The sequence below is a fragment of the Balaenoptera physalus genome, assembly GCF_965194825.1.
Source record: "Balaenoptera physalus genome assembly, chromosome: 18".
NCBI classification, from domain to species: domain Eukaryota; kingdom Metazoa; phylum Chordata; class Mammalia; order Artiodactyla; family Balaenopteridae; genus Balaenoptera; species Balaenoptera physalus.
The window spans coordinates 21,058,831-21,130,919 of NC_138899.1; the positions used below are offsets into that span (position 1 = coordinate 21,058,831).

General features: G+C 35.3%; 1 protein-coding gene across 5 annotated transcripts; it reads right to left on the reverse strand.

Annotated features, from left to right (window-relative positions):
• Window positions 1–24,036: 24,036 nt before the first annotated feature.
• On the reverse strand, window positions 24,037–42,247 carry SLITRK5 (SLIT and NTRK like family member 5). 5 transcript variants are annotated; one of them, XM_082434617.1, is made up of 2 exons: window positions 41,543–42,247; window positions 24,037–38,236 (listed from the first exon to the last, which is right to left on the reverse strand). In XM_082434617.1, the coding sequence occupies exons 1-2, from the start codon at window positions 41,607–41,609 to the stop codon at window positions 35,331–35,333; spliced, it is 2,973 nt and encodes a 990-aa protein (XP_082290743.1). In that variant the 5' UTR covers window positions 41,610–42,247; the 3' UTR covers window positions 24,037–35,330. The 5 variants fall into 5 exon arrangements, with proteins under 5 accessions (XP_082290743.1, XP_082290739.1, XP_082290741.1 ...); XM_082434613.1 differs by lacking the exon at window positions 41,543–42,247 and adding an exon at window positions 41,356–41,518; XM_082434615.1 differs by lacking the exon at window positions 41,543–42,247 and adding an exon at window positions 40,839–40,986.
• Between the last annotated feature and the right edge of the window lie 29,842 nt (window positions 42,248–72,089).

The window sequence follows — 72,089 nt, forward strand, 5'->3', positions numbered from 1 at the left end:
TTTCAGGGAGTAAGTATTGTCTTGATAGAAAGAATAGACTGAATACAGAGAACACAAAAGTGAAAATAGGAGGTAAAAGAGAAAATTGGGGAAAATTAACTGAGTGCAGAAGAGAACACGGTTCAGATTGATGCAAACCCAGTAGGTTATTCTAGGAGAATTTGATGGTGTTCTAGAATGTAATTGAGAAGACAGTCATCTGTTCACCTAATCAGACAAGTGACAGGTGTGGGAAGAGGCAGACAAGTCATGACAGAATATATAAATTCTTCATGTAAATTCCGGAGACTCAAAGAAATGGCTAAGAGGAAAGAAGCACATGTAGGTATTAAAAATAAAATTTAAAAATTTCTTGAAGTTTTAAAGAAAGAAAATCACAAATGTTATCTAACAGAGTAGGAAGTAAATTATAAAACTTATTTCTTTCAGAGTGTTTCAATTCAGACATTCTAGATAAAATTTAAACGTTTGGAAACCATCAGTATGACGGTTCTCTAACAGATAAAGGAAGCCTTCAAAGTTTTCTTGTATAATTCACTGACTGTTTAGAGGCACAAATACTTTCTAACAAGATTTTGAATTATTTGGATACACAGGACCAGGATGTATTCACGTTTCTTTCTTTACGACTGTCTTATACAACGTGGAAACATACTACGTGATGTAGAGGTTATTAAAATCTCTTTGGAGTATAAAGCAATTAAATTGAACATTTAATTTTAAATCATGAATATTTAAATCACTAAAAATATCTGACTTTTTTTTTTACATTTTCAGCCAACCTTACAGCCTTGAATAAAATATACTTATTTAACAAGTTCAGCTTTTAAGAGTTTTGAAAATGTACCAAACTTTCTTTGATATAGATATTTGATATAGGAATCATGCAAATTCTCAAAATTTATCTTTCTGGCATTTAAAAAATATTAGCAAGTAATACAGTGGTGTTATGTGGAAAATGATGACACATGGATGGTGATGCCTGCACGTGTGTATCCCACACACTTTATCCTTGTTTCATGAAGTGGTCAGATCACTTTTTCAGTATGTGAAAGTATATACATTTTATGATTAATTCAAGTAGAATCAGATTAGGCTAGCTTTGGAAACAACTCTTTATCTCCTATTTATAGTGAATGTTTATACTAAAAAAAGTCTTATAGAATAAAGCATGATATTAATATAATTAAAGTCTTGAGTTTTATCTCTAGCATAGTTAACTTACCACTGTTCAATGGCCCTAGTCAGAATAATTAACCTCATTAACATGAGACAGAGTGCTTCCAACTTATGCCCTTGATCACAAGGAGAACACTGATGACACAGGAAAGAATAGTATAAATTTATACACAGTTGGGGATTTTTGGCAAAATCCTTATTGGCAGTTCATCGATTCTATTGCCTTCATCTACGTAAAATTGAATTTTATGTTTCAGAAAGGCATAATTTAACGTAAACATTTATATAGTCAGGATGATAAAAACATAAAATAAAATTTGACATCAGTATAATGAAGTATTTAAAAGCAGAACATTTGGGGCAGGCAGATGTGGGTTTCAGCATTGGCTTTGCCAATTAATTTCTTTGTGAGCTTGAGAAAATTATTTACTGTCTCCAAGATGTTTAATGGTAAATGAGGATAATAATAGCTCTTTTTGTTATTGGGCTGTTTTCTTATTTAATAGTTACAACTGTGTAGTGAATTTAAATGCTTAGTATGGTTTTTGGCACTTGGAAAACACTCAATAATTATTAACTAAATTAGTACCTATGTTCAAAAATGATTTAAATGTTATAGAATTTACTTGTGTGCACTTTGACAAAAACACAATGCCATTCAACATAAAGACAAGAAATATAGATATCAACACAATAATAATTATTATAAGGTGTGTTGATAGATTAGTAAACTCACTAGACTCACTCTCATATTAAGATCCTCACTAGATTGGAATCCTACAAATAGAAGTTATGTGTTTAGTTGTTTATCAATCCCTAAACCAAGCAGAGTGCTTAATATATTATAGTTTAAATATACATATTTGTTGAATGAATGTGTTTTAATCATTCTTAGATTTTTACCTTTTAGAAAGTATAGACAAATAAATCTCACTTATAAATAAATTTTAAATATTTAAGTCACTAGTTTTCCTCATAGAAGAATAAACAAATTCTTCACTCTGATGTTTCTCAAATTGTTTTTAGGAATTGCCTAAATATATTTTATCATAAGATGATGTTATAAATATACTTTAAAACTAAAAGTTCAAAAATGCATTACTGCTAAATGAGATTTTATGGTGCACTATAACTTATGGCAATGTTCCCTTCCTAAACTGCTTCCTTCAAACCCCGTAATAATATTAGCCAATTTCTGACAATTGGAGAAGGTGTTGAATAGATGATAAAATTACTAACAAAATTTTACCTAATGCGAATCACCCTTCCTGGTTTTGGAGATCTTACGTTTAATACAGTCCCACAGAGAAACTGAAGATGATTGAGTGGCTTGTCAAGAAGCTCTTCTGGCACCACCTTTTCTAATTTTCTTCCTTTTTTTTTTTAAACTCTTTCAGTTTGAGTTAATGTCTAAATTTGTAAGAGAATTTATGAGGTATTTTGTCATGTAATCTTTTCAAGAAGCAGCTCTCTGTATTAATCATTTGAATTTGCCATATATATATATGTATATGTCAAAATCAGTTAACATGCAATGCAGAAATATAACTACAAATCACAGTAAATTAAATAAGAAGTTAATGGGGTAGGGCTTCCCTGGTGGCACAGTGGTTAAGAATCCGCCTGCCAATGCAGGGGACACGGGTTCGAGCCCTGGTCCGGGAAGATTCCCACATGCCGTGGAGCAACTAAGCCCGTGTGCCACAACTACTGAAGCCTGAGCACCTAGAGCCCATGCTCAGCAACAAGAGAAGCCAAGGCAATGAGAAACCCGTGCACCACAACGAAGAGTAGCCCCTGCTCGCCGCAACTAGAGAAAGCCCATGCACAGCAATGAAGACCCAACACAGCCATAAATAAATAAATTAATTAATTAATTAAAAAAAACAAAAACAAAACAGTCAACCAACAGACTCATGAGGGTGAGAGTAAATACCTGTTTTAAAAAAAAAAAAGTTAATGGGGTATAGATTATAAATGGAAAAATAGATATTCTTCCTAATAAACACTTGGGCCTGTACTTTTCTGATCTAATCTATTCATGTATGTGCAATAATCACTATTTGCAGATTTGATAACTTTGATTTAGTTTTAGTGGATCTCTTTGGTACATTTAACCAGTCTATTCTTCTTTAAAAAATAATTCTTGATTCCTTTCCACTTATCAATGGGTTTTATATGTCTGAGACACTGCTTAATGTTTCTCAGGTCAGTTTAATTAATAATTCAGCTATAGCAAAGAGTTTTAAGTTTATAATATTTCTGACACTTTATGTATTGCCTGGTAGCAGAGTGATCTTCCCTGTTTATTTTTTATCATTTTGACTTATTGATTTGGTGTTTTACTCTTTAATATTTGTCTTCAAATTTGAAAATCTGAGTGTACACCACCTCTTGTAGATGCTGTGTAAGTGGTCTCCTCACCAACTCTGTGTAAACTTGACTACTCCATCCTCCTAACAACCTCTATTTCCGTCCTTAGTGTAAGTAAGTTTTCCATTTTGAAAACAATAGAAAATTTTTAAAAATTGTACTCACTTATGGAATGACTGATTATTAGTGAAACGGCTTTTAGGAACATCGCAAAAAACAAAGAATTTTGAATTGTAAGAACGTTATCATAGACACCAAATGCATACATGTTAATTTACTTTTCCAAAGAATTCTATTTTATTAAAAACAATTTATTCTTATAAAACCATGTTGAATTTCTACCAATTTTTATGTTTCTCTTCAACTGTTTTATATATTCCTGAAGTTTTCTCAGCAGACATTTGGTCTGTAGTTCCCAGGATCCTCTTTTGATCTCTTCTAATGACTACAAGTTATATTTAAAAATCTCAATTAGTTTTTCAGTGCACTGGATAACTATACCAATGAGTAGTTCCATTTAAGAACTTTCAAACTTTGAGACTGGTACTTACAGCAGCATAATTAGTCTTTGACAGTAATATAAATTAAACATAAAACATCCCAGGTAAATATTTTTTATGGTTTGATTTCGTTTTCAACCCTGTCTACTACAAATGATAACAAAACAGTTGGACCTCGAGTTAATGTCTTAAGATTATCCAATATTTAGTAACAAAAAAAAATTGGAAATTAAATAATATTTCTAATATGTGTTCATTTCCTATGACTGCCATAAACAAAACAAATTTATTCTCTTACAGTTCTGGATATCAGAAGTCCAAAAGGAGTCTTTATGGGCTAAAAACAAGCTGTTGATAGGGCCAGTTCCTGCTAGAGGTTCCAGCAGAATCCATATCTTGCCTCTTCCAGTTTCTAGAGGTTGCCCGCCCTCCCTGGCTACACCACTCCAACTGCTGTCTCCCTCCTTACATTGCCTTCCTCCTCCTTTGACTTTTCTTACCTCCCTCTTTAAGGACTTCTGTGATTACATTTAGGGCCCACCTCGATAATCTAGGATAACCCCCCCATCTCAGACATTTAACTTGATGTCCCTTTTACTATGTAAAATATTCATTTGCAGGATTCAAGTTCCAGGGATTAAGATGCAGATGTCTTTGGTGGGGTTGGAGGGAACCTTACTCATTTTATCACACTCAATGTTACTTAAAGTATAGGGTATGTGGGTATCACTTATCACAAAATGTATTTGGCATTCTATGAAAATATCTTCCAATTATAATTGATATTGTACTTCAATATTTATAGAGTGTGCATTATGTCACTAGATGCTGTAAGATACAATAGGATTTTCCAGAACAAAAGTGAGATTCCATGATATTTACCGTAGTTTCAGAGTTATTCCGGATTTATTTAAATCTAAGTATTTCTTATGTCTAGTATGTTTAGTAATTTCATATTAATAACAAAGTCAACCTACTAGTTAGGTGTTATATGATATAGTAGAATCATTATGGGGTTTACGGCCAAACAAACTTTGTTTGCCTTATGACCTTGATTATCTGGTTGTTTAACTTCCCTATGCCTCAGTTTCATCTTTTGCAAAATAAGGATAATAGATACTTTTTCTTTTTCTTTTTTTTAAAGGAATTCCTTTTATTTTTATTTATTTATTTTTGGCTGTGTTGGGTCTTCGTTTCTGTGCAAGGGCTTTCTCTAGTTGCGGCAAGCGGGGGCCACTCTTCATCGCGGTGCGCGGGCCTCTCACTATCGCGGGCTCTCTTGTTGTGGAGCACAGGCTCCAGACGCGCAGGCTCAGTAGTTGTGGCTCACGGGCCCAGTTGCTCCGCAGCATGCGGGATCTTCCCAGACCAGGGCTCGAACCCCTGCCCCCTGCATTGGCAGGCAGATTCTCAACCACTGCGACACCAGGGAAGCCCCGATAATAGATAATTTTACAGATTTTTTTTAAGGATAAAATGAAATAATTTTGCAAAGCCTCTGCCTTTGTTTTCTGGCATATGAGAAATGTTCAGTGCTTGTTAGGTCACTTACCTGTAGGATATGAAAGACTGTATAATAAATTTGCTTAATACAGCATTCTTAAATTATTATGATACTCTTCTTCCACGCTGTCGTCTGCAAGTAAAACTAAACTAAAATATCTTGGTATGTAATGTATGTTAGTTTTGCATAGTTTTCATTCAATGTTCTGCCTTGATACATAGAAAATATGATAAAAACCTATACTACAAAAATAAATAACTTTGCATTAGTTGCATTATTAAATTTCAGACTATCACATGGGAAGAATCACAATGGAATTTATGTTGAATAGCCAAGCATAGAAATTGGTAGGTGAGCACAGATATATAGATGTAACTTTAATTACATCTGACCCAGGGCTTCCAAAACCATCTACCTGTAGATGTCAGGCAGCTCATAAGAGGTTCTGCTCTTTCACTGTGCATCATGGTGACATCTGTTTCTTCAATTAATACCTTAAAATTTTAACTGTTTTAGCAATGTATTTCTAGAAAAAACTAAAAATAAGAATCACTGAAAGGAATTTTAAAGGGAGGAATTAAAATAATTCAAGAGATGGAGTATTCAATGACAAGACACTTATATGATTATATGGTTTTTCAGTCTGGAAATAAAGAGACCAAAGGAATATCATTGATGTCTCCAAAATTTAAAGAGAGAGAGAGAGAGAGAGAAGTATTGTCATAGCACAAAATTCTTAAAAAAATTTCCAAACTACTAAGATTTACTATTTATTCAAGATGTAGCTCAGAAGACAGCTACACAAAGTTCCTTTTGTGCTCTTCTATCCCTTTGTTCTTCTACCTCCAGTAGATTGGTTTTCCATATTATTAACCAAAAAGAAAAAAAATGCTTTTTGCTTACATCTTTCATAGTATTATTAGGCAAGTTTCCTAAGTTCTCAAATTGCCATTTTTTCCCTAATTTCTAATACACTGCTTGATTCATTGCATGAACCAAATAATGTTCTCTGAAGAAAGTGATATAGGCATGAATAAATGAGCAATCCTTAAAATATGACACTGTGATTTTACAACTAAAATAAATACTTATTATTAAGTAAATATAGTAGATTGAAATCACTGAAAAATCAAGGAACATGCAGACATATTATTGTGGACATTATTATTATTGATACGTTGGAAATAACAGTGCCATAGTTCTATGTTTTTAGAAGACTAATGATAGATTAGCATGGTTTTCTGGGAATATTTCAAGTCAGCAGCAGTACAAAGGAGGTAGTCTGAGGAAGAATGGCATTTTTTGAAGTTTTTATAGGATTTGATAAATGAAGGAAGATAAGATACTTGACCTAAAAAGCAATAATATTATTATGTGATTTTATCGTTCCAATCAAATTTATGGTGAAGGCTATAGCATGATTTTTCTAGCTTTCAGTAATTCATTTTGGCACCAGATGACATGTATAATAAACAATTGTGACTTAGATATAATCACATAAAATTTCAAAGTCACAACTAAAAATAATTAAAATGAAACTAATGTAATTGTACTATAAAAAATCTGAAATTAGGTAATTATTTCAGTCCTCAGCATAAACAAAGCAACACAAAATATCTGCCATTTCAATAAATGAGAAAAAATATAATCTGAATTGAGGCATTATGTTTAAATTGTTTTATGAGAATACTTGGTTTAGAATATTTATCCAAAACAATTGTAGCTTGAAATAAATACTGGATTAAATCACCTGAAAAAAACAATTATCTCCATCGTAATTTTCCTTTTCCCCTATTATTTCAATCCTACTGTGTATGTTATAATAACGAATGGGCTCAGACCCAAATGGGTGGTGAGTGGCCAAATGGCAGTGTGTCCTTTTTTCCAGGTACTTTCAAGGCTGAGTCAGGAGCTATTTTTTCCCTTATAGTCATAATTGCATTCTCTTATAGGTAATACATCTATGACTGCTGCGGCTGACAGCGATTTTTGTTTCCTAATAGGGAGGTAGCCATGCCTCTTTTTGAACAATATTTCTATTTGGCATTTAGCCCAGAAAGAAATACTTTATTCTCCTAGATGTTCTTGACCTCCAAAGTCACATGACCCTCCCCACACATATATCCTTTCTCTTGCCTTTATCCAGATTCCTCTCTCGCAGGCACTGAACTGCTCTCAAATGCTGTCTTTACTCCTAACCTTTGCCCTTCCTAAGAAATTCCAGCCTTGCCAATAGTTCCTCCATTATCCCTCTTTCTAACCTCTTTCACCCTAGCTCATCTCAAAAACTACATGCTCCTCAAGATTCCACTTAGCCACTAATTTAATATTAAGCCTAAGATGCTAAGGCATAGGGGCTATAAAGATGAGTAAACATAGTTCTTTCCCTAGGAAAGCTCATGGTCTAGCAATGGAAAAGTGACAGACAAACATTTTTCTTATACAGTAACTGATGAGATCGTTGTAAGAGATAGGCATCAGATTTAATGGTGGACATGAAATGGGCCCTATTTGAGTATGGTGCTTAGAGAGTGGTGAGTTATAAGGAAGGACTTTCTGCCTAAGGTATGAACTAGAAGACAGAGATGGCATTCTAGGGAAAGGGGCAGTGTTACCAAATGCAGAGAGATAATAAATTACATATCATGTGTTAATGCTGCATGAGAGTGTGTGGGTGAGTGAGACAAGGGCCTTAATAGTGAAAATCTTATTTACCATCTTAAGGACATTAGCCTTCTTCCTATAGGAAAAGGAGGTACATCAGAGAGTTTTTAATCATGGGAATAGCATGAGCAGATTTACAGTTTTTACAAATTACTCTGATAAAAATGTGGATGAATGAATGGAGGTAGACAATATATACTACATTATATTTAGTATATATAATATAGTATACTATATTATATTATACATATTTATAACAAAATGTCAAAAAACAACTGAAATTGGACCTTACCTTATGCCATATACAAAAAAAAAAAACTCAAAATAGATCAGAGACCTAAAGGTAAGTGCTAAAACTATAAAACTCTTAGAAGAGAACACAAGAGGAAAGCTTCATGACATTGGATGTAGTGATTATTTCTTGGCTATGACACCAAAAGCACAGTCAACAAAAGAAAAAAATAGGTAAACTGAGCTATATCAAAGTTTAAAAATTTTGTGCATCAGAGGACACCATCAACAGGGTAAAAAGAAAACCCATGGAATGGGAGAAAATATTTGCAAAACTTATATCTACTAAGAGATTAGTATCCAGAATATATGAAGAACATCTACAACTCAACAATAAAAAAAAAATTTAAAAATGGGCAAAGGACTTTAATAGTCATTTCTACAAAGAAAGTATACACATAACCAATGAGCACATGAAAATATGTTCAAATTCAGTAATCATTAGAGAATCACATATCAAAACTACAGTGATATACCACTTTATACCCATTGAAACTGCCTCTACTATCAAAAGTGAAAACAGTGACAAATGTTGGTGAGAATGTGGAGAAATTAGAACCCTTGTGCATTGCTGGCGGGAATGTAAAATGGTATAGCTGATATGTAAAACAGTATGGCATTTCCTTAAAAAATTACGGATAGAATTACCATATGATCCAGTAATCCCATCTCTGGGTAAATTCCCAAAATATTTGAAAGCAGGGACTGAAACATATATTTGTGCATCTATGTTCATAGCAGCACATTACTCACCTTGGCCAAAAGATGGAAGCAAGCCAAGTGTCCACTGATAGATGAATGGAAAAACAAAATGTGACATATCTATATCTATATCTATATATCTATGTATATCCCTATATATTTACATATAATGGGCAGTTATTTAGCCTTAAAAAGGAGGGAAATTCTGAAACATGCTACAGCATGGATAAACCTTGAAGACTTTATGCTAAGTGAAGTAAACCACTCACAAAAGGTCAAATCCCATGTGATTCCACTTCGATGAGGTACTTAGAGTAGTCAAAGTTATACAGACAGAAAGTAGAATGGTGGTTTTCAGGGGCTGTGGGAAAGGGGGAATAGAGAGTTATAGTTTAATGCATAGAGAGTTTATGTTTGGGAAGATAAAAAATGTTCTGGAGGTTGATGGTGGTGATGGTTGCATAACAATGTGACCGTACTTAATGTCAGTGAACTATATACTTCAAAGTGGTTAAATGGTAACAACGGCTACCATTATGTAACATGTTATGTATATTTTATGTATATTTTACCACAATTCAAAAAACGAATTTATGGCCTAAATTTGAACAGTATTATCAGGGATAATGATTTGAGAAATATTCAAAGGTAAAATGGCAGCATCTGAGGAAAGAGAAGCGTAAATGAAATGGTCGAGTATGGGTTAATTCTACTTCACCTGCCTCCTTGTACATTTTCAGCAGGAGTGGTCTATATATACCAGAGTGGGTATGTAGGTTTCTCTTTCACTTGGAAGGAGCTGCAGACCCCATGAACCAGAATGACAGAGGTGGGGTAAGGGGGTCTCCAAAGCACTTGAAGTTTTAATAAGTTCCCTAGATGACTCAAAAGCTTTAGAACTGGAGAGAAAAGAAAGATTAGGAAAATAAAGTTAGACATCTGGGAAACACCAGTATTAAGGGAAGAGGGACACATGACCCTCAACATGAAGATAGAAGGAATGATCACAGATGCAAGATGGATCATAAGAGGGAGTTGGAAGCTTATGTCACATGATCATGAAATATGGGAGCAATTAACTGAGTCAAATGCAGCAAGGAAGCCCACTAGATAAAAGCCATTTTTCTGGGTTAAAAAGATACTAGTGATATCATCGGAGGCATTGTCAAAATGATTGTAGAATCAAACATCCAACTGACATGGGTTGACAATAGTTAAGAAGTGAATGGCAGATCATGGTTTAAAAATAAGGTTTAGTTAAAAGAAGAGAGAGAAGAGACACAATAGCTAGAGAAATCATTAGATCAAATAAAGCTTTTAAAAAAATTCATGTAAATGGGATGTAAGCATGTTTAAAGACTGAAAGTAGAAATCCAGTAGAAAGTGTAAAAAGACACAGAAGAAAAGGGAGGGGAAGATGATGAAACATTAGGATGACAGCCAAGGAACAAGGCAGACTTGATGACCTTGAGTTCGAAGTGTCTGGTTAAACAAATGTCTCTCCTGGATTTCCAAATCCTGTCCAGTGTATGTACCAAGCCACAAATTTCTTCAATCGAAAGTGAAAACCTTTCACCTCCTAATTATTTTCTTTCCCAAGAAACTATGACAACACACACCTTGTGCTTCAGATTTTAGGTAGATGTTTCAGAAATTCAGAATCTAAACATTTCTGATGGTCCCAGAGTTTGCTGTCTTTCCTGCCTCAGTTTGAGGCTCAGATAGAAACCTGGGAAAATTTATATTCCATTTTTAATTTTGCTTCCTCTCTCAGGATGAGTGCCTAGGGGCACATTTATACATGCACTTAGAAAGGAAATTTGCATATGTGGCTCTACTCCAAGTGAGGAGTTAAAATGGGGCCAGCTGGCCAGAGCACAGCTATTATAGCAATATCTCCTAAAAGAAATCATAAGGTCCTTGCCCAGATAGCTTCATTTTCAGGTGCTGAGTCCTGATCCTACTGTCATTTTATCTGTAGCACACAAGTTGCACAAGAGATTAAGGAGCACTTCAGGGGTAATAGAAATGAGACAGAGCACCCTGCAAGAAAAACCTCACCTCCAGCACCAAGAAAAATTACGCCGCTCCACGTGCATTTCCTTTTCAGGAAAAAGAGCAGCTGAAGTAAGAACTCATCCAACTTAGACTATAAAATATGCTCTGGGAAATTAGTTTTTGAAAATTTGATGCAGGAAGTCTATTACAATACTAAAAAATATGGATTATGTTACCTAAACTCTTCTGTGGAATGAAATCATTAAACCTCTAAGTCTCAGAAGAACACAGGAGGAAACTTGCTAACTCAAGGTTGTATGTTAACATGTTTGACAGCCTTAGAGAAATTTAGAAACAATTTCTCCCATATGAAAAATGAGAATCCTGCTCTGGTCAATACAACTGGTGGACCAGAAGACTCAAGTAATTAAGTTTATTACTGTGAATAGGAAAATGAAATATACATTTTTATAAGGCCACCATGCATGCACACACAAAAGCAAGAGTGATTTATCAAAGTGGCCCTTCTATTGAACATACTTAGTGTATTTTCCATTTATTGGAAAATACTTATTTTCATTCTGCTTTACTCCATCACAGGAAAACACATGCAAATTCAGCTATGTATCTTTACCAGTGGTTAAGACTACGAGCAAATCCAAGAGGTATTCTTAAAATCCACTGTGCTGATCAGCAATTCACAAAAATGAAATATTTCGGTTCATAGTTAATTAGGTAAAAACTACAAAAATAACACATAAAAATATTTACCACTCTTCATTCTCTATCTTTGGTAGAGTTGTGTGCACTCAGAAAGATTCAAAGGAAGTTTCAAAAACTAATCAGCAAATAGAAGTAATGAGAGGACTATTACTGACGTCAAAATTTGTAATCAGAAAAATATATTTTAAAAACACCTCCTTCCTGAGCTTCCCTGGTGGCGCAGTGGTTAAGAATCCGCCTGCCAATGCAGGGGACATGGGTGCGAGCCCTGGTCCGGGAAGATCCCACATGCCGCGGAGCAACAAAGCCCATGCACCACAACTACTGAGCCTGTGCTCTAGAGCCCAAGAGCCACAACTACTGAGCCCGTGTGCCACAACTACTGAAACCTGTGCGCCTAGAGCCCGTGCTCTGCAACAAGCCACTGCAATGAGAAGCCTGAGCAGCGAAACGAAGAGTAGCCCCCGCTACCCACAACAAAGACCCAATGCAGCCAAAAATAAATAAACAAAATAAATTTAAAAAAAAACAAAAAACACCTCAATCCCTTATGTCAAAAATTGTCATCCATGTTCATTTATATTTGACTGGTCTTTCTCCTTCACCCATTATATCTATTAATTCAAAAATGTTTTCTGATTTTGCTGCAAGATCTTTTTGGATCCACCTCCTAGAGTAATGAAAATAACAACAAAAGTAAACAAATGGGATCTAATTAAACTTAAAAGCTTTTGCACAGCAAAGGACACCATAAACAAAACAAAAAGACAATCCTTAGAATGGGAGAAAATATTTGCAAATGAAGCAACTGACAAGGGATTAATCTGCAAAATATACAAACAGCTCATGCAGCTCAATATCAAAAAACAAACAACCCAATCAAAAAATGGGCAGAAGACCTAAATAGACATTTCTCCAAAGAAGATATACAGATTGCCAACAAACACATGAAAAGATGCTCGACATCACTAATCATTAGAGAAATGCAAATCAAAACTACAATGAGGTATCACCTCACACGGGTCAGTATGGCCATCATCAAAAAATCTACAAACAACAAATGCTGGAGAGGGTGTGGAGAAAAGGGAACCCTCTTGCACTGTTGGTGGGAATGTAAATTGAGACAGTCACTATGGAGAACAGTATGGAGGTTCCTTAAAAAACTAAAAATAGAACTACCATACGACCCAGCAATCCCACTACTGGGCATATACCTTGAGAAAACCATAATTCAAAAAGAGTCATGTACCACAATGTTCATTGCAGCTCTATTTACAACAGCCAGGACATGGAAGCAACCTAAGTGTCCATTGACAGATGAATGGATAAAGAAGATGTGGTACATATATACAATGGAATATTACTCAGCCATAAAAAGAAATGAAATTGAGTTATTTGTAGTGAGGTGGATGGACCTAGAGTCTGTCATACAGAGTGAAGTAAGTCAGAAAGAGAAAAACAAACACCATATCACCATATGCGAACACATATATATGGAATCTAAAAAAAAAAAAAAAATTGTTCTGAAGAACCTAGGGGCAGGACAGGAATAAAGATGCAGATGTAGAGAATGGACTTGAGGACACAGGGAGGGGAAATGGTAAGCTGGGAAGAAATGAGAGAGTGGCATGGACATATATACACACCAAATGTAAAATAGACAGCTAGTGGGAAGCAGCCGCGTAGCACAGGGAGATCACCTCAGTGTTTTGTGACCACCTAGAGGGGTGGGATAGGGAGAGTGGGAGGAAGACGCAAGAGGGAGGAGATATGGGGATATATGTATATGTATAGCTGATTCACTTTGTTATACTGCAGAAACTAACACACCACTGTAAAGCAATTATACTCCAATAAAAATGTTAAAAAAATAAAATAAAAATAAAATTAAATAACCTGAAAAAAAAATGGGCAGAAGATCTAAATAGACATTTTTCCAAAAAAAGACATACAGATAGCCAAAAAGCACATGAAAAGATGCTCAGCATCACTAATTGTTAGAGAAATGCAAATCAAAACCACAATGAGGTATCACCTCACACCAGTCAGAATGGCCATCATCAAAACTCTACAAACAATAAATGCTGGAGAGGGTGTGGAGAAAAGGGAACCCTCTTGCACTGTTGGTGGGAATGTGAATTGATACAGCCACTATGGAGAACAGTATGGAGGTTCCTTAAAAAACATCAGGATTTCCCACTTTTCCCTGTCAAAATCTTATTTTTGAAGCATTTGAGGATACCACATCTTTCATGATACTTTTTCCAACCCCCAGTGTAATGCATTTTCCCCATTGTATTCTTACAAACTCCATTTCCATTTTTATAAGAGATTTCACAGTTATATTTTCATATATCTACTTTTCTACATATTTTTAGGTTTTAGCATTCATAGGATAAGAACAATAATTTGGAGGCAGAGGGGCTCGCCCTTTAATCCTGATATCAATGTTTATTTTCAGGGTTCATAAAGACTGCTGGGTATTAAAATAAACCTGAAGATTCCAAGTACAAATCTACATAAAATTTGGAATCCAGATGATTGTAAAAAAAAAAAAAAAAAACCTCTAGATGCTGCTTCTGGTTTCCCCTTCCTATGAAGGGATATATTACATTAATCCATGAAAAATTGGTAAACTATATCATACCACATTATATGTTGACTAAACCTATACACTATATCTTATTACTGCTGTACAGTAATCATTTTTCTCATTGCTGATTTTCCAAAAATTACTTGCAGTGAAAGCTTTAAGACTTTATTACTCTAGGTAAATTTCTTATTAAAAGAATCTTATTTTTCAGGGACCAACAATCCTGCAATCTAGATGTGGAAATTAAGTTTATGACACATTTTCCTTTACCTCATAAAAAGAAATTGTCCAAATTTGAAGGAAATAAGACTTTTGAGTATAGAGGAATGTTAATAAATATAAAAATTCAACTTTATGCAATATCACTTTATGTTACTCTACTGATTTTCACTGCCAACAAGTGCATTAATGTGTAGTATTCTCAGGGAGAGTTAAAAGAGTGAACATTTTTTTGGCAAAAGATAGTAAAGTGTTCTAATTATATCTACAAGAATATTGTAGTCTGCATTTGCTGTAAACATATGCAAATTTGGATACAAACTATCAAAAAAGATAAATAGTTCAGCACAGTTCCTGGTAACTCATAATTCTCAAAAAACCTGTTTATTTTAATTTAAGGATTTGGTCAAAATTGCAGTATTAAATATCTTATATATGAAACTCATTACTCTTTTTAATACCAAACACATAGAGGACAATTCTAAAATTCTGTCAAATGTGTTAATACGTTTTGAACTGCTCACCTTCTATTAATAAATAAAATTCTCATGATTACTTGAATTTTAACCATTATAAATTCTGATAGGTTCGGACTGAATCTACACAAACTTACAAAACTGAAACTTGAAGTTTTTCTCAGATTTGGGGGGAATTGACAGTTTTCTAATATCTTAACATTCATTGAATTGAATATATAAGCATATGTATTTGACTAACAATACTTTTTGGTAAATTTTGTTTAAAAAAATGTCTCTGCTATAGGTATGTAGCTTGAGTCAGAGACATATCTGAAATTACAAACAAAACATTCCAAAGAACATAGAATATCTTTAGTCTGAATAGTTTAGCTACAGTAAAATGTTAGTAAATCATTTTTTTTGAACCTGATACATCAATTATACTCTTATCTGGTTTCAAACTGTTTCTGTAACTGGAATTAACTAATTATTTTCAGTGACTTACTGGGTGAAAGAGAAGCGAAGAGAAAGAGAAGAATGAACACTTTCATTGTAGTGTCTCCCAGAAACTAATTTCTTTCACTTAGATCATTAGTTGATTCCCAGATAGTAGTTAACTCAGCATGAAATCCAGGTCACAATTTCTATGATTATTTCTGTTTTCAGTTATCACTTTTGAGTACCCAAACACACCACATTCCAAATCAATTGAATTCTTTATGTGTAAAAGAAAGAAAATTAAAATGTGCACAAGAACCATGATTCTTAAGTAATGGATTCAGATAAATAAATACAGTGTTTTCTTTAATGATTTCAGTAGTAGAACCAATCAAGCTAGTGAAATTTTAGCAAAGATGAATTCAAGTAGGGGATGGGAAGAAAATTCAGAAACATATGTACGTAGTATGGTTTCAGCAAAATGTGCTGATATAAATACGATTAACAAAATCATTAAAATAAAAATAACTCAAAGAGACCAATCTTCAGTGTTTGATTAATACTTTAAAAGTAAATCTTTTGGCCAAATTTCCAAGTTAAAGTGATGATAAGAAGTTATAAATTTATATCCTAGTATATTGAAATGATCTATTTTTCTATATGTTTCTCTGTGCAGATAGCTAGTGTATTGAGAGAGATGACTAGTTCTATTTCAGCATTTTTTAATAAGCATTGCCTGTAAAGAGTTTCCTTGATTGTCCATGAATGAGTATTAACCTAATAAGACAAGACTTGTTCATTCATTTGCTTATTTAAAAAAAAAAAAAAAGAATATAACATCTGGCCACTATATTAAAGGTCAATCAAACCTGGCCAGTTTCTAACAAGGAATACTGTCAGTTGTCAAGAAGTCACAAATGTAATGTGCCTGGTTACTTTACTGACCTCACCTCCCAGCTGAATATGAAGACCTGCATACTTCTAGCAATAAGAGAAAATGTTAAACATTAAATATAACATACCTTAGAGTTGCATTATCTTGCAGCTTCTTCTGAAAGTGGTCAGACTGACAGTCACCTGACTTGTCACACATATGGTATATTGCTTTACGTGGTGTACTGCCGTTTGGTGGCTGTCTTCTCATTCTCAGAAGGCATTTCACTATCTGCCACTTATTCTCATTGCCTTGTGGTCTTCACACAGTGATTTTTCACAAATGCAGCTATTCGTTCTTGTCAGTAAAATCTGTCTGCTGCTGTCATCTCACAGGAGTAAATATTCTGCTTCAAATCAGGCTGAAAAATGTTCATATAGAAATTCTCTGACTCATTGACATGATCGAAATAATATAATTTCATGGTATTGTTAAATAATTAGTTAGAAAGCCATTCACAAGCCAGCTTAGTTATTAAGGCGAGTTGCCTTTTTCATGACTTGGCTGTCATTAGATAGTGAGAAGTCCAAATGAAGTTAATGTTCCCTAACTAGAACTGTCCAAGGCCACTGCGGTTTCTTAAGAACTGATGAGGTAGAGGCTTGTTGTAATGAATGCTTAATAATCTAGCCTTCATTTAAAAATGAAATCAATATTTTAAAAAGCCATTCTCAGAGACATAGTATTCTTTAGATTTAAATGTATTAGTCTGAACAGAAAAAAAAATTCACACAAGTTGTTCATAGTGTGCTTTAAAAAAAATAAAGATACCTATTGCAAGTGTCCAAATCGCTCTATTGGAATCTACATATAACTGCATAAAATGCTGTGGCCATGCCCTTTTACAATGACAGAGTATCTTCAAGGATGTACATTCTTAGATATATCACTTACTTTACTGGGTCACCAATGATTTTTTTCCAAAACCTCAGCATTTCAAATGAAAAGTATTATCAATTTTAATTCTACATGCACATATACATTTCTGTCACTAACAAATAAATTTGGATTAAATAAACACTTGTGACTTGGTTAAGAAATACACAAAAATGAATTTACAAATGGGTTATTTTAAAACATTATCATCCATAGTCCCTTTTTGATTTTTTCTGATATAAATCAAACAATAAAAACATACTTTTATAATTGTCAACAAAATGATCTAATCAATAATGCCCCTTAAGTATTTATTACCCTGTGTAGATATTACAGAGAACCATATGTGACAATATTAAAAATAATTCAAAGATCTAAGTTACCAGGCACATATTTCCAATCAAATGACAGATTATTAACCTCTGCCTTCTCCAAATGTAAAGGCACAGGGGTCTTTACCAATTCTAAGAAAGTTATTATGCCTTTCAAGGCCTGTAGAAGGAATTCAAGGTAGGTAAGACTGAATGCCACTGAGGAAAGGAGATGAAAGTCCTGGAGATCGCTGCTCAGCTCAGGGACTAGGGTTAGACCAGCAGCTCCAGGTAGCAGAGAATAAAATGAGGTGCCTGAAGACAACACATCTTAGGCCAACTAATATTCACCCCAATTTTTTCTTTTTACTAATGCTTCCCCCTGCCACAACTCCTTACTTCTAATCAGGATTTCTTTCCTCCCTAATCCATCAAATAATAGAATAGAGCAACAAGCACACAGTGTCTCCCCTACCCAAAACAAATGCATGGTCCATTTATCTGTTTCTCTGCCTATCTGCCTAGCTATCTATCTACTGTTGGTAGTGTTAAGAAAACAGAGGTAGGGTTAAATAGTTACCTTTTCTTCTTCACCTGCCAGTCTCTTTTTGTACATAGACGGGAAGTAGTGAAAACAAACAAAACACACACACTCACACATACAAACCATGTTCCTAATGCATGGGCTACAAACAAACAAAAAAACAGACAGACAAAGGAAAACCATCTACATGTCAGAAGGAAATATCAAAGAAATATCATCACAGAAATAGGTGCAAAGGTTTGCACTCACACTCAGGGCACTTTCTGGGAAGTGTGAGTGGAGAAATGCAGCGGGCACTGGGAAGTTCCTGGCATGAACTGTTCTGGGGCTGCTGAAAACAGTGACGGAAGGAGCTCCCTTCTCCAGCTCTTTCTCTTTACTCTCCTGTTTTTCTAACTCCACTTTACCACCAGTGGCTCCACCTTGCAGCAGCCCAGGTAATCTGTGATTGTGTAAGAGGTGAGAGAAGAATCCTAGACAGCGTTCTTGAGAATGGAGAGTGAGGGGAGGAGATTTCAAACGCAGCAGCAGGGAAAATGCTTGGGGCAAGAAACACTGAACACTGATGCCTCGTCTTAGGTGGCTATTCCAAAGTAAGATCTTTGAGTGACTCAGGTTATTGAAATTGTCCAGGTGTAGAATCTTAAGTGGTCCACAGTTCAGTATAGTTTTAAAAATCACTTATCCAAATGGATAGCCACTTGTAATTCAGACTTAACAAAATTTAGGAGGTTAGGGGAATAAAATAACAGAAAAGGACCCAAGCAAAACACACACAATATATATTATTCTTGCATAATATATATTGCAGCTTTCACTTGTACATGATATCTTTTATATTATTTTCCTAAGTATTTTTTTCAGGCATCAAGGGTACTCAAAGCAACAAAATTAAATGAAGAATAAACTTCCTCAATTTTCAAGATTTAGTTTTTCACACACACACACACACACACACACAAATAAGAGAGTATAATTTTTTAAAACAAATTCGTGGTTCCAAAAAATGACTTTTCCATTTTTTAACTTACCAAGGACTTTCAGAATGTCACGTAAATCTTGTGATAAAAATGAACTCTACATTAAGCAAAATATCAAGGAAAAGGAAAACTAAAATAGTACATAGCAAGTAGGGCACTGGAATGCAAAACAGGAAAAAAAAAGAGCTATATTTTGTAGACAATCATTATCCACAATAATATAATTGGTATAAAGTAAAACAAATGATCTGGAATTCAGTATAATAAGGAATATTTTGATACTTCAATAATTCAAACATTTTTTAGGTAGGTAGCAGAGAAAATGAGAAGTATGCAAATAAATAACTATTCCAAAAATTGTCAAAAATAATCCTGCTGTGACACACTAAGTATATATTATAAGAAACAAGGCAAAACAAACAGAAAAGGGAGACATTCACAGTAAGAGGTCAACATTTCACATGGCTTTGCTCTTTTGTTTCATCTCAGTTACGTGCAACCAGTTTTATACTTTTTGTAAAAAGGATAAAAATGGAAAGATTAAAAAAAATTTCTGTTTTAAGCCAGATGTGCATTGGCTACATTTACTCATTCAAAATCTTATTAACATTTTCCTGGATCAAAGCTATCTTTTGAAATATTGATATGTTTGACAGTGAAATTTGAAGATGAGTGTCTATTGCTAACATCCTGTTTACCATTCCTGTAATCAGATAACAAACACGTATGCAGTTAACAAGGTGCAGCCACTGCACATTAGTAAGCCCCACCCTGTCTTGAGACTATGACCAATGGAGAGTATAGGCCACAGGTCTTCTTGGCATCATTTTCTGCTGGTGAGTGATGGGACACAAGGATTGTGAAGATTGTGCTGCCCCTTCCTTCAAATCTTCAGCAGGCTCTTGTGTGTGAAGCTTATAATAAAAATATTCATGATGGCTTGCAAAATGTAAAAAAAGAAACAAAAACTAATGAAACAAGCAACCCCTCCTGTAAAACTCGCATAACACAAACATGTACACGCATATCATAACATGCTAAAAGAAAACATCATTTGCTTCTTCAGTTCTCCTATGTTTGCAGACACAAAAGGTAAGTTTATGACAACAGTTTAAAATTGCTTAAGTTAAAGATGCTAATGATCTTGAAATACTGAAAATATGAGTACTTAATTATTTTATCATACTTGTTAGATTACCTTATATGAAAGATATTTAATGCCCTGAGTTTGAGTTTTCTTTTTAACAATTCCAATTGTAAGACTAAAAACATTTTTGTAGTCTAGATTACACTTAAAAAGGGTAAGCACAATATCTTTCTGTTTTATTCAGGAAATTTCAAATTACAGAATCATATTACTATTGAAGAGTTATGTTTTTATTTAAGAAGCTATTTAAATTAGAATTAAAATGAAAGTTTTAAAGGAAAGAATTACTTATTCATGAAATTGCATTATTTGTGGAGGTAGAAATAAAAGATCTCATTGTAGTAGTAAATAAATTATAACTCAGTAGTATAGTACCAAACCATAATTTCACCCGTTTGTAATTTATTAAGTAAATATACATAATTGCTGTATCAGACAGATAATGCAAAAAAAACTATGTATATCTTCTTTGACCATTTTTAAAACTGTAGACTAACATCAGAATAAATTTAGTTGCATCTATGGAAAAACTAATAACTGTTGTAAATGCACTCCATCTTTTCCATTTATATCCCTTATGAAAACTGTGGCAAATGCAGTTTAAAACAAAGTTTTCTTAAAAGGCATTGACATGTAATAGTTAGAAATAGTTAGATGTGACGATTAAAATATCTTTTTTTGATTAAGTCGCATCTGTAACACACACTGGATTTCTTTTCTGGGTTTTTTTTTTTTTTTTTAACCCAATATGGAAAATATAAACCACAAAAGGGCAGTTTAGTTGTTCTGAGGCGGCTACATTTTCTGCGTGATTGGCAGGCTTGGCCCCCATAAGATGAGTGAGCTAATCTGCATAGTTTCTATCTTTGGTGCTGAGCTTAGTTTCCTGTCCCACATCTCCTACTATCACTGTTGTCACAGAACTTGGGGTTCTGTAGGTAGAGGTATGTTTAATAGCCTTGAAATCCTGATTTTAAGGTACCTTCATCATATCGCTCTCATGAAGCACAAAGCCGTGAACAAAACTAACACTTTAGAAAGAATAGATTGGAAGCGACATGACTGTAACTTTTTGGTGAACTGCAGGTTAAAAGGAAAGCCAAAAACAGAGAACAAGTCTGAAAGGGAGGTATAATTTATCTACTTCACAGTTTTCCCAGGTTAAGTCCAAGCAGACTGAGTGAATTCCTAAAGTTATGAACAACTAGAACAATAAAAAATTTTCAAAACTCAAAGTAATATATTGATAAATCAACTGTGAAAAAATAATCAAGGATATGGCATTTCACTGAATTGAATATTGTCAACATGTAAAAAGATCAATAATCACTTTAAAATACCTTTGATTTCCCTATATGGACAGATGCCATATCCTTGCACTCTGATATAGTTAACAACTCTAGCTGGCTCATTGCATTACAAAAAATTATCAGGCAAAAAATATTATTTTATATACCGTGTATGAAAGAAATAGGGTAATTGTGACACAGGGATAAATATTTTAAAGATCCATGAATCACATTCAATTTAAACAATATAAACCATAATAACATACCATGAAATGTAGTCTAATAATGATGTAAAAACACGAATCTGGTTCATGTGAATAATTCATTATATAGGAACTTTTGCAGCAAGTTTCTATATCCATTGGGAAATTAAAAAATTAAAGAGGAAAACATGAGACCCCAACCCCCAAATTTTAGTTAATACATAGTGCCATTCCAGTGCTAAAACAATGGTGCTACCCAATTATAAGAATATAGATATATTTAGAGTTCATGACTGAATAAGTATTTGGTATAAGAAACGACCTTTATTTATTTTATGGAGACTTTCTTCATAGCACCCATAGATCCAGTGCAACAAGAGTTCCAGATGATACACCTACATAGGATTTCAATTACAGAATTGATTCTAAGCGGAAAACATAGCAGCAGCTACAGCAACGTGATTCATTTGAAGAAAAACACATTAAATAGAATGCAATCCAATATCTCTAATATTTTGAATATGAATCTAATAACAATGTTACAACAGATTATGATGTAGTGGGATTAAGAGTTAGTTTAAAATTATTTATCCAAAATTCTTACGTGATTATCATATTTATGTATGCATTTATTTACTACCTGATAGATACTAAATTCAGAACTTTTAAAAACTAATTTAAGGTTCATTTTCTAAATATTTTATTCATTTTATCGTAATGACTTTCTTATTTTCTTTTGTTTCATTGTAGCCCCCGTTCCAACTGCATGAGAAATTTCCTGTTTCACATAATAATTTTCAAATAGAAAGGAATCTTTATGAGTAGTAAGTAAAATAAGTTGGGAGCAAAATTAAATCAAACATTGCTCCTCCCATTGTGATATTTATAGGCTTGTCATAGCTGTCATGCAGAGTATGCATAAATAATTGTTTAATATCTTTTTTTTGCGATTTTGAAATAACATTTTTAAAGGGGTTATCTTTAGCATGTATGTCAGACATTGGAATTAATTAAAATAAATGAATACAAAAAGTATGTGAAAATACATACTACTAATTGAATCACCATGCAAAATACCTGGAGATCAGACTTCGGTTATTTGCCTAATTTCCCACATAAACATTTTTTTTCCAACTATTTTTGAATAATTAAACAATGTTTATCTTCATTCTCTGGCATTGTAAGTAATGTTGCTTTTAGTATTATTCATACCACATTTAATACACTAACTTTTAATGTAATTTTATTTTAAAAATATTTGCAAATAGAAATTTAACCTTATAAAATTTGAATAAAATATCTACAGTGTTTAATACAGGTATTTAATTTCTGCCAGTACATATGATTGTATCTTTTCAAGTTATTTACAAAATGTGCATAATATATGATATATTATGATATATTTTATCAATATGAAGACCTTAAATTTTCTTACTTAGTTGTCTAGATGTTATGTCATTTTTTTTCCAGTTCAACAAACAAAAATGTAATTCAGACTATTAAGAGAGTATTTATGTCATGCATATGAATACCCACATTCGATAGGTAAACAGAAATCTGTATCTCAGTAATGTCCATAGAATCACAGTTCAAGTGTTTAAAAAGAGATTCAAATTATTGAATATCCATTCATTTTTTTTCTCTTTAAAAGTATTTAATATGTTCTAGCATATGATAAAATGGCTTTAATATCCAAGATGTATAATAGGTTTTAATGAAATTCATTCTAAAAACAACTGATCTTAGTCTAGTTTAAACGTTATTTGAATGCACAAATAAATAGCCACATCAAATTTATTTATGAATAAGTCAACCAATTATTTTTATTTTAAGTAACAAATAGTGATTTCATCTTTAAATCATAAATAGCAGTTCAAATTAAACAATTGTTAATGAATATTAATAACAGGAAACTGATTTGGTAGTAAGAAATAAGAGAAAATAGCAGGAGGAAAAGATCTTTCCCCCCCAAAAAATCTAACTTTCATCTTATGTTAGATATTTTAAAAAGGTGCTTTTTTGAGTGTTATTCCTCATTATTCCACATTAGGCTAGTATTCTTAAAATGAAGTGCATTTTTCTTATTTACCATCAGATTTCCATTGAAATATTTTGATAGTTGCTATATCTTATGAATCAAATATTTATTTACTTTAGTTGTTGGCTATGAGAGTGAGTCTTTTACAAACAAAAGCACAATATTAACATATCTTAATGTTTTAATATTATATATTTAATATCTAATTGGTTCTTAATTTGGGAAGAAAATTATAAGTGTTTGTAAAAGAAAAAATAGCTAAGTATTTAAAATCCATAAAGTTATGTAGTTGTATTCCAATATTCTTTAATGGGCAAAAGTAGTGACTGAAGGGAATTTTGAAATATATGAATGTTACATATGATGATGAAGAATTAAAACACATGGCTATGAAGTCAAACAGCTTCACATTCTCAACTCATGAACTCTCCAAAATATTCTAAGTGACCGCAAGAAGTAAATACTTCATCATCCAAATGTTCAAGGTTAAAATGAGGTAAGTTTGTTCGGAGAGAAAGAGTTTATATTTTGGTATCGAAACAGCTTAAAGACTTCTAAAATTGTGCTGTTTGGGGTCCATAAGTGCAATTCTAAAGCCATTTCATTTAAGCCTCTTGTTCTCTGTCTCTAAGTTTAACAAAATATGTAAAGTACATATTAATAATAATCTATTTTATTGTATTTCAAATATGAAGACAGGTAAATTTTTAAGAATATATAACATTTCCTAAATTATAATTGATGTATAAAAAAGCTTAGAAAAATATGTCAATATATATTCAAAAAAATACTGTATCCTATAGTCACGGTGCCTTATGACTAAATGCAATGAATTTTAAAATATTAAAATTCTCCCACTGAAATATACATGCAGTGAGCCCTAGAGAAAAGCGTGTCCCTATGTAAGAAGCTGCCCTGAGGAATGTATTATTCCTTCTGGATTACTTTTTCCCTGGAGGTAACATTCTCATTAAAAGGATAAACTGATTTTCTCACACCCAGAGGAAAGCACATAGTGCTCAGAAAAGCTTTCTAAATAGATAAACACCTCACCAGGCTAAAACACCAGGAGCATATCTGTGAAATGCCTGAAAATTTCACCAGTATCTCGAATAAGGCAGACTCTGAACAGTAATGTAAGACAGAACAGCAATCCTTACTTTCCGTAATTATTTTAAAAAGTTAGCCAGTTATACCAGCAAAACAAAACTAATAATTAAAATTCAAAATTGGGATAAGTTTTATGTCTTAGTGCTCAAGTCTCATTTCCATTTTTCTTTAACTATCTGAACATTTTTTAGAAAAGTGGACTAAAAGTGGAGTGTTTATTATAAATATATTTAAAATTCACTAGTAGCATCCCCAGTGGTTCCCTAATATAAATTTGCATGCCAAGGTACTAAACAGTCACCTAATATCCTAATTGATACTTTAGCCATCCTTGAAGTTTATGCCAAGGTAAATGGTGTTGTGATAGACAGCTTAGGATCTTTATAGTATTCACGAATTCACCTTAGTCTGTATACATCTATAAATATGTATCTGTTAGTTCATTTGGGGAGTGCCTAGTAATTGCAAGGTATCATTCTATGATCTGGCGATAGATATAGCCATTATCTCAAATATCTCTTTTTCCTACTCTACCTTTATTTAGATGAATTTTGGCAAGTTAGAGAGAAAAATAATGGATTAATTCTGGATTAATAAATTCTCTGTTGCACTGAATAGAAACATAATATTTATATAGAACAATATAAATACTGCAAGATGATATTAGTAAGATCTTTTTATTAGGTATGAGTGTCAGCTTGCCACACTTCCAATATCTTTCAGGACATTATTTTAATGTACTTGAGTTTCTGTTCTCTTCTTTATAGAGAAGGTAATGATTTATTATTATGTTTATTGTTGATTTGTCATTGCTACCATTTTAATTCTAACCATTAGAGCTCTCTGTTTATACCAATCTATTAAGATTCCTTTAAGCATCTGAGGAGGAACTCAGATTGTCACTGAAACTAGTAACTACCAATTGTAATGATATTTGAAAATATTGAGAATGGAAGTTATTTCATTATTGGATTAACAACTAAATTTATACCAGAGCAGAAAAAAGAAATCAGTACTATCTATACTATTAATCGTTATGTAGGAGAGCAGTTGCTAAATTTAGAATATTAAAATGATGAATGATATATCACATATTTATTCTACCTTTTGCAGTTAACTCTGCAAAAAAATAAGTGAAGGAGCCTTAAATATTATATATGGTACAGATTATTGATACATCATTGTATGATATTATGGAATCTTATCTAATAAAAAATAAGTATGCCCAAGAATGTTTGAATTAAAACCAAAATAATGGAAATTATCTCACACATAATTTCAAAATGTGTTAAATGCACATAAAATAAGCAAATATAATAAAGTTGCAATTTAGAAACAGCATTCAATTTTTTGAGAAATAAATACTGATCATATATTTTTGAAATATACTGAAAGTTCAATTATTTCAAAGAGTAAGAATATGTAATAAAGTCAATAAGACTACACTAAGTTCTTTCCTTTTCAAAGAAGATGTACTTTTAAATTTACTGTAAAGTAGCTACAAGTGACTATGCAATTTTGTAAACAAAGAAACTTAATGGAGAAACTGAAAAATACATTTCAAACTAATATATACACATACATATATATAAAGAGAGAAAAAAAGTTTTCATCTGAAAGATATGATCATAACTTTCATAGGTATATAGTATAAACAACAATGATAATTAATTACACGTTGTTAAATATAGAAAGGACCACAGTTTACATACACCCAGCAGAGAAAATGGAGATCTAAATTTTTTGAGTTCTTCATAAACCAAGTGCATTGTATTAATTTTTACAAATCGAAAATAGGCAGAGACACAAAGAAAGTTGCCAAGGGATACACCATCTGCAATGGGAAAAAGAACATAATTTGGAATTTTAGAATCATCTTCTGCCTTGTTACCAGTGGCTACCATTTGGTATAAAACAACAGCAAATAATATGCAACTATTATTTTGTTATTTCAGGCACAGCTAATTAGCTTTCAGTGAAGGAAAACGTTAAGATTACATGATTGATAAACCAAATCAAGAGTAAAAATAAAAATCCAACTGACAGTATATTTGTATAGCAAAGCTAGTTCACATTTTGTTAGAAAAATAATTTAGAGAAGAAATCGAAAATTTCTTTACAAAATATGTCAGAGTTTAGTCTCAAAAAATGAACATAAATCTTCAAAGAAAACAAACAGATTTGGAGAGTTTGGGAATCTCATCACATTTGCTCTTACTTCCTGTAGATATACACCAATTTACAAACAACTTATCACTAGCACAGTCAGAAATACCAAAAATATCTTTCCTCTACTCATTATTTTGTTCTAACATACTGAAAAATAGCCTTGGCGATTCTGTCTTCCCGTTTACAATTTTTTTTTTTTTGGTCCTAAATCTATTGGATCAGATTTTCTAAGTTTTATTTTCCATCCTGGAAGTGATTCTCATAATATTTGATGTTGACATATTTTTATTGAATTGACCTTTTGCAGTGTTTTCAAGTACATGAGCAGTTAGAAATTTGGGGAAAAGCTTTTGTTGTGAACTGCAATTATAATATCCCCTCTGTAAGAACATACTTTTTAGTTACTATTGCTGCTCCCCTTAGAACGTCCAGGGGCCTGTGAGGGTCAGGACAGTTTACAAAAGTAGCTCTTGGAGACTCCAAGTCACTGTAAATCTTTAACACTTACATTTACATTTTTAATAGAGCATTCACATATAGTAAAACAGTTCCTTCTGGTTGTAAAGTTATTCGTTCTTATTTTTCCTTTATTTAATCTTGATTTCTTTATAATATAAACCTACATAGAATCTGCTACTTCATATGTTATATACAAAGAATTAATAACTCTGAGCTCCTAGAGAACAATGGCTGAGAATTCATGATTGTGATACATACATTTTAATATTGGAGGAAAAAATTTTATTTAAACATGGTTGAAAGTTCAAATTTTCTCGTGGTCCAGCAGATAATATGAAATTATATGAAGGTGCTAGGTTAAAGTAATATGGAGGGTACTTATCTAGCCTAAAGGCATTCAAATTCAAATTTATTTATTTTAAGTGGAAATAAAATTGTTCTGATCAAGTGAAACAGATTTTCCAGGCTTTTGCCTGTGGGCCACCACTTGGTGAGTATTGCTTTAGTGTTTATAAGCACACAATAGTGGCATTTTGTAAACTATATGCGCTACCCAGTTAATCAAAGTGTGTAATTTAAGTATGTTAACATTCAAAGATGTTTTCACCTTTATATTTAGCTGCTGTGTATTCAGGATGATTATTAGTGAGTGACAAGTCCATAGTGACAGTTTAATATCCACATCCTCACACTCACATTGTCGTGCTTACACAGCACTTGGATTGCTATATTTGGAATGATTTGGGATAATCTTTAATTTGACTTCAAAATTCATGTTAAGTTAGCAAATGGGAGAAATATACCAACTTCTTTTCAATTTTTTGGGGGGAAGGAGGAAATGATTTGGGTTGCAAGAATTAAACATAATAATAGAGACCATTTTCAATACGTTTAAAAATGGGCACAGAGCTTTTAAATGAAGGTGTAGGCCAAAGCCATAATAAGACAATAAGATGACATCCTATGCAAGAAAAAAGAAATCCTCAATCAGATAAACTTTCTTAAATGAAGACAGAGTTCATTGTTGAAAGTAAAAAGATTTTGCAAGCCATATGAAACAAGCAGTTTTATAAAATGTATAATTTTACACAAACACCCAATGTAATGATTTTTTCTATATATACAACTTTGTTAGCTTTGGAGAAGATATTTTACATTTAGAATCCAAATACTTAATATTTATCACTTACATTTTTTTCCTGTTAAAATTTCTAATGAAATACTTAATTTTCATCTAAGACTTGGGGCTTTTTAATCGTAACTGGGTAGCAAAACATCGTTGTTCTGATTGAATGAGTTTAAATGGCAGTATGGTGAATGATTTTAAATATTCTCTGAGTAATATGAGTAATTTCTGGATCTGAATGTTCACATTTGGAACCACTTATGTAAATACACTATTCACTAGCTTAAAAAATTTGGAGATAATTATAAAATTGAGGGATACTGTTTGTGGGAGACCAAATTTAATTCATATTTTAACAACTGCTAGTTCATAACTGTATATTTTAATATTTGCTACCTAAATGTCAATCAAAAAGAAAAACATAAAGGAAAAATATTACGTGTATTTGTATATCTTCAGGCGACTTTAGCGAGGGCAGAGTTCAGTAATATAAAGAAAAACATTCACTATGAACTTTACATTGGGTTGACCAAAAAGTTCGTTCAGGTTTTTCCGTTAAGATGTTATGGAAAAACCCGAACTAAATTTTTGGCCAACCCAACACTTGGGAGTGGAGATTTACAGTCAATATTAAAACTCAGGATTTAGATAAATTTGATAGCTATAACTTTCCCATTATTAGGATTTTCAGACGTGAAATACTCTTTTTGACTTTGGACTTAAATAGAGCAAAAATACTATATTGTAATGTTAAAAAGCATGATTTTATATGGATAATTTATATAGATATACCATTACAAGTAAATATATTTATTAGTCAGGTATTCCTTTTCACATATCAATATTTACACTGACTATTTAAAATTTTAGTCTACAAGAGCCTGATGAATCTCTCTTGGATAAAACACGCTGGTAAGGTCTCTATAGCAGTATCTGACAAAGAACTTTACTAATCAATTAACATGGGTCACTGCCACCCTTCAGGTTTTATTTAAATAGACATGTATTCAATTACAAATTGAAAATATAGTTATTTTAGTTTCAATACTCAATATTAAGTTGTATTTTTAATGAACTATACAATAAGATTCTTAAAAAATGTGTTAGCTGGAAACACTAGAAATTATTACTGGTGGTAGAAATCAATTTGTAAGAAACTCTAAAATATGTATATTCCAGAACACTAAAAAGTAACCAAAATTTGCTACTAGCATATATATGATTCAGTACTGGAGTATCACAAATTTGAATTGAGTTTACATTTTGATACATTGGAAATATGTCTTAAAATGTAATGATCTTCAAATAAGTTTGCTGAAAGTCGACCAAGATGCTGATGAGCCTTCAATTTGAAAAAGCCACAATTCTATTTCTGCATATCTTAACTTAAAAAAAATTCACCCTTAAAATCATTGTTTCATATTTTCCACTTTTAGAAACACATGTAATTTTGAAGCATGAACCTGTTTATTTTATAGTAGAAATATACAATATTCCTTCATGTTCACTAAGTACCTAATTAAAAAAAACTCATTGGAAGACGTCCACTCAACATATCTCTATGAATATTACTTTTCTTCTATAAATGACTTTCTTAATATCTAATAAAAATGTATCTGACATACTTAGCATTATGCCATATATCATTATATTTTTTGACAGTAAATAGAAAGTGAGAAAGTCAAATTATTTCGAATTTGCATTTCATCAGTTCTCTATGAAATATTTATGTTTTGATCTTCAAAAGTTCTTTTTATAAGAAATAATCTAAATCACTCAAACTTAAGGTTAAATGTTGTTCTTTTAAAAAATGAGTATAAAAGCTATTCATTTTATAATACTGGCACAACTACCATGAGAAATGTTTGACCTGTGTCTTGTAAGCCAAATGATCTGCCATAAATAGAGGAAGAAAAGAGTATATTATTGTCAGACTCAAAGATTATACTGCATCAGATTCTTTTCTTTCCCCCCAGTCTAACATGCCGAAAGAGCAGAACACAAAAGTATAATTTGAAATAATTAAAAAATTGAAATGAAAATTGGGTATGCAATGCTTTAATAATATATTTTTGTATGCCATATATATGCTACATATATTACCAATGGAAATATATATGGATAATTATAGATAGGCATTAAATTGAATTAAAATCAAATTAATGATAAAATGCACAGTTGTCAAATGCAATATTAATTGATATATAAGTTTCTTAGGATTTAGATCTTAGATAATTATTTTTAGGCACATGACTAATGTCCGTCCAACTACTTTAATTTTATTGTCATATATTTGTATTTGCAAAACTGTAGAGCACTTCAATGGGTATGAGGAACATTATGCATAAACTAAATAGTTAATTTAATAGTTTAATTATCAGTTTCATATTTTATTTCCTTTGAAAAACAATTCATTAAATGCTCCTGCCTTCCAGAGTTTAAATTGGTTCTTTTGTTGTTTTCAGTTCTTCTTTCTCAGTGTAAAATTTGTTCTTAAAATGAGTTAAAAGGAAATATTTTGCCACCTTTGCAAATATCTTAATTTGGGGCCATCTGAAAGTGCAACAAAAGCATATTTCGAAATGAATTGGAAGCATGTTTGTGGTCTGCTTTATTTTCATTAATTTGGAGTTGTGTGACTTTGGGAACGACCTATTGAGCTCTTGAAATGAAGTAGCCAGTTTTTGGCATTTCAAACAATGACTGAACTATTCTCACTCTTTCCCTTGGCCTACTGAAAAATAAAGAAGAGAAAAGATAAGAAGAGAGAAGGAGGGAGGGAAGGGTGAGATGTAAGGAAAATAAGAAGAGAGTCAGGAAATAAGAGTAAGGAGAGAAAAGTATACATATTTAATTTGAATAATTTGCTAACTTAGTAACAAGAATAGAATTAATGATATAGGGCAAGAAACTAGTAACTTAGATTAAGTTCTTAAGTTCTAAACTTTTCCACATTTTGTGTGGCTTTTTCATTACACATTAGTTTGATTTTCCTATTGAGGTTGAGGGAACAGTGGTAAGGGACAGAGTTGGATACCCAGGACATTTACCAAAAATTTCCACTTCACATAAGTAGGGGTGATAATGTTGCCTAAACAAAAGATGTGTTCTGAGTGTGATATTAATGCTAAAATTGGTTAATTCATAACTCCAATCATTAGTTTAGCTGTAAATTATTTTGAATATCAGCATACAAGTTATCTACATTTACATGGAATATATTTACTTTCTCTGAGATAACTAAATATTTACACTATAATCATATATATAGATAAAAATAAAATTTTGTAATCTCTACCTGGAGATATATTTGTATGAGATTATGCAACATATCAGATAGAACAAGAACAAAGAGTAAGCTTAGTTTGCATCCAAATTTTAATTGATGCCTGAAACATTACATATTGTTGTTCTCCAAAATTCTATGGAGAGAATTTGCAGGGTTCCTTAATCCAGTCATATACCACTGATATACCCAATTTAATTATTTACTCAGTATACCTGAAAAACCAAAATTCAAATATTCAAAACCACACAAATTATGTTCTGTTGTATATGCTAATGTATTGGCAGGAAACCATGTATAAGGAGAAAAATAATTCATTTTTCTATACAGTTTCATGATTCTACATGTTAAAAATGTTTCAACTTTATTAGGGCAAGGATAAGTTTACTTTTATCCTCTTAATACAGATGGGAAGAGTATAATTTAAAAATTAGAAGTAACTTCTTTCCATAAATCATATAATTGTTATTTTTTGAGACTAAAAAAATACTGGATACCTTACGAAGAGTAGAGGTAGAAATGAACCACCTACAGTGAGTGTATATGTAACAAGATTATGTGAAATAGTGCTGGTTTGAAAATAACAATATTATTTTGTAAATCTTTGAAAAATACATCAACAAACTTTTTCTGGAAGCTACTTATATTGTCCAGAACTACATTTTTGACTTCATGTAATTCTTACCTCTTACTTTTAATGCATCAATTAAGAACTAAAAACTTAGTTACATGGAGGATTCCACTTTGTATTAATATTTTATAAATCATACAACACTGCCATATCTACATATAATAATATTGTGGAGGAGATTTTGACATTTTTTAAAGAAAAATAACTCCCACTGTGAAGAAAAAATTAACAACAACCCCAGTTGTGATGTCAAATGCTAGTATTTATGTTTATCTTACAATGCTGGATCTAATATGGAGGAGGTAGATGGAGAGCAGGAGATACATTTTTTTATGATAATATCACGGCATTAAGTTTATTCCTTTCCCCTTTGAAAAAAAAATTTGCAAGGGAAAATGTTACACAGAATGGGGATAGTTTACTTCACTTGGCCAATGTAGCGTTACTAATTATTTTTTAACTCCTTAGGGAAAATGTTACCACCTGTTCAATCTGAATTCAAGTAGTTACTGTCAATTTACTCATGGGTGAATGCTGCCTCTTTGTGGCAGAATGCCACGGAAAATATTCCTTAAGCATAAAGTTCATGAACAGCCCTTGATGTTGTACACGTTCCAGGTGAGATTATGGGGAGATCCACCAACAGCAATAAAGCACATGGCTCTTTAAGTTTCGATTAATTCAAAAGTTTCCTACCCATAAATATTATCTAATTCACTGGCCAACCTTACTCAGAGATGAACAGCTTATACTCACCAAACATTTTGAACATTTAGGATATAGATCAACTTGAGATAAAGTACCCATCATAATTGTTGAAGGTAGTTTTACACAAGTTAAACTATGAAAAATTGTAGACCGAATAAATAATACTGGCATGACAAAATATGTAATCAATATGCAATACATTACTTACCATGCTCCACATGTTAGATGAATACTTCAGTAAGGAAAAGAAGTATACAGTTGAAATTTCATTAATAAACACATTAAATGATACATTTAGATAAACATATTTCCCTGAACCAACAAAGGTGTAATTATATATATTTGATAATTCGGGGAACATTTTTTTTCTTTTAGGAATAGAAGTTAGCTACTCTGTCTTAAATTATTCATAATGGCAATTCAGTCAATCACACGTAGCTGTTTCTTTTGCACCTTAAGTAATCATTACTTCAGTTCCTCATATGTGACATAGTTATCAAGTGTTTATTCAGAAACTATTTAAAAAATTACATGTGCTGGGATACATGAGACTGTAACAACAGTAGCCCCATCTTACAGACATCCTGTTCGTGGTTATCATCATTGCTTGCTGCCCAGAGGGATAAAGACGTATAGAGATTTGTACAGTCCATCATTTGGTCTTCTGAGGTGCCAGTACACGTGGATCTGTACAAATGCAACTGGGTTTGGTTAAACAATCAAAAATTGGCTACAATAGTAGTCAGATCAATACATCATTTTGGTTGACTAATAAAAATACTTTTCAATCTCCTCTAACAAAACCAGAAACTTGCACATGATTCTCACTGGAATGGCCCAATTAATTGCCCTAAGTTTTTTTCTTTTATACATTGGGATACAATGTGGTTTTTTTTGTTTGTTTTTGTTTTTTAAATTACAGATCCAATTGGGTGGGTTGCATTGACTTTTAAGATTCTGCCATTGAGTTCTCCATATTTTAATGATTTAAAATGCCTTCCTGATATCACTTCAGTTTTGGAAATGCAGCTCCTGATACGGTGTGACACCTCTGTGAAAATCATAGGCTAAATAGTGAAGGAAAGAGAAATGCTAAATGTGCATATAAAAATAGGTGCTACAATAAAATATTTGTATATTTCATCAATAAGTTATTTTGACTAATCAATTATGGATCATATAGCTCTGTAATTTTAATGATTTGTCCACATCTATGGTGATCTTTTCAAGATCACAATACTTTTGTTCTTTTAATTCAAATGTCCAGAATGCATACAAACACATCCTTTAAAAAGAAAGGAAAGGAATGAGAGAGGAGGAAGAAGGCAGGGAGGCAGAGAAAGAGAGGAAGCAGAAAGGGGGCGGGGGGTGGGCGGGAGACAGAGAAAGAGAGAGAGAGAGAGAACAAACCTTCTATTAAAGTTGGGGTGTGCTAATCTCTCCACAAAAGCCATTTAGACCCACCCATGGCTCAAAGGGGGAGAAGGGGAGGGAGAAGGGAGCAAAAGAGGAAGAATAGAATCTATGCGCTGCCATCTCCCACCATTCTTAACACTTCCAACCACTACAAAACTTAGAGACCTTTACTTTAACAAGTCACTCGCGAAGCAAACTGCCCTCAGTAAAGCCCTACTCTTCGTCTCCTCCACACGCAAGAAGGGAAAGTGATGTGCCCAGCTTACACAAATGTTTCCCCGCGTGTAATATGAAAAGGAAATGGCACACCCTTTCAGTATCTTCCGCCGAAGCTGACAATCTCGTGCCAAGGCACTTCACCCTAAACGTTGAAACAACACAATTAATCAAATGTGTTCGCGGTGTGTGTCTGCTTGCTCGTCGGTTTTAAACGCAAAAGCTCCAAGGGAGTTTCTTTGCCTTTAGAACTGGCTAAATGTGGTCTGTTTTTCCAGCACTTCGAGGTAGTCCGGCTCAACGTTTAGTTTTGCTTTTAACTCCAGATATTCGTTCCTGTTGGGTTCTACAAAGACAGCACTGGGGGGGCTGTAGAGCACCGGTTCCCGCAGCCTGCTGTCCCCTGCCCCCGGGTGCAAATACTGATGGGGGCGTCTCAGGTCATAATTGGGGGAGAAAGTGTAAGCAGCGGGGCTGCACGGGAATTTGGGATATTCCGGGAGGCTACTGCCGGCGGGGGCGGTGGAGCAGTGTTTGTCTGGTTCTAAAATGCCCCTGTAAAAGCGGTCGGCGTCCTGCACCGGCGACAGTAGGTCCTCCCGGGGCTCGATGGTGCTGACGCTGTAGGCGGGGCTCCGCAAGTGGTGGCTTTCCCGCCTCTCCTCCTCCCCCGGCTGCAGCTGCAGCTGCGGCGGGGGCTGTTGCTGCTGCTGCTGCTGCTGCGGCGGCGGCGGCGGCGGCGGCGGCTGCAGGTGGTGGTTGCTGCTATAGGTGACCTTGAGCTCGTGCAGGTCTTTGTAATCCTCCACGGAGTTGCCCTCTCGGGAGCGGTAGATGGGGTTTTTGCACATGTGGCCCAGCGGATGGGGGATGTACTCGTACACGTGGCCCGCGGGCGTCTTCACCTTGGGCAGCGCCGGCCCGCGGTGGTGCACGTGCGCGTGCGGGTGGCCTCCAGCGCCGCCGCCACCGCCACCGCCGCCGCCGCCGCCGTACACGCTGTACTGCATGTTGAAGGAGCTCACGTCGGAATTGTTGGTGCTGGTGTGGTCGCTCTGCTTCTTCTTCCTGCGCTTCATGACTAGCACGAAGAGCCCGGCGGCCACGAAGACCGACATGATGAAGACCAGCAGCAGGCTCAGGATTAACACGGACAAGGGCACCGACGACGCGCCTCCGCCCGCGCCCAAGCCCGCGGGGGCCCCGGTGCTGTTCAACCGCACGGCGGGGGTCACCGCGCTGGGCCTCGCGGGCACCTGGATGGAGGAGGGCGTGGGCGTGGAAACCTCCACGTCCGAGTAGTCTGGGCACAGCAGCTCCGACTTAATGAAGCGCATATCCATCTCAGCGAACTTCTTGGGCGCCTTGCAGATGACCTCGTCCACCAAGACGCCCACTTTGAGCTGCTCGACCCACAGTTTCATGCCCACCACGTCGCAGGTACAATCCCAAGGGTTGTCGTGCAGGTCGATTTGGATGAGCGACTTCAGCTGGTCCAGAACTCCACTCACCGGCAAGGAGGTGAAGTGGTTACTCCTCAGGTTCAGCCTGAGGAGGGTCAGGCCTGAGAAGACGCCTGAGGGCATGGTCTGCAGGAGGTTGTTATTCAGGAATAGCAGCTGGAGGTTGGGGACCGGATCGAAGGTCCCAGACTGAATCTCGCGTATGAGATTGTACTGGAGGAAGAGATACTGCAGGCTCTGCAGGCCATAGAACAACTCCGGGCTCAGCCTCTCAATCCTGTTGCCATTTAGGTAGAGGCGCCTCAGGTTGGTGAGATCCCCAAAGGCGCGGTCCTGGATCATGGAGATGCGGTTGTTGCCCAGATGCAGAAGGTCCAGCCCGGTGGCCTCCAGGAAGTCGCTCCTGCGCACCAGGGCGATGTAGTTCTCCGTCAGATACATTTTCTTGGGGTTGTAGGGCTTGGGCTGCAGCTCCGCGATGCTCTCGATCTTGCGCTCCTGGCAGTTAACGTTGAGGCCCAGATCGGAGATTTGCAGGTTGCAAGTGCACGCGGTGGGACACTCCAAAGGCACCGGAGATTTGGTCTGGTAGGCAATGCTGGGGCCATAGTTGCCATAGCCCAGGTCCTTGGAGGGCTGCCGAGAGGTGGGGCGCACCCTGGGCTTGTTGGGTTGGCGAGTCCCCTTGGGGGGCTTCAAGGGGGGTTTGTAAACAGCAGAGGAAGAAGTGGCCACGGAATTCACCGATGCCGGGGTGGTATGTAAATACCCCGTGGTGCTCAAAGGCGACTGCGGCCTCATCTCATAGTCTGAAATAAGTTTCCTTGGGCAAAGTTCCTGCTTCGACACCTCATCCAAGTCCCGGCCGTGTAAGCGGAAGGGGGTCTCACAAACCACATCCCCCACCAGGGCCGAGTAGGAGATACTGTCTAACCAATCCTTCAGAGAGATCAACTCACAGGAGCAATTCCAGGGGTTTTCCTCCAGCTGTAACTCCACAACTTTATCCATATGCTGCAACAACCCCACATAGGGCAGAAGTTTCAGCCGGTTCCCCCGCAGGTCCAAGTGCGTTAAGGGCACAAAACGGAAAAGGTTGTTGGGTAAACTGGACAAGAGATTGTCATTGAGGATAAGCACCTGCAACAAATGCAGTTTCCCAAAAGCATTGGGTTCAATGACACTGATGTAATTGTAATCGACCTGTAGGTACTCCAGGCTCTCCAAGCCAAGGAAGGTATCATCACGCAGAAGTTCCAGTTTATTATTGTTCAGATGCAATCTCCTTAAACCCCGCAGCCCGTGGAAAGCCCCAGTCTCAATATCCTGGATAACATTGCTACCCAGATGCAAAATTGAAGCCCCAGTGTAATTGACAAACTCATTGGGATAGAGACGGTTCAAAAGGTTTCCAGACAACAAGAGGTGGTAGATTGGGAAACGAGGAGGGCTAATTTCAGAGAGGCTGATGATTCCCCGGTTTTCACAGCTCACAGTTAAAATGCCGTCCTTTTCCTCACAAGGACAGGCATTGTCACAGATTTCCCCATAATAATCGATGGTTTCTGCACACGAAAGGACGAGAGATGTTAGAGCAAAAGCTAGAGTCTGCAGCATCCAGCTCTGCATTTTTCTGTGAAGGTCCTGTTCCAAAGTTACTGGGGGGCAGCAAGTGTGCATTTTATCTCCTGCAAGGGAGAGAGAAAAAAAGGAAACAACAGAATATGACAAAAATTTAAGGGATCAATCAGAAAGGCTCTCTCTTTCCTAATACTACTTCTCTGAAATCCCGAAGGAGGGGATACGAATGAACCTCTCCCCCACCTCCACCATCCGTGGTACCTCGAAATTCTCCAGACTTTATTAAAATCTGACATTCATTTTGATTTAAAGGTTGATGTCATTTCCTAATGACAATAGGAACATGCTGCTCTTTACAAGATAAGGGCAGGTTAGACAGAGTCCCATTTTAGTATTCTTCCCGGCTCCCCCCCCCCCCTTTCAAAACCAATCCATAAATATACATAAAATGGCTGTCAGTTCAGTTTCATGGTTCTAATTGAAGAGAAAGGAAGCACCATTTTACAAGGTTCCCTACCTCACCTATACCCAGTCCCTCTGTCTTTCCTTCAGAACCTCTTCAGGTAACAGTTCACAGTGAAGGTCTCCCATTTTCACAGAAAAGCCAGGAGCCACAATACTTGAGCTATTTTAAAACCATCGCTGGAAACGCCAGAGTGGGAACCTAAAGAATACTTTCCAGAGGCAAAAAGGATGCAAGATTATGCATCAAAAGGACCCAGAAGAAGCTCTTAAATCACCTATTTTCTTCAGGAGCTTTGAGTATGGAGAAAAAGGAGAGCGCGTTCGCTTTGATGGTGGACTTCACTATCCCGCTATTAAGCACATCAGCGTCCTAATTGCATGCACGGTGCCACTTAGCAGCTCTCTTCCCTGAGAGCGCCCTGCGTCCACTTCTCCTCATTGATCATGTCAGCGACGCTACTAAACCGCATCTTTAAGCCACTGAAATAGTTCTGCACGACGGATTACAAAGAACTCTGCGAAGGCATCCGCGATCCCGGAACACCTCTCAATACCTGGAGTTTAGGACGTTCCTACTGCTTACCCGGAACCAGCTAAAAGTAAACCAAGGACCAGCGCCAAAGCCTCTGTAACCTCGCGCTCCGCGTCTGTTTGCCACGGTATGCAAAACTAACCCTACTGAATTTGCAAGATTTGGAGTGAACTACCACCTCGCCAGCATCCCTATGTTTGGAGTTGCTTATTACATTTAATTGTCAATGCTTTACTCCCCCTACCCCCCCCCCTCTTTTTTTCCCCCCGGAAAAAGGGCACTTGGGCTGATTAAGAGGCAAAATAGCAGGGTGTAAGGGAGGGAGAAAAGCAAGTGACACAAGCCAGTGCTTTAATATCCGAATTTCATCTCCCCAAGGAATCAGTCTGAGCCCCTCTCCCTTTTCGTTCTGGCTTTCTTTTTGTCCCCTTAAAGGCTTCCTTCGACTTCCTACTTCGAGTCGACAGCAGCACTCATAAAGGAAAGGACATAAATGGAGCGAGTGTGTGAGTGTGTGTGAGTGCGTGTTGCGTTGGTTGGGGGAAGGGGGGTAGGAATATTTGGTAGAAATGCTGGGCTCGGGGAACCAATGCCTTTTCTCTGGTCAGCCTTGCCTCTGCCTCACCACCACCGAAGTCTGATGTCGAATCGCAACCTCACACTAAAGCCCAGACGTTTCTGAGTCACGGGTTCAAGCCTGGAGACCTCGATCTTCATCCCCGAGCCGAATCCAGCCCGCGTTATTAACAGCCCCTGCATTCGCACGCACGTGTGCAAGTGTGCCTGCGAATCATTCACGTGTGGCCACCCAGACGTGTCGAGACGAATGGGAACCCACAGTGTACAAACGTCGCAAGTATCCCCGACCTCCCAACGCCAACGACAAACACCTCCCGGCTTAAAAGCGGCAAAAACACCCTCTACGAAAGCAAAACGTTTACCTTGAAATTTCCATTCTCCGCTGGATCAAATCTGCACATCCATTCAACTGGGGTTGGGTCCCCTCCCCCTCCCTCCCGGTGCTTCCCCGCCCCCATTCACCTGCCTCCCCTCTGACAGCCCATCGCAAAATGTGTCCAGGCAATATTTAACTCGAGCGTTTACAACTTTAATTCAGTTCTGGATAGCCGGGGTCGAGGAGCTTCCTCTCACCCCACTCCCTTTCCCCTCCTCCTTGCCATCAAAGGAGCCCCAAAATTGGAAAACATAAAGTTGAATGAGCCGGGGAAGGCTGACATTCTGACTGGGAAACGCACCTCCGATGTAAATTCGCGGGTACGCTGCACATTCTCAGATTCTCAGATTTTTTTTTTTTTTAATGGAGGGCGGGGGCGGGGTAACTGTATTTGTTTTCCCCCAAAGAATTTAAACCCTGGATCGTCGCCCTGAACATCCCTGCATTAAGCAACGTGGGGCCGGGCGGGCTGAAGCCCAGCACCCAGGCCGGAACCGCGGTTCCGGGCACAGCTGCTCCCACAGCGGCCCAGGCAGAAGCGCCCGGAGTTCCAGGACGCGAGGCTCCCCCTCCCCCATCCCGCCCCGACGCGGAGGAAGGGAAAGGGGCGGGGGAGGGCGGGGAGGGAAGGAAAGCCACCCGGCCGCCACACACACAGACACACACACTGGAGCCTCTTTTGCAAAGTAAACGGCCGACTTACCCCGTCTCACATCTCCCAGGCCCACTCATCATAGCCACCCTTACAAAAAAATACCTCTTTGGGGTGTGCACCGGGGTTCGGAAGCCGAGGGAGGGCGAGCGCTGCGATCCGAGCGGCTGGCGAAAAGAGGCGCACGGACGCCGCCACCCCCGGGCCGCCGCCGTGGTGGCGACCGCGGGTTCCGGGGCTCCCCAACCGCTCTTCCCCGCGCTCTCCGTGGTAGTCGGAGCCGGCAGCGGGGTGGGAGCGGGGGAGAGGGGGGCGATCGCGAGCGGCGAGTCGGGAAGGGAGGGGGAGGGGGCGGCGGAGGACCGGCGGTCGAGGCGCCTCGCATTAGGGGCCGGGAGCTGGAGCCGGGCGGGGCGGGGAAGGAGCTGTTGGAGGGGGAGGAGGCGTGGAGCCCGAGGAGGGGGACGCGGAGCAGGCTGCCCGCCGGCCCAGCCAACGTGACGGTCAGCCTCGCCGAGCGCTCGCACCCGCTCACACTCATGCTCACTCGCTCCCAGCCGCGCCGCCGCGCGATCGCGGGGTCCCCGGCATCCTTCGCCGCACCCCCCAGGCGGGTACTTACAGTTGCCATCTGTATAGGGGCCAACTTTCTCCAGGCCAGCGGCAGCCGCCACCCCCTCCAGCCGCCTCCGGCTCCTCGCACCCTCCGGCCTGGGTTCGCGCGGGCCGGCCCTCCCCTCCCCCCTCGGCTCTCCTCGCCGTCTTCACCACATTCCCCCCTGGTCAGTGGCGCACGCCCGCGGACGAGCCAGAGGGAGCGGGACGCAGGGGTGTGCATACATCGCCCGCCTTCTTCTTGCAGCGCACACTGTACATGGTAGTGAGGGGGCGAGCGAAGGTGGCACCGGCCCCTCGGCTGCTCCCACGGCGGCTGCGGCTCCTGCGCCGTCCTCCGCACCCCCCCACCCGCGCAGCGGAGACCACCGCACTGGGATCCCGCCGCCGCCGTCCCCTTGCCAAGCCCGCCGCCGCGGCCCCTAATTAGTACATGTAAGGCTCCCGCATCCTCTTGGCTGTTCCATCGCTCCCGGTGTTTGCAGGGGCTTTTCCTCTATTTCTTCTCTTGATGCGGCGCACGAGCGTCATTATTTGGGATTCTCTATCACCGACATCCTTGGGGGTCCGCGGGGAGGTGGGGGGCAGGAACGGCGTTGTTCTAAGCCTGTGGCGTGTCCCGGCAGCCCGGCGGCTCAAAACAACTCAGAGAAAGTCGCGTCTTCCCTCCCCGGCGGTGAGGAGGTGGCTACGCGGTAAGCAGTGCAGGGGTCTCTGAGACATCTGCTCCGGCGCGGGCGCAGGGCCCCATGCAGTGCACTTGTTTATTGTCGCGCCACCGGTGCGAGCCAAGCTGCAGCAGACATGATGGGCCCGGGGCGAAGCGGGCGCTCCGTGGCCGATAGATGGCAGCCGAGAGCGAAGGCGTCCCTGGGCCCCGGCGGCGCAACCGGAGCGCCCCCCACCTTGGATGTCACATTCGTGGGAGACAGAGGACTCTTGGACCATGTGCGTAACTCTAGAGTGGGACTGTGCAATCCTCGGATTGAAAAAGGGAAGGGTGGAAATAACCCCGACAGTGTCAGGCTTGTTGGTGGTCAGGGACAGATGATTCCAGCCCTGGGCTGATCGTCTGCCTTCCACCTCCCATTTAGACTAACACAGCCCGTGCTGCTGTCTCTTGTACTTACTGTAAAGGACCCTGGAAGAGGGAGTGGTTCATCCTAGCTGCAAACAAGGGCGCTTTTTTTTTTTTTCTTAAGAATTACGTTTTATAAGTATGTTTGGGCTATACAAGGGAATATGAACGACTTTCAGAGAGATTGTGAACGTATTTGGTGTGTACTAGAAAGCTGGAAATCCCTAAATAAATGCAGTAACGGTAGAAAGCAAGTTTCTTGAAGAGTCACCTGCTAAACTCTACTAGCGTCATCTCTACAGTAAGTATTCCTGGCTCTTTCCATGAAACCAGACACCTCCCTCCCCCCAAAAAGGGTCTTTACATTCGTAAGGCATTATTTCCAGTGTTTGTAATATTTCAGCTGCAGTCCATCCCAGGAATAGAAAAAAAGTTGATTGTTATAAGTGGCCCAGTGCAGGCTGAGTGCACATGTGCCTGTTCCTTTGATAACTGGGTGGTTTTACCACTTAAATGTATTTTATCCGTTTAATTTTGGAATTAATTATATAGTATCTTTTGGAGTCGTCTTAAACATAATTGATATTGTGTCTTTCTTGGTAATATTTGGGGTAACATTGTGGTTATAATATCGTGATTAAATACAAAATTAATATAAATTCTGATATATATGTATATACATATAGCCACTAACATATCTTCCCACATCTATGTTGAGTTAGAAAGAGTTTTCTAGAGGTGGTGAATTTTGCAGTCTCCTGAGGTTTTGCAACATTTCTTGAAATTTCTCCTGACTCTATTCTGCAAATATTTTTTTTAGTAAGGCCATTCATACTTGGCTTGGAAACAATTCTGTTTATTTTGCTTAAATTTGGGGTAAGTGTAAGTGAGGAAGAAAAGCAATCGGTAATATCATATAATTAAAAAGAAAATATTATAATAGAACTTCCTGTTAAATTTAGAAACATTTGGCCTAGGAATGATAGCCACTTGCTACAGGTACATTATATAAACAGGTAACTTAAACTTCACCCAAAAAAGGCTTGTTGCTGTATTTTTTATTTAGTCATTATCTTCTAACATTTTAGAACATTTATTTTTTAATAAATGCTCTTATATTTTCAAAATGAAAGATTTAAAGTGTCATAATTTTCAAATTACATATTAATTACAGTTAGAAACTTTTGGAATATAAGTGTTCAGTTCTATCACAGACACATTTTTTTCAATGTTGATAACCTCTGTAGAAGTTCTCAAAGGGTATAAAATAGCTTATCTAATTATTGGACTACTCAAAATAACTGAAACATAGTTATTTTAGTTCATTCTTCTATTACTTTCTAAATCTTCACAATTGGATTTAATAACAAATTTTAGTTTAATTTTTGTTTTTGTCTTATTTTTACTTTATTGTCCTAATTAAAATACATTTTGTTGAACTAAGAAGCACTAAACATGTTTGCAATTAACATAGGTAATAATTTTGTTAGAAACACCGACACTAAAAATATTCCAGTTTACCTCTTGTGGTTCAAATAAATCAATGACAACTTTCTGCCATTAACTCAATATTAAGGATGGCCTGAGAAGTCGCCATTAGTTTACCACTAGGTGTCTCTATAAGCTACTCTGCAGGAAAGTGAATTTTGAGAAAATACTGAGACATAAAGAGATAAGAACAGAAGAATGGGGAAGGAAAACATCATAGAAATAAGGAAGAGCCTCATTTATTAGTGTGTAGATTCCTATTTTCTTTGAGTGTTGATTATTGCCTAGAAAAGAAATAAATGAATCATGTAACTGATCAAATTTGAGCAAGGTTTTTATCTACACGAACAAACATATTCATGTTTTAGTCTATATTCAACAATATACAGTCATATGATATGTATACATGCTACCACACAACACTCAAACGCACACATATGATTACATAAACACACTTAGGAACTAGAAAATTAAATGTCTGATCAAATACATCTCTCCAGATTTAAGGTCATTGACACTGAATTAAACATTATTTGATTGAGATGGATGTGAAAAGCTGAGAATCTTTGAACGTTTATGAATATATTTATGCATATCATAATTAGCTCATGATCTAGCGTCATTATAAATACATTTCATATGTAGTAATATATTTGTCAATAATTAGTGCAAATTATGGACATAATTTGATACCTGCATATTAAAATTTAAATTCAAACCACGATTAGCATATTTGTCACTTGAAACTGACCATACATTTTTGTGAATTCATATTTATTATTACCTGGAATTATTGTTTCAGTGCCTTACGGACTCTGGAGGAATTCTTATGTTAAAAGCATTTCTTAAAATATCTCATCATATTACATTTGTGTATCACTGTGTGGGTTTTTCAGAATAGTAAAATGCTTAGTCTGGAATTATAGTCCCTCATGCAACAGTCTAACAGAGATTATAAACAAGGAAATTCTTTGGTAATAATTATGAGATTTTATGAGTACAAATCAACATCATTGAGATCTAAAGCCAGTAGACCTTGTATTTTGTTGTTGTTGTCAGCCTGACTGGTGAGTTAGGATTACAGAATTCTAATGCTAGATTCCAGACTCTTCCCAAATTAGCTTGAATAGATTACTTGTGTTATGGTAATGGCTGAGAAGACTATACTATCTTATTTAATAAATGAAAATTTTTTCAGATTTAAGTTATATTTTTAATGTCTTTGAAATTGAAATTACATATACCACATATCCCTGAAAGGAGAAAAGTTTCTCCTGGTGGTGAAAACATGAGTCATCATTTATGATTGTTTCTCTATGCAATTGCTAAACTAAATAACTGTATAGCATATGTTTTTGATTAGTTTGATACTTTTAGAATTACAGCAGTTAAATATATGATGCAGTGATATTTGTCAAATCCGAAATGGCCGGCTAAACTAATTTTACCAAGATTATTTATTCACTTATAAGCTTAGTTATTTACAGTCTTAGGAATATGCTCTCAGAGGCATAAAAGAAAGAGGTGCAAAAAATAGACAATTTTCTTCCTGTCTCATATAGTTCCTTGTAAATACCCTCTGATTTTTTTTTTTTTTTGCCAGAATTAGGTATTAAAACATACTCTTTGGAGGACCACTTGTAAATATCTACCAAAATTTAAAATGGATATATCTTTTGAACAATCATATTTTCAGAAAGTAGCCTACAGGTGTACGGAAGTTAAGTACACAAAATGATATATAAGAAGATATTCCTTGTAACAGATGCTTGCATTTGTAAATGACTAAGAATGGCCTACATGTCTGACTAAATGAAAAGTGGTACACATCAATCCATACCTTGGAAGACCTTTCTTCCTGTAATAACAGTGTATATAGGAATACAGTTCTGTCATTATTAATAGTATATATAGCATCATCTATGTACCTTGTCGAAACTGAGAGAGAGAGAGAGAGAGACAGAGGGGGAGGGAGAAAAGAGAAGTTTTCTGGAAAGATACACAAATCCAGCAATAGCGATTGCCTCTTGGAAGACTGGGAAATCTTGAGTAGAATGGAAATTTATTTTTCACCATATATATATTTTTTTAACTATCAGAACATTTCAATTTACATTCACATTCCCAATAAAAAATTAAAAAGAAAAAATATGTACTTCAGAAATAAGGATAATATTTGGAAGAATGATATGAGAAGTGATGAAGAGTTGAAGATGATTTTACCAAATTAATTTCTGTCCTATAGTACTCGAACTATTTTATTTTTTATGACACATTGCTATCAATGGAGGCACTGAATATCTTTCTAAAAATATGAGTGTAAATTAATTGGTTAAAATGGTTTCTCTTCATAGCTCTTATAAGTGACATTCAATTCTAGCTGGCAATATTAATTAATAGAATTGTAATTAATAGAAGCTAGCTTCTGTTATCTTCACTATACAGAACCATGCTGTGTACTGGCAACATTAGCTTTATTTGATACTCTGATGGGTGAAGGGAAATATCAAAATGGTTCTTTAGAGAAGATAAGTAATTATACTTGAAATTGTCAGCAGCAGATCTTCACTGCTGTCTACAGAAAGATGAGTGTGTAATTGTGACATATTTTAAAGATACAAACTAATATCGGGCCCATTAGAACAAAGCCTGCTGCCTTCTGGCTTATATTCACTCACTGAAATATGCACATTCCTGTGGAAAAGAAGCAGTTTCGTTACAGAGCCAGATAAGCTTTTCTGTGTATCTTCCTCCTGCAGCTATGATCTGTCTCTTGGAATTCATGAGTTCTTGGTTCTCAAATATCTCTAGTCATTTCTAGGAAACAAGTCCAAACAAGCATTATGTTATGCCTAGATTTTCTGTATCCTTTCTGGTTTTTCCGAGAAAAACAATTAATCATCCTAACACATAGTTTCCTCACAATACTTTAAGATGGGTCATGGCTTGCATGAGAATATCTAAATTAACCTTACATTATTCAACTTTTATCAACTGGAATCCTTCATTCAACAGGAGACTCCCATAATCCTTTTATCCCTTCAAAATAAATCTGCTTTTCTCCCAACTCCAAAACTTTGGTTTGTGTTGCCCTTTCAACTAACTGGCTTTTCACTTCCTCTACCATTCTTTTATCTATTGTTCTAGAGAATTCCCTGTAGATACTTTCTTCATCAAAAAAAAAAAAAAAAAAAAAAAACAACTTCCATGATAGCAGAACCTACCTCATAGGGTTAAGGTGAAATTGCAGGCACTTAGTAAACGCTATATAAATTTTAGCGGCTGTTGCTGGCTGGTTTTGAAGGGTTTTTTCCTAAGAAAGATCTATGAAACTTCTGTTTTCCCGTCTCTGCTTTAGTCCCTGTACAGTGTGATCTTAAAGTGAAATCTTAACGGTCCTGTTGTTGTCAGTCACGTTTTAGCACACAAAGTTTATATCTTTATGTTTGGATGATATCATACACAACCCAAAGTGATATAATTTCAACAGTGGTATCAGGCAAAGGCTTAACTAGAAAATCAAGGGGTTTTTTTTTTGTTTGTTTGTTTGTTTTTTAATGACAGCATTTTATTATAGCACTTTTTCTGATTTTGCTAAGACAATGAAGACTTTTCAATACTACATGTGAATTTTTATAAATTAAAATATTATAATAGGTCTTAAAAAAAAAGAAACAAAAAAACTTCCCTGTCCCCTCTAACCAACATTAAAGATTTGATTATCTGAACATTCTCTTGCATTATCTAGCACTTGCTGTAGCATAGTGTTCAAGTAACTGCTTAAAGTTTTCTCCTTTTCTGAACTAGATTATCATGCCTTATTGAGAACAGCATTTTATTGTTTGTTACCCCCTTAACAGTGAGAAAAATGAGCTCCAAAAAATTCTTTGTATACACAAGAAATACTTACCCATTTACAAGTTTATTTATTCAACACATTTTTTATAGTACCTATATTGTGTTAAACACTATTATGTTTGATATAAAACAATTAGTTGATTCATATCAGGATGGTTGGGTGATTTCAGAGATATTTTGACTTTCTGATAAACCACCTGCATTCTCTATTCAAAATAAGTGGTATAAAATAAATAAAAATACTATTGCATAAATTGTATGCTTGAATAGTATTTCTTGTAGCATATATTTGTCAAGCCTCTGCAAGAGTACTCTCCAATAGAACTTTCTGTGATGATGGAAGTAATCTATACCTGTTTGTCTAATATGATAGCCATTGACCACATATTACTACGGAGTAATTGAAATGTGACTGGTAAATACAGGAAATACAATGTTAATCTTTAAAAGTTTAATTTATTTAAATTTAAATAGCCACATGTGGCGAATGGCTACCATATTGAACAGTGCAGTTTTGGGATACAAATCCCTGGAAGACTGAAACTGTGTTTCTTGTGCAGTTTCTGGGATACCTTGGAAATTCACTCAATATGAACAGCTGCACTCATAACTAATGATGGTGATTATGACACCCTCAATAAATAAGGACCGTTATGATTCATATTTGGCAAGAGGCCTGATTTGCATTCTGTTGAGGGTCTCTATTCAATTCTGTTAAATTGCATTGAGTTGAGGGCCTCTACCGTTCTTTTAAAGATTTCAAGGCATTTTACAGGCATTTCAAAATTCCTTATTACATCCTCATTACACCCTTATAAAGAAGGAAAGATAGATTATTTTATATCGATAGAATTTTATTACAAGATCAGTGCCTTTTTATGCATGATGAAGTACTCTCTAAAGTGCTTTTCTCCAGATCACACAGTGGGATGTTAGTAGAACTGGAAAAGAAAGTCCTAAATAGGTATTTTGCTTCAGGAGTTTTCTAAAAGAGACTTTTTATGCAGAGAAGGCAGTCAGTAAAAAAACTGCACTTGAACCCTTGCATTCCATCTATTTGAATGCAAAAGCTCTATTTGGAAGTTTAGTGGTGTTTTGCACAATTAATGTAGGCAGAGTTTGGACAGCAAATTGTAATTAATGAATTTATTGAATTCAAATAGGGCCTCTAATTTCCATGAAGATCTGAATAAATCTCAGTTTAAATAAAATCATACTTATATATTTGAAACAAAGATGTAATAGCTTGGTAACCAGTTCCAAGTATAACAAATTATTGTAATTTTTGAGATTGTTTTGTTTTTAATCAATCTATCTGAAATATTGGTAATAAAATTAACCTATATTTCCACTGTGGGAAGAATCAGTATAGCTTCAAAAGCAGCATTAATTGTTTCAGAGCGTAAGTCCAAAGTAAGTAGGAAGCCACCTGATCCAGAGCAGTAGAGTGGCTCTCAGAGATCTCAACCCCATTCTTGACTCTGGCTTTGCATCAGTTGTGCACGTGCATTTATGATGACACCTCTCTGGGTAGATCACAGGTTTTAATATATAAAGAATTCACTGTTCTTTCTCTTCAATGGACCATAAGACTACCACACTGGTTAATCAAATGTTAAGTATTAAAATGTAATCTCCTTAGAAGAAAAATAACATATAATTATTACTCTTAAATTGTAGATTATAAATTATTCACTTTCTCCTAAAACGTAAAGTTATCGTCATATAAATAAATATTGGCAATCCAACGCCCACTTGTGCATGGTGTACCTTCTGTGAAAAACAGATCTGCGGCAGCTCAGTTTTTGTTTAATCTAAGGTGATGCATTTTTTATCCCATGATCAAAGATATTCCATCAATCTAGTGAAGCTTTTATAGTGACACTAGATTCATAGTTATTGTCATATGACATATTTCAATGTTTGCTGCAATTTTAATTGATTGTTACATATCCCAATGAACAAAAAACTAATCTGGATTTGAATCACCAGTATAAGATGCACAGTTTTTTGTACAATCAATCTGCGTCCTTAATTGCTATATTATATAAGTAGTGACTGCTATGCAGGCAGACTTTGATCAATGACTACACTGCCACTTACCCATTTGAAGATACTCATGAATTTATTTCTAGGTACTTTTAAATTTAAAAGTATTTCCTTATAGTATTGATATGGTAGCATTTAGAAGTATTATAGTATATAGAGAAAGGGAGGCCTAAATTGATTTGTCGCAAAAAATAGGAATCTATTTGACTATATTTTTCAATTTGTAATGTGATTTACCAACCACAGTTAACATAAGCATCATCAGGCAATTTATACTCCATTTATAATCCAAAATCAAAGGTAAATAAAATGTATGCATGCATACAACATACATATACTCATTTACTATTTGGTAGCTATTTTATGTAGATTGTCTCATTCTTCCATGTAATTATTACAGCAACTTTATGAGGTGTTTTTCTTTACAGATGAGAAAACTGAGTTTCAAGGTAGTTGATGATATTCCGTAATTCATACAGACAGTACATAGCAGCTCCAGACTATGAGAGAATTTCAAGGACTCTCAGTATCCATTTTTTCAACTTAACTATGCCAATTCAAATGCACACTTTTGAACTTTTATTTCAGTTTAAAGAAAAAGTGAGACTAATGTATATCAATACTTAATGATCAGCTTCAATTAAGACACTTTCTAAGTGATTCATCATTTCTATAATGTCAGATGTATTCTAAATCAACAATAAGAATACATTCCAAATTATTAATACATAATACTACTCTTTAAAATAACACCATAATAAAATATATCTTAAACTGGTCATGAAATATATTTATAAATAAACCATCTTTATATTGATCTACCTTAAGAATATCAAAGACATTATTAACTACCAGAAGTTATTATCACAGTAACCCAAATACATAAGGTTCTTAAAACAATACTTTTTGAATATTTATAGTATAATTTTTCCTAAAGTAAAAAAGTCTCTAATAATAGTTTTCCCCTATTTTTGAATTTTTGACTAATTATTATTTTACATTTAATAAAGGAGTCAGAGCATGCATTATATACCTCCTAAGAAAAATAAATAATAAAATACTAAAATGATTCCTTTGAGGAGGATTCATACCAACAATTTCATGCATAAGTTTAGAGATATAACCCCATAGTCCTTTGTGACATGAATTTGTTATAAAAATAATTGAAAATTGAAAATTGGCATGACACATATTTTCTAAATTTTTTCAAATTAATACATACAATGAGATACCCATGATTTAATTAATTTTCTTAATAAGTGATAAATCACTTTAGTTCATGAAAATATTAATCACAAAAAACCAACATCCACTTACAAATAGCTTTAAATAAAATAATAAATATTTTATCATTTTTAAACATCTGACCTTAATTTATCAATCATCTTTATCAAATAGCCCAATTTAATTTTGAATGGAACAAGCAAACCTCCATAAAACTCAAAGAAAATATTTGAGTGTTTGTGTATGTCAGCATTTCCTCAATGTCAGTAAAATTATAATGGGATGATTTGCCATAATTATGAATCTCCAAATATTGAACATTTATAAATATTAGAATCATCATTGGCTATCACTTCATCTACTTATAACCATGCTGAAATACATGTGTGTAAAAACAATAAAAGTATCTGTCCACTTTAGCAATTCATGACGTTTCTGACCACCTTCTCCTAATATGCACTCAGAGAGCCTGCAGCAGTGCTCGAGAATGCATCTTGGAGTTCTTCCAGAAACTCTGAGTCAAAGAGCAATGTCTGCATTCACAAAGAAGCATTCACAGCTGTCAGAAGTTAAATGTCCATGAGACTCATGGTACAGCTGCAGTCCTTCCAGTGCACTGACAATATCTGTGGAAACCAGAATTTGATAACTAGTTTTCTCCATGGAAAAAAAGGTCACAGAAGAATGATGAATCTTTTCCTCACCAATAATAAATAATTATGCATTCACAGCATATGAAGCATCATTGTCCTACATTACTTAGCCTACAGTGCTTTTGCAGCTAATTTTCACTAGAAAGTACTCTTACTGCAATAAACTGTCAATGAACTTCTTGTAGGCAAACACCTGCAGACACCTGCTAGCAGTGGATGCATAAGATTCAGGATCGTAGTAATTGCAGCATAAACCAGAATCTGCGAAGCAGTATTGGGGAGAAATGAGTGTGTGAGAGCATGCATGAGTGAAGAAATGCACACATGAACAGGTATTTTGTGTTTCTGTTTATACTTGATAAAATCAATAGAATGAATTTTTTTCCCCAATGTGTAATATAGTTGAGTAGAGTAATAGAAAAGCAAGCTATATTTGCAAATAAGGTTTTCAGTCTGGGATAATCTACCCCAATTTATTATCAGGTGTTTTTAGGACAAATGATTACTTTGCTGAAAATGTTTAGCCATATATTCTCTATGTCCATATAGAGATAATGGTCACTGAGACTTTGAATTACTTTAAAAATATACTTTTTGAAAATATCTTAAAATTCTAGGTGAGATTATAAATATCTGTTTCTGTAATAGTTTAGGTGAGGTCGAAATAGAGGTAAGTGGATTAGCTTACCTTTGGGTAACTGTTCAATTATATGGTTGAATGGAAAAACCCATTTGAAAATGTATTGGTTTTTAATTGCTGAGTCACTTAGCCGATCAATAGTCCCTAAATACTATAAAGATCTGATTCCTAAAACCTAATGAATTATTGAAGATTTACTTCAAGAGAAATTTTTTTATGTGATCTAAAAGTTTAAAACTATATAAGCTTTTAAAAATATCAGGTTTTGAGCACGTTTTTGGAGTTGTGGGTATGAGAAATAATGAAGAAAAGTGGAAAGCTAGTCGCATTTAATTTTTAAATTGGCAGGACCCTTAGAGATTGTGGAGTACTACACCCTAATTTAAAGGATCCAGATAATGTAAATGTTTTAACCAAAGTGGACCTCCATTTATTGGAGAATTAGGTAGCTCTCCCAATTTTCTGACCCCTTAGTCAGTGTACCTTAGACTGAACAAAAATGTATAGCTTAGTAAACTTGATAATTAATTTATTCTGAAAAATACAAAAAAAAAAAAAAAAAAACCACTAACAACCACAGAGTCCATGCTACTTTGGCAGGGTTCCAAGTCATTTGCATAAAACCTTCATATACTGAATGGATTATCATAAAAAAGTCAGCTTGGCAAACATCATTCTCAATGGTGAAAAACTGAAAGCATTTCCTCTAAGATCAGGAACAAGACAAGGATGCCCTCTCTCGCCACTATTATTCAACATAGTTTTGGAAGTCTTAGCCATGGCAATAAGAGAAGAAAAAGAAATAAAAGGAATACAAATTGGAAAAGAATAAGTAAAACTGTCATTGTTTGCAGATGACATGATACTATACATAGAGAATCCTAAAGATGCTACCAGAAAACTACTAGAGCTAATCAATGAATTTGGTAAAGTTGCAGGATACAAAATTAATACACAGAAATCTCCTGCATTCCTATACACTAACAATGAAAGATCAGAAAGAGAAATTAAGGAAAGAACCCCATTCACCAATGCAAAAAAAAGAATAAAATACCTAGGAATAAACCTACCTAGGGAGACAAAAGACCTGTACTCAGAAAACTACAAGGCACTGATGAAAGAAATCAAAGATGACACAAACAGATGGTGAGATATACCATGTTCTTGGATTGGAAGAATCAGTATTGTGAAAATGACTATACTACCCAAAGCAATCTACAGATTCAGTGCAATCCCTGTCAAATTACCAATGGCATTTTGCACAGAACTAGAACAAAAAAATCTTAATTTGTATGGAGACACAAAAGACCCCGAATAACCAAAGCAGTCTTGAGGGAAAAAAACAGAGCTGGAGGAATCAGACTCCCTGAATTCAGACTATACTACAAAGCTACAGTAATCAAGACAATATGGTACTGGCACAAAAACAGAAATATAGATCAATGGAACAGGATAGAATGCCCCAGAGATAAACCCACGCACCTATGGTCAACTAGTCTATGACAAAGGAGGCAAAGATATACAATGGAGAAAAGACAGTCTCTTCAATAAGTGGTGTTGGGAAAACTGGACAGTTACATGTAAAAGAATGAAATTAGAACACTCCCTAGTACTGTACACAAAAAATAAACTCAAAATGGATTAGAGAGATACATTTAAGACTGGACACTGTAAAACTCTTAGAGGAAAACATAGGGAGAACACTCTGACATAAATCACAGCAAGATCTTTTTTGATCCACCTCCTAGAGTAATGGAAATAAAAACAAAAATAAACAAATGGGACCTAATGAAACTTAAAAGCTTTTGCAAAGCAAACTACAAACAAGACGAAAAGACAACCCTCAGAATGGGAGAAAATATTTGCAAACAAATCTATGGACAAAGGATTAATCTCCAAAATACATAAACAGCTCATGCAGCTCAATATTAAAAAAACAAACACCCCAATCCAAAAAAGGGCAGAAGACCTAAATAGACATTTCTCCAAAGAAGTCGTACAGATGGCCAAGAAACACATGAAAAGCTGCTCAACACCACTAATTATTAGAGAAATGCAAATCAAAACTACAATGAGGTATCACCTCACACCAGTTAGAATGGGCATCATCAGAAAATCTACAAACAATAAATGCTGGAGAGGGTGTGGAGAAAAGGGAAACCTCTTGCACTGTTAGTGGGAATGTAAATTGATACAGCCACTATGGAGAACAGTATGGAGGGTCCTTAAAAAACTAAAAATAGCATTACCATATGACCCAGCAGTCCCACTACTGGACATATACCCAGAGAAAACCATAATTCAAAAAGACACACGCACCCCAGTGTTCATGGCAGCACTATTTACAATAGCCAGGTCATGGAAGCAACCTAAATGCCCATCGACAGACAAATGGATAAAGAAGAAGTGGTATATATATACAATGGAATATTACTCAGCCATAAAAAGGAATGAAATTGGGTCATTTGTAGAGACGTGGATGGATCTAGAGACTGTCATACGGAGTGAAGTAAGTCAGAAAGAGAAAAACAAATATCGTATATTAACTCATATATGTGGAACCTAGAAAAATGGTACAGATGAAGTGGTTTGCAAAGCATAAATAGAGACACAGATGTAGAGAACTAGCGTATGGACACCAAGGGGGGAAAGTGGTGGTGGTGGGATGAATTGGGAGATGGGGATTGGCATGTATACACTAATATGTATAAAATAGATAACTAATAAGAACCTGCTGTATAAAAAATAAATAAAATAAAATTCCAAAATCCAAAAAAAAAGTCAGCTTGGTTTATTGAAAAACTTCATTATGCAAGTGAGCAATAGGTTTCCTATTAAGGTGTGGTCTTACCATGTGTTCACTGAAAGAAAAAAAATTAAGTCAATAATTTGGTTAACTTTCTGGGAATAAATAAAATTGGCCTGTGATTAAAGTGTCTTATAATTATGGTTACATGCATATTAAGTTATGCATGTTAGATCATGCTGAGAACACCTTCATTCCTGTTAGGGGGCTCATATCTGTACATATCTGATATCAACTAATGCACTATAAATACATTATATCTTGGATTCTTATTTGTGAGTGTGTTGAATTTGATAACATTTTAACAGAATTAAAATACAGAATGTTCCTCCACTTGGAGTTTGGGATACATAATTTTCTTTTTTAAATTAATTTATTAGTATTGGCTGTGTTAGGTCTTCGTTGCTGCATGTGGGCTTTCTCTAGTTGTGGCGAGCAGGGGCTACTCTTCGTTGCGGTGCACGGGCTTCTCATTGTGATGACTTCTCTTGTTGCGGAACACGGGTTCTAGGCACGCGGGCTTCAGTAGTTGTGGCTCGCGGGCTCTAGAGCGCAGGCTCAGTAGTTGTGGTGCATAGGCTTAGTTACTCCGTGGCATGTGGGGTCTTCCTGGACCGGGGCTTGAACCCGTGTCCCCTGCATTGGCAGGTGGATTCTTAACCACTGCACCGCCAGGGAAGCCCCAGGATACATAATTAATATAAGAAGATTGAGCGAAAATCTGAAGTGTATAACTTTTTTTCTTTCAAAACATTGTTAGGAAAAAAACAGGCTTAAAATAAGGCACATTTTTATTGCATTTGTAATCCAATAATTCTTTATTAAAACATATGCATTTAGTGTTTTTATACACAAAAGTATTGGTCCTTTTTGATTGCATTGTTGCTTTCTACTGAGTGTGATGACTTTTTCACAGATAGGGCAGGGATTAAAAACAGGTATTTGGATAAACATTCCCTAGGTTCCCATTCCCATCTCTGCCTTTTAGTGATTTCTTAAAATATTGGTTAATTTATTTAAATCAGTGCCTCTGTTTCCTCATCTATAGGATGTGTATAATGACAATACCTACATTTGTTGTGAGGATTAAATGAGATTACTCATAAACTTCTTAGCATACTTCCCAGCACATTGTAAGCACTAAATAAGTGTTAACTATTATTATTGTTTGTTGTTATATTATTAGTTATTACAGAACCCAACATAGTTTTAATCTACACTATAATGCCAAGAATTAGAGAAGGCTACATAGGATTGCAGCAGAGGTTTTTTCCCCCCAGAATAGACATTGTTCAAGACAAGTTGCCTTCATCATCAGCTGATCCTGATTAGTTATGGATTTATAGCACCGAGGGTCTGCCATTGATGAAGTGGTTGCTGGCTTACAGATTTCACCAGTTATTTTGGCTACTGGAATAAGAAAATGCCAGACAGCACTTTCTAGTAATGAATTTTATAAAACTCATGCACGTACATTGTTCCAAAAGATCTGGAGGACAGAATAGAGGAGAAACCATAGTTTTGTGTCTTTACAACAGCATAAATAATGAAATATTGTAGTGAAACTGTATGGGAAATTAAGGTCAGGTTTGAATGTGAAATATTTTGATACACTAAAGAAATTATAAAGCAGCTCTTAAAACTATCTTCATGATGAAAATATAATTTGGGTATATTTAAAATAAGTCTGTAGTTAACAGTTAATATTTAGATATTAAAGTGAAGTTTACTTTTATAGAAAAATACAGGACAGTCAATTTAAATGATGAGATATTAAACTCTAGTGTAAATTACTTAGTTTATCATGCATATAGAACATTATGTATGCATACTACTAATTCAAATTATTGCTCTGCTGTATTATCTATTAATTTTTGTCAGTATGTGTGTACTTATAAATTAGAAATGTTATGGTTTTATTGCTACTTTAAAGAATATATATGTATATATTTGCTTGTATATTGTGAATTTATACTATTTTAAGCATCCTTTCATACTAAGTTTGAATTCTGTTATTTAAAATTTTTCTTGTAAATGCCCCTATTATTGTTGTTGTATTGTTGTTAAAGTGCAATTTTGAAGCCCAAGATTATGACCTTGAAAGTCACATGTAAGAAAAAACTTGTTCCTCTTGAAGAAAATATTTTGACCACGGATATTTTGTTCAAGTCCATAAAGATTAATTTTGGTGCATTTGACTTACAGATACTACTTTTCACATGACAGAAAGCTATATAATAACTTTGGTCTCATATTTGTGGAGATGGACGGCCTAGTTTATATGCATGAGCACATGTGCACACACACACACACGCATACTAACAGAGAGGGAGTGAAAATGATAAATGTACACACTATACATGGAGTATCCAATTTTCAAATATCAGAGCATAATAAAGTGCACTCACCATAAATGCCATCCTGAAAACTGAATTTTTTTTGCTGCCAATTTCAAAAGACATTTACCATATGTATGCAAATAAACTCTTTATTTGTTCTCACTAATCTATAATTTCCTTGATGATAGGTAGCAACTAGGTTATACTACGATTTATATCTCCCAGCACCTGGGCTACTTGTTGACTGATGTTCACATGAAGATTATGATCTGCTACATCTGCCCTTCATTTCAAATAACATTTATTATTATATCAAAATGTTAGTTAATAGACATTTTTTGCTGGGAGAAAATCCAGTGATTCGGATTTTACTGCATTTTGGGAGTTTAGATGTTTATAAAATATTTTATGTCGCTTTGATTATATATACCAAGGTTCTATGTTGAGGCAATATTCAGAGGGCATCTTTGGCACAGTCCCTAAACCTGTTTTATATATTGCTTGCTATTTTCTAAAATCTGAGTGGATGGATTTGTGTATTTGTTTGCTGTTTATATTTTTATTCTCTACACCCACAGCCATATTCTTGCAAATGCAGAATAACCCAAGGCTCAGACATTGAGCGTACTGGGGCCACGGTAGCTGGACCCCTCCAATCTTCCAGAGGGCTCCGGCGGGAAAAACCCTTCAGAAATATATAGCCATGTAAATCCTGATTGTTTGAGGAGGCAAGTTGTAGCTGACCATTAAAGCTGCTCTGTGCTGGCTTAAAAGACTGTGGAGAAATGTCTATTTAGGCCTCCTGCACATTTTTGGATTGGGCTGTTTGTTTTTTTGATACTGAGCTGCATGAGCTGCCTGTATATTTTGGAGATTAATCCTTTGTCAGTTGCTTCTTTTGAAAATATTTTCTCCCATTCTGAGGGTTTTCATCTTGGGTTTCTGAGGGTCTTTTCATCTTGTTTATGGTTTCCTTTGCTATGCAAAAGCTTCTACGTTTCATTCTCCAAAGAAGATATACAGACTGCCAACAAACAAATGAAAGGATTCCCAACGTCACGTCACTAATCATTAGAGAAATGCAAATCAAAACTACAATGAGGTATCACCTCACACCGGTCAGAATGGCCATCATCAAAAAATCTAGTAACAATAAATGCTGGAGAGGGTGTGGAGAAAAGGGAACCCCCTTGCCCTGGTGGTGGGAATTTAAATTGATACAACCACTATGGAGAACAGTAGGGAGGTTCCTTAAAAAACTAAAAATAGAAGTACCATATGACACAGCAATCCCACTACTGGGCATATACCCTGAGAAAACCATAATTCAAAAAGAGTCATGTACCACAATGCTCATTGCAGCTCTATTTACAATAGCCAGGACATGGAAGCAACCTAAGTGTCCATCGACAGATGAATGGCTAATGACAGATATGTGGCACATATATACAATGGAATATTACTCAGCCATAAAAAGAAATGATATTGAGTTATTTGTAGTGAGGTGGATGGACCAAGAGACTGTCATACAGAGTGAAGTAAGTCAGAAAGGCAAAAACAAATACCGGATGCTAACACATATATACAGAATCTAAAAAAAAAAAAAAAAAAAAAAAATGGTTCTGAAGAACCTAGGGGCAGGACAGGAATAAAGACACAGACGTACAGAATGGGCTTGAGGACACAGGGAAGAGGAAGGGGAAGCTGGGATGAAGTGAGAGAGTGGCATGGACATATATACACTACCCAGTGTAGAATAGATAACTAGTGGGAAGCAGCCACATAGCACAGGGAGATCAGCTCTGTGCTTTGTGTCCACCTAGAGGGGTGGGATAGGGAGGGTGGGAGGGAGACGCAAGAGGGAGGAGATATGGAGATGTATAGCTGATTCACTTTGTTATACAGCAGAAACTAACACACCATTGTAAAGCAATTATACTCCAATAAAGATGTTAAAAAAAAAAAAAGACTGTGGAAACCTTCTGGCAGTTGTTAGAGCAATTACTTCTAGCCTTCCTTGTCTGCTAAGAGCAATAGGTGATTCTAAAATGTTCTGCCCTCTGGAGTTCCTGAATTTGCAGTGTGAAGTGTTAGGAAAGTCTGATAAATGTTTTCATGAAATAAAACACTCTGAAATGGGCTTTGGTTTCTTTGCTTGTTTGTTTGTTTTAAAACTCTTCTGATTGTGCGATACAAAATAAGAGCTGGGTGTCTGCCAACACATGCAAACTATATTAAGAAATTTACACTTTAATTTTTTTTTAAACATCTTTTTTGGAGTATAATTGCTTTACAATGGTGTGTTAGTTTCTGCTTTATAACAAAGTGAATCAGTTATACATATACATATGTTCCCATATCTCTTCCCTCTTGCGTCTCCCTCCCTTCCACCCTCCCTATCCCACCCCTCTAGGTGGTCACAAAGCACCGAGCTGATCTCCCTGTGCTATGCGGCTGCTTCCCACTAGCTATCTATTTTACATTTGGTAGTGTATATATGTCCATGCCACTCTCTCACCCTGTCACATCTTACCCCTCCCCCTCCCCATGTCCTCAAGAAGAAGCATAGTCAGTAGACAGATGTATTATTAATATTTTAAAACAGTCTATTGAGCTGGTATTAGCAACAGATAAGGCAATTTAACAGCAAAAATGGTTATTATACAAGAGGTAAATTTAGGTAAATTCAAGAAATGCTCAAAATTAGTTCCTTTAAGGATGATAAATATTTAATCGCTCTAACCTGATTTACCTAAAGTGCTGGATGCATACTGTCTAATTTAGAACAGGTTGTAGTGTGGAGATTTTTACTTTTGTCTCATCTGATTTTAATTTGAAGCTTTTCATTAAAACCTCACAGTTCACCCTTAATCTGACCTTTTTTCTTACATTTGATTTTGAGAGTAAATTATACAAAAACTTTTCTCAGCATCTGATGACACTTTTAGAACCCCACCTCCCAGATATAAGTACTTCATTATTACAGGTATAATTATTTCATTTCTTTAATATAAATATTAAATGATTAGAGCACTTCTTAATTTTTAAATTATGTGTTATGTGAATAGTACAAGAAGGTTTTATTTATAATTTTTCATGAGAGCAAATCTACCTAATCAATGGTTCATCTGTTATTTTTTGTAATTTTTATCTTATACCACTTTTTCTGTAATTAGTTAAAATTCATGAAAATTTAAAATTTTAATACCTGTGCATTTGATTACTACTTGCATCTGAGTCAGATATCTTTAGATATCCATGTTAGGTGATTTGATTAGATGGATACTGTTAACATGTATTTTATTTGTGAGATGAAAGAAAAAAATATCTTTATTCTCAGTTTAAATTATGTCTTTCAATTCCTAGTATGCTCTTTATCAGTAACATTGCTTGTGTGTGTTTATAGTTTCAAAAATTAAATTCTTTAATATACTTAAACATTTAAACATCATTTACCAATCCCTTAACAAGTATAAGGTCCTTTGTCAATTTTCAGAAACAAATAACATCAAGAAGGATCAGACCTTTAGGGAGTTCACAGTCTACTGGAGAAACATATACAAAAACAAATATTTAAAATGTAGTGAATTATGTAATTATAGTTCAACTAATATGAAAAGCAAATTTTGAGAATACTGTGGGTTAAAAGTAAATTTTGATTAGACTTCCCCTTACCATTAAAAAAACTTTTCCAATAATTTATGAACCCATAGAAGAACCAGGATAATGTGTATTCAGCTTTATTCTGCTATAAATTTAATGTAGAATAAATTCTGGGGTTGTTATTTTTAGGATAGCAGCACCCTTGCTTTGCACAGGATTGGAGCCATCTAGGATATGATGCAGAGTGGACATCAGGGGATGTGTCAATTGTTGATTATACATATACTTACAAATCATTCTGGAAGGGGCAGAAGTTTAGCTTCCATTTTAAATTAATTTGTGATTTATTTTGTAGAGAAGCATGATACTTTGTTGAGACTACACTAAAGTCTTCTTCATAAGGAATTTAAGGTGAAAATAGAACAGAAGTTCATCAGGAGGTGTTAAAATTATCTGTGGATGGTAGCTGAAAAGGAAACCAGTGTAAATAAAAAGGAACAAGAGGTGTGTGGAGGGGTGAAATGGGTGAAGGGGATTAAGAGGTAAAAATTATGAGTTATGAAATAAACAAGTCACAGGGATGTGACGTACAGCTCAAGGAATATAGTCAATATTTTATAATAACTTTGCCTTGTGTGTAATCTATAAAAATATCAAATCACAATATTGTATACCTGAAACTAATATAATATTGTAAGTCAACTATACTTCAATTTTAAAAATATAAGAGATATATAGAAGAAAATTTATAGAAATTCATAGTGAGAGAGAGATATCTCTTCTTTCTCTTCCTACCTCCCTCCATCCCTTCATGCTCCTCCTTCTTCTATCTCCATCTCCATCTCCATCTCCATCTCTATATTTTTCTCTGTATTTCACCAAATCCAAGATTTACTGATCTTGGCTCTTGCTTGATCTTAGTAAGACACATCAGTGAAAGTTTTTACACAACTTTCTAACAATTGTCATCTGGCTGATAGTGATTATAAGACACCATTGACTGTAAAATGCACCATTTTTTCCATGATGTAAAAATGTGAAAAAAAAAAAAGTGTCTTAGAATTGATAAAAAGCCTAAATGGTAGAGTAGGAATTACTATCCAAACTCTGAAGGGAAGGCTTTCATGTCTTTTTACACATTTTCTGCCTTGTCTGTGCCTTCTCCCCATATCTTTATCTAGCTAACTCTTCTGCTCATATGTCTTTCAAAACTTAAAAGAATCAGCTTTCCTAAGAAGACTTTCCCTGACCCTTCCATAAAATTTACATCTGCCTTTACTTTGCTTTAGAGAAAATGTGCATACCCCTGCGATTGCACTTATCACACCAGGACATGGTGATTTAGTCTTAATGTCTTAGTGTCTTATTCTAAAATAAATTATTTGAACTTTAAAATATAATGAAAATTTTGTCTCCAAAATCAAGGATAAATGTTTGTTGGATGAAAATTCAATAAAGCAGCTGACAAACTATGAATGTTAAATATTTTTATTACCATATCACAAAGGAGAAAACTGGAGATTCAAGGAGGTTGAATAATTTGCCCAATAATGGTGCCAGGACTCAAACTTACTTCCTCTATATTCTAGCCCCAAAGCTCTCTCCATTGTTCAAACTCAGTGTTGTGTTTTCCTCTTGCTAATTAGGTGACATCAAGTGATCACACACCTAATATTGGCTTAGGAACAAACTATGGCAGAGAAGACCCCATTTTGAGAATTAATGTTCTGACAAATTAAGTTGTGTGTGAATGTTGGACAATTATGTCCACAATAGCCATGACAGTGAAACTGGGTGTTGTTCAGTACTAAATGAGTGGATTTTCAGAGGTTACTCTTAGTGGATTTCATCACGTGAGGTTTATTTTAGAATACATTTTGGGCCAAAATATCAGGCATTGGAATGCATTGATAGCTAGATTTTGGACTTCTTTTACATAATAAACATTAATAATTTTAGAACAATTCTAAATGCCTGATATTGCTTGATATATCTCCTATATTTTAACTTGGGCCTTATTTTATTTTATTTTTTAAAAATCAGTTCAAGAGGAGTATTTTTTTTTTTTTAATTTTATTTATTTATTTATTTATGGCTGTGTTGGGTCTTCGTTTCTGTGCGAGGGCTTTCTCCAGTTGCGGCAAGCGGGGGCCACTCTTCATCGCGGTGCGCGGGCCTCTCACTATCGCGGCCTCTCTTGTTGCGGAGCACAGGCTCCAGCCGCGCAGGCTCAGTAATTGTGTCTCACGGGCCCAGTTGCTCCGCAGCATGTGGGATCTTCCCAGACCAGGTCTCGAACCCGTGTCCCCTGCATTGGCAGGTAGATTCTCAACCACTGCGCCACCAGGGAAGCCGGGCCTTATTTAAAGTGTCTTTAGATTAAAAATTTATGTAAAATTGTACAAATTTATTCAGTTTCTCTCTGTGTTTATAGTTAAAATTCTTAGCTCATAGGGTATATCAATAACATGAAAATCTTATGATTAATATTGTATTCTTGAGCAAGCAGCAATACCTCTTTGAAAACTCTTGAGGTTTTCAACTGCATAAAGAAACACGTAAATTACTAGAGAAAAAAGTGAATAATTTTGCTTTCATTATAATTTTCATATAAATTATAAACATCTTCCATCAAAATCACAGGTGCAATCCATGGGAATGTTGCAACCTGAGGCTAGCTTGTCTTTTAGGAATTAATATACATGGGTCCATAATACATTTTCCAACATGAATACCAATATTAATATGAGAAATATATTAATATAAAAATTATAGAATGGCATGAAAATGTTTCAGAAAAATATAGATTAGTTAAAATTTATAATTTTGGAGGTTTTGTATCTAATGTACTATTTTTAAAAAACTGAGATAGCAATCTTTCTTCAGAATTTGAAAATATATTATTGTCACAGAAAATGTATAATCACCAGAACAAGTAATTGGTATCAGTGGCATATTTTTGTATCAATATTTTTATATGTTGACACTATTTTTTTCAATTTTTTATATCTAAGAAATCATACCAAGATGAAATGTGTAAATAAAACTGTTAATAAATTCAATAAGAAAAAAATGTTTTAGATGGGTTTTTGTATAAGGTGAAGCTTTACTACTAATTCTTTGAGGGTAAAGTTTTTACTCTCCCTTGAAGAATGTTTCTGAAAACAGTGCCAGAATTTAAGTAATAAAAATGAAACCCAATTTGCATTTTTGTACTAGCAAATATGTAGGCCCCCTAGGGAATCCAAGTACTTTTATTTAATGAATGTGAGTGAAATGATATAGCCTTTTCTTGTTTTTGTGAAGTACACATCTGTGATTATAATTTATGTCTTGTAGTGATGGTAGCAAAAGTTCTCTGGCTATATTGTAAAGGCAGTAAAGGATCCCTTACCCTTTTCAGAGGAGGAGTAAATTAAGAATAAACAGATTAATAAAAGGAGAAACAAATAGGACATGTAAAAAGGCATGTTCAATATATGATCAATGAAATCTGAAGCACTCAAAATGGTGACTAGTTTTATGAATGCCAAAGGACTTTGTCTTTCAAGCTCTCAAGTTCAGTATATAGAAATCAGATTTCATTATTTATTAAACTAGATAGAAATTATGTTTAGGGTAAAACTTCCATATATTATTTTTATCAACGATATTTACTTTTAATTATATAAACACATTTAAACATTTATTATTGAAAATTTTAAACATGTACCCATAACTCATGGCTTTTCATAATTTTCATAACTTTCATAATTCATTTTTATTCTATACCACTACTCATTCACTCTCCAGATTTATACTGAGGTAAAAATCACACATTTTATTTCACCCGCAAATATTTCAACTGCATCTCTAAGATAAAGATGCATTTTTAATAGCATAGCAACAAAATCATTTCACACTTAAAGATTAGCAATAATTCCTTAATGTCCAGTAACCAATGTTCAAATTTTCTGATTTTCTCACAAATTTTTATTGTTTTTCAAATTAAGATTTTATTAATGTTCACATATAACAATTTGTTGCTTTGCTTTTTAAGCCTTTTTTAATCTATATGTTCCTATCCCAGTACTAGCTCAATCTCTTTTTCTCTCTCTCTATCTCTCTGTGTCTTTTCCTTGCAAAATATCTGATGAAGAATTAATATCATTCCCCCAATCTGGATTGTACTGATTGCCCTCTGTGGTGTCATTTTAATCTGTTCCCTGTTTCCCTGAACTTCTTCTAGATTGATAGTTTCATTGAAAGGCTGGTACGAGAATCTTGAAAATCCACTAATATAATGAAGAAAAGGGAGGAAAGGTACTGCTGTAGATTTAAGTATTTTTAAGATGAAAATGAGATGCATAATTCAATTAACATATATTATAGATGTTGAAACTGAGATCCAGCGATACATCAAAAGTCATAAAACTTGTAGATGGCACAGTCTCTTATAGAATCCTGGTGTCCTGAATAGGGAGGAGAGGAGTAGAAATTTCAGGATACAGAAAGTGCCCTGTACCTAACAAAGAGAAATAGGATATATTAGTAAGTAAGTAGCAGTTTCAATCTGAAGATACGTGTCTTCCTTACTGTAAACTGACCATGTAACATGCGGCAAGTTGTTGATTTTCTGAACCCATGGCCGATATCAGAATGGTTATGACTTTTTTTTTCCATAGGAAAAGCACAGAAATAAAAATATTTAGTCAAATAGCATTTAATTGGCTGTCGAAGGATACAGTGAATTCATCTGGCCTGCCAGGTGCCTGGGTGGTGGGATTTAGCCACTGCCATTCAGATGTGCAGCTTCAGGGTTCTCCCCAAACCAGCAGGAGCCAGAGAAGCTCCTGCAGTGGGTTTTCCTGAGCAGCCAGAGAGTCCACAATTGTTAGGTTTTGAGGTGTACTATGGCGAAAGCTACAGTTCTAGGTGCAGGTTTTGTTTCTGTAACTGTGCTCTTATTAAATGTATTTATAACAGGAAAACATCTGTGCTAAATGTTTAAAAACTGTCACTTAAGGCTGACGGAACTTCTCCTTTGAGATTTTCTATTGGATGAACTTTCCTAGCTGGATAGTCATTCAGAAAGTTGGCCATCTCAATACATATTCACTGCATGAAACTGCCCCATGGGAATTCATTTTTCTCCTTTATCGATGAGGAAGGGATGCAAACTGAAAACGCTCCATGGCCTCTGGTTACAACACCTCTGCTTTCTCACCCAATGAAGAATATCATGCCAGTGTCACTGACTGCAAAATAAATGAGTCAAGGACACTTGCTGTAAAGGTGAACACTGGAATTTGAAAGGTCAAAAAGTCCATTGCCTCCTGATAATTCCCCCACTATCTTTAGATGGTAAGACCAAAAAATTCAATATTTTATGTTAAGGTATTGAGTCCAGAAAACCCCTGTTAAAATGTAAATATTTGCCTAGCATTCCTTGCCACCACTTCTATCGCAATAATAGCATAGGGCAATTCAGATTTATTAGATATTATAGATTTGATCTCTGAAAACCCAGAAAGTCAAACATGACTGAAAAGTGAGATGCCCGTACACCGTGAGTCTATCCTGTTCACAGGAGTGCCAGTTAGGTAATTAGATGGTACAGGACACGTGTTAGGTGGATTAGATAGGGTTGCCAATGGCTGGCCAAAGTTTTAAAGACAGGATAAAGGGTAATTTTCATCAAACTTGCTTACTTTCTATGACATTTTAATTTCAGTCCAGCTTTACCTTTTTAGGATCCCTTGAGTTAATGAGAGCTGACTTCATCGACAATTTGCTCTGGTTAATTACCGCAGTGTTCTTTTTGTTGTTGTTGTTTTTTCTTTAAATTTATTTATTTATTTATTGCTGTGTTGGGTCTTCGTTTCTGTGCGAGGGCTTTCTCTAGTTGCGGCAAGCGGAGGCCACTCTTCATCGCGGTGCGCGGGCCTCTCACTATCGCGGCCTCTCTTGCTGCGGAGCACAGGCTCCAGACGCGCAGGCTCAGTAGTTGTGGCTCACGGGCCCAGTTGCTCCGCGGCATGTGGGATCCTCTCAGACCAGGTCTCGAACCCGTGTCCTCTGCATTAGCAGAAAGACTCTCAACCACTGCGCCACCAGGGAAGCCCCTACCGCAGTGTTTTAAATGAATGCCCCAAGGTACTGATGCAGTCAACCACCACTTCAAGCCTCAGAACACTAGAAATCCTGGCAGGACCCTGGAGACAAGTTTATCAATATCTCAGGTATTTATTATTTTTAAAAACTGTGCAAAATCTATAGATACAGGGGTAATGATACTGCAGTGTTAAACAGTACCTGTACCTGATTACCTGCAGATTTTTCAAAAACTTGAAATCATTTTCCTGCTAATTCTCAGGCCATGTACTTTGGACAATTATTAACATATGCTTTTTACAAGATAACGCTCGAGTATTTTATGTCCCAATCCTTAGAATTTCATCATAAAACCTAATACTTTATTTTTAACAGTTCTTTGAGACACTTAATTGGGAAACACAATTCTTAGAGCATACAAGATACATCCTGGGCCTGGGCTCCAGGACACATAAACTCGTAGTGTCAAGTCAGCTACCCGTGATCTGTGTGACTTTGGAGAGATAGCCTGATCGCTGTGAGAGATTTTTTAGCCCCTGCCTGGGGAAGCAGTTTGCTCCCCTGCTTGTTTACACAGGTCTGCCTTCCCCCTCACCACCTGCCATTGGCCAGATTCCAGGCCATAGTACTTCAGCTCACATCAGGATTTGCAGTTATCTGATGTCTTGCTTTTAGGCCTTTATACCTGCTATCAAGGGAAGTTTATTTTTTATTAATTTTCATTGGAGTATAGTTGATTTACAGTGTTGTGTAAATTCACTATATTCTCCCCAAATCAAGCTCCAACATTTTCCTTTACAGACCTCATTACTACCTTAAATTATCCTATTTTTACATTTATCAAATATAGTATTCTATCTTTTCCCTTACTACAATATAAGCCAAACTACAATATGGACACAACTTATCTTTCCAGGATTTTATCCCAACATCCGTTATAGAAATCATGCTTTACAGCCAAATTGGAATATTGCTTTCTCCTTAAATAGATACATGTTCTCTTACACATCCCCCATGCTGACCTCTCCACCTGTGTATTCCCTTTCATCTCTCACTATGAGAACTATTTAATTTCCAATGCTCATATCAGCTTCGTGTCCGCCTTTATTCATTTTTGATTATTCAGCTGCCTGTAACTTCTTTGTCTTTTGAATAATCGTTGCATTTTGAACTTCTTTTGGAATGTATCTCCCTACACATTATATTATGACTTTTGTATACTTGCCTAATAATTACGAATTTATAAGGTACTTGATGTCAAATACTATGCTTAATTCCCTTTGCATTTTCTACTATTTACATTGGTCATAGTGCTCAAAAATATTTCTCAAGTTAAATGGCAACTTCACTTGGCTACTAACAAGTTCAAAGTGTTACTTTCTCTTTCTTTTTTTTTCTTCTCTTTCTATAGATATAGATTTAGATAGATATAGGTAGATAGATAGATAGACAGATAGATAGATAGATAAAATTTCCCTTGCTGAAAGAGATGACAGTCAAAACTTTGGAGTTCACTGTAACAATGTTGAGAAAAAAAAGACACAGAGAGTTTATGTATCTTCTTTTTCCTTCCTAACCAGAAAAAATATTGAATGCACACATATAGTCTTATAATAACACACGTATAATTTTTTTTTTGGCCGCTTGGCATGTGGGATCTTAGTTCCCTGACCAGGAATGGAACCTGCGCCCCCTGCATTGGAAGTGGCGAGTCTTAACCACTGGACTGCCCAGGAAGTCCCATAACACAAGTCTAATTATTCTTAAGTTAATATGCAGTAATATATTTCCAGTATCTAATCTTAATAAAATATAAAGAAATGACATTTTTGACAAGTTTACAGTTCTCTGTATTGTAAATGATACCACCAAATGTTCATTTTTACTTGGTTTAATTCTCTATATTAAGATACCTCAGGAAAATTAACAGGAAAAAGGTCTATTGGATCATATTTTTGAGCCTTAAAATTATGAAGTGATCAAAATTGAAATTATTCAGCTGGAGAGAGTCCATTATTAGAGAATTCATCAAAGACTTACAACTTTGCTTTCTACTGATATATTTCCTAGTGATTTTTTTTTTTTGGACCGAAGTATTCATTGTAGTGTTGACTTGGAAGAATAGTGAGCTTTTTTTTTTTTTTCCAGAAAATAATCCTTTAAGGTACTCTTTTATAGTTTCCTAAAAATCCAAAATTATTTAAAACAGCTAACTGAAAACTCCTATCATGGGTTGGCGTTGAACTCGACATAAAGGGAACTGTGAATAAAGAAAGACTTGGTTTCCCTGTTCATGGACAAGATCAACAAGAACTCAATGCTAACAATATACCATTATTATCATCAATTTACCATCATCACCAGCTTTTAACAATTTGTGAAGCTTAGTTAACAATTTTTATATTCAGAAGATTAACCCAATTTCCTTAAGAACAACTTTAAAGATATTATTCTTGTTAATGTCTTCATTTTATAAATAAACATTTCCATCATAAAATTTCTTTCAATGATGAGTATAAACATCATAAAACACAAATTTAAATTACAGTTTCTGAAAAACGTCTTAGACCAAAATGTGATGAACACAGAACTTGCAAGAAATGGGCCTGAATAGTTACTTCTAAAAATAGTTTTTACATATAATGGGTAATGTCACTTTACCGATATGTGAATATTAGTTTCCCAAAGAACTCAGAATATATAATATGTAATTTTGTATCAATACAAAGTATTTTAAGAAATATATTGTTCTTTAAATATATATATATGTATCTATATACACATATACATATCCTAATTCTTTAGAGTGCTTTGAAGCAAAAAACAATTTACATTTTATGCAAGTCCACTATGGTATTTTGCAGGCCCTTTATATGGTATTTTGTGAAAGGAATTGGAATTGACAACAACCATAAAGAAAATAAATCTCCATATAATAGGCATTCACAATATTTAACCACTGAATCCAAGGAATTTGAAAAAATGCATTGTCCTTTCTTAGCTCAATTGTTTCTCTCTCCACCTTCTACAGAGGCAGAAGTCTAAATGACAATTAATTTGCTACTTTTCCATTTGACAATATAGTCTTCATTGACTAAATGAAAAATGCTATCCAGCTTTGAACTGACAGAAGAATCCAGTATGACATTTCATTTAGGGAAAGTAATTGAACATTAGTAATAAAATTTCAGGAATTATATTTTATTCATCAATTAAATGAATCAATTATTTATCAATTAATTAATATCAATTATTTATCAATTAATTAATTATAACATGAAAACATTTCATTAGTATACTTAGATTATATTTAGACTTATATTTACAAATATTTGAAATGATTGCTTGTATAGCAATCCACAGATTTAGATATGTTTTGTATATCAATATATTTAAAATAGATATACTGTTTTAATATCTCTACATTTGCATGAAATAAAAATTATATTATACTGGAATTAGTACTAATGCTGAATAATATAAGTATATATATTTTCATCTAACATATTACATGCAGATATGTCACCATTTTAGGGAAACTAGCTGGATTTGAGAGGAAGTGTGCCATTTTCTTTTTTATTTATGTACCTACAAGAAATAGATTAACTCGGGTCAAATTAAAAGGCATATTTATTCACTGTCTTTACATTTCATATACATATTTAACTTAAATTTAGATTTCATGAAAAATCATATGGTAAAGAATATGTGGAACACATAATTTTTTGCTTCTAAAATTTCTCACATTTTCCCTTAGCTGTTCTACCAATAGTTCCATCTAACTTTCTCTAAGAGTCCACAGTTTATTGTGTTTTTCCTAAACTTGCTTATATATGGATGTATTAAATGTGGGTTTTAAAAAATGTTCTCTGTGGAACTCTATAATTACAACAGTATGTCTGGGTTATCAATTACGACAGCTGCACACAAGGCAGCTGCCATTTCCTCTCTCTTCCTACCATCCTATATATGTCTCTGTATGCATCCTTACTAACAAAAGTGCCCCTCTTTCTTCTTTTAGACAGTTGTACTTTTCCTTAGTCCTTGATTTATCACTACTACCCCCTCAAAAACCTTCCCCAGACTATTCGTCTCTTCATTTAGTTCTTGCTATGCACCTGAAAACTGTGACATGTACAGAGTAAAGAACAGAGCCTTCAAAACTTGGAAAGTTTAAATCTGATTCTGATATTCATGATCTCTTTAGCCCTGAACCATTACCTTTAATGTGAAAAACCATTTTTCCTTATCTATAAAATTTATTATGTAGAAGTTGCCATTAACATAATGAAATACCTGGATAGAGTTTTATTTTATTAAGGAAGGAAAGAAGGAAGGAAGGAAGGGAGGAAGGAAGGAAGGAAGGAGGGAAGGAAGGAAGAAAGGAAAGGAGGTAGATAGGAAGGAAGAAGCAAAGAAAGAAACCAGGAAAATAAAAAAATGTGCAAACAAAACAAAATAAAGTAGGAAATCATTGTCTCTCTTTAGAGCTCTATGTTAATAAAAAACGAGTAGGCAATTTAAGTGTTTATTTTATAGTTGAGATAACAATATTCTCTACCAATTTTTCAAAATAAGTGAACCTAGTTGGGCTTTTCCTCAATTAATAAAAAATTCAGTTCACTTTTAAGTACATTTTTAATGCCTTTACTGACTGATTTTCATGCCTATTAGATTTCTATTACTTTTCTGATTTTTAAAAATAAGCTGAGCTCTCTTCCTCAATTCATTCTCATAATAATGATTATCAGATCATATTAGCTCTTCATTAGAATCAGATGCTGGGCTAGGTTAAATATTGAGTTTGCATTCAAGGAGCTCACTTTCTAATAGAGAGACAAAGTGATTAAAAATAAATTAATAATTCAATGTAAAGTGGAGAGTCATTGTAAAATTTTATCTAGCCCTGA

Bases quoted from the DNA above. Each gene is read 5' to 3' on its own strand.
- SLITRK5 (XM_082434617.1), bottom strand. From the start codon at position 41,609: ATGTACAGTGTGCGCTGCAAGAAGAAGGCGGGCGATGTATGCACACCC. The intron at 38,237-41,542 runs GCTCGTCCGCGG...TCTCCCTTGCAG, and splicing joins CCTGCGTCCCGCTCCCTCTG to GAGATAAAATGCACACTTGC.